Raw genomic sequence first — 72,089 nt, 5'->3', positions numbered from 1 at the left:
ATAATTACTTTAAGGTTCTTTATACACCACAGGGATCTGACCGTGTACTGTTATAGTTCAATAAGACGTTTAGATAATCATCAGATGAACACAACATCAGTGCATTGTATCAAAATATAACTCTGACAACAGTCTGTATTTACACACACACACACACACACACACTAAAGTGACATACACCACTATTGATCTCATAAAGCATTATTATTGAGAAAAAATGCATTTACTCATGTAGTTCATGGAGGAAATAAATAAATCCATTGAAGCTTGTGAAAGACTAGTCTCGGAGTGAGCATCACTTACTCAACAACGTCCAGCTTTTCTTGAAATATCATTCTTGAAATTTTATTTTGCAAGTATATCCGCGAACAGATCAAGCTCTTCAGCCATTGTGTGTTGAAAAACAAACAGTTAAATTAACTCAAATCATCGGTTTAGCTCCATGTGACAAGTCTCAGTGCTATCAAATCAGAGGACATAAACGTGTCACATGTTCCATGCATTCAGCGTCATGAAAGTTGTGAGAAGGATAGCTTCCAAAGCGCTGACGTTGTGTCGCCAACTTGCATCTGATTGGTTAACACAATCCTTAGGCTGCCGTTGATTTCAATGTACAAGAGCCACTTCTGAAACAACTGAAGGCCTCGGGCAGATTTCTTCTGGCAACACATGACAGCTCAAATATGATTTGATGAAATCTCTCACATGAACATACAATCCTGGAAGCAGTGCAAGCAAGAGGAACGGTATGAAATAAAGAGGAAAGACTATGAGGAATAATGTAATGCATATTAATGAAAAACAAACAATAAAAACAACCTAAACATTTTTTTTCTGATTATGTTTAGGCCAGCAGCCTAAGAAGGCCTTGATGGCCCTGACAGCCCGCCACTGTCTAATTCACATCTATAGCAGATCGTGAATTATTAGCAATAGCATGGACAGGTTCCAATCCTCCCAGGATTATCCAAAGTTAGCCGTGAATTATACATTTATATGTAAAATAGCTCTATTGTTTGACAAAAATTAAATCAGAAGTCATTTATTTATTTTGGAATTTTTGTCTCCGGATAATTATGTCCCAGATCATTTTAGAGGATTTATCTTACAAATAATAGCACTATTTTAGTTACACTTTCTGGAATAAAATTCCTGCCATTAGCAATTATTTTATTTGTTTCAGCAATCAGTAAAGTATGTACCTTTGTTGTACCAATAACCTAAATTGGTGTATCTCTTGGAGGAAAACAATCATTTTGAAGCAAAAGGAATGCTGTTAGTCAACTGACTACAAATTTAACAATTATCTATTCATTGTCTACAGCATCCTCCAACCAGCAAGCATCAGAGGACAAATGTGCTGTGGACTCATCTGAGGTTGATTCAACACAGTGAATTCTAGTGCTTTTTTACACTGCAATGATTTACCAAGTGGGCTCACCACCTGTGGGAAACACCTCAGGAGTCTGGTGCGCTGCCAACAGGTGGCAGTGGAAACAGGGAGCCTCGGTGTACGAGACCTGGGCTGCATTGGCTGGCTCTGGGGTAAGGAGCCTGAGTTGGTGCGGGAGATGGAGCGTTACCGGTTGGATCTGGTGGGGCTCACCTCCACGCATAGCTTGGGCTCATCTGACTTAAGGCGGTATGTCCTGGACCCCGGGTGAAGAGACGAGCAGACCATCTGGTTGTGAGCTGGCTCCGATGGCAGGGGAAGCCTCTGGACCGACCAGGTAAACCCAAACATGTAGTGCGGGTGAACTGGGAACGTCTAGAGGATGAAGTTGTCAGAGGAGTTTTCAGCTCACACATCTGAGAAGCTCTTGCCGACATCCCCGTGGAGGTTGGGGACATCAAACATGAGTGGTCTGTGTTCAAAGAACAATTGTTGGAGGTCCCATTGTGATGAAGCCATGAGAACCAAATCATCTGCAAAAAGCAGCGATCGGATCTTCAGGCCACCAAACTGCAAACCATCCCCGTCAGCGAAATCCTGTCCATGAAAACCAGAAAGGGGATTGGAGATAAAGCACATCTCACGGAGACCAACTCTCACCGAGAATACATCAGATTTTGATCCATGGATCCGCACACAACTCCCGCTGCAGGAATACAGGGATTGAAGGGCCCTCAGTAGAGAATTTTTATTATTATTATTTAAATACTGTCATGTGTCAGTTGTGCTGCCAAGTAAAAGTTTAACCAGAAATTAATGTGAGTTGCATTTCTTCATTTAATGAGGTATTAAGTTGTCTCATAAGATTTAATAATCTAGCGTAATTATTTACTCAACACTTATTTAGTTACAAATAGAGGAATCCCCCAAATTATTTTTTTCTAAACCTATTTAAATTAACCTGCTTAAAAAAGCCAGATTGATATGAAAGCCACACCTGTGAAATATCCGGACTGTCACTTCTTTGAGGTGGATGAAATGGGGAAAGATTGTTTAAGCCATTTTATCCACTCACATGTGGTAAAATGTTAACACAAAGATTCAGTCAAATTATAAACCATTCAGAGAGAAATGCTTCCATCGTAATGTGTATTCTTCTCTGACCTATGATCCAGCAGACGGGACTCCCAGTCGAGCTGCCGCACAGATGTTGCTGAATGACTTAAATACACACTGGCAGTTTCACAGATGGCTGACATTTATCTGTCCAATGCTAATCAGGGACTTCATTATGCTAAACCATCAACAGTAAAAAAAAAAAAAAACATAAAAACAGGAGATAAAGAGCAATCACTCTGCCGTCATCTTATTCGTCTCTATTTGCTTGAAAGTGTCATGAACCGATCAGGGCAGGAGACCCAGATGCGGAAGCGTCAATAATCCACGGAGGAAAAGCTCAGAAGAAAAGTCTTTTAATATCCAAAACAGTCCGTAATGGGAACGAACCGGAACAAAAAACAAAACAGGCGCTCGGGGCGGAGGCAGGGCACGGCTGGAAATCGGGGTCTCACAGCAACTAAAAACAAAAAGACAAAAGGACTCACGTGAGTAAAATAAAGCGCTGACAACGTCAGGAGTCTCTACAGGATTCACAAAGTTCAGATTCTAAAAGCAAGGAGCGAGATCAGAGGGATTGCCAACCTGGTCTGGAAACTCAATACTCTGGCGAGTTCTTCCGGGTAGAGATGCTCCTTATCAATAGGAAGAACCCGCCACTCAATCATCACCAGCCGCGCACCTGCCAGCGTCTGTTAATAGAAAACACAGGACACAAACAAACGGAAACACACCTTTAAAATAAAACAGGAAGGACATAAACATGACAGTACCCCCCCCTCTAGGTAGCGCCTCCAGGCGTTCTACCAGGTCTCTCCGGGTGCTCCCGGTAGAAGTCTCGGAGGAGGGAGAGGTCAAGGATGAGAGAGCGGGATATCCAAGAGCATTCCTCTGGACCGTAACCCTCCCAGTCCATTAGATACTGATAACCCCGACCTCTGCGGCGAACCTCCATGATTTTGTGAACTCTATACGCGGGATGATCGTCGATGATGAGTGGAGTAGGTTGAGGCTCGGCTGGAGAACTAAGAGGACTAGAGGTGACAGGCTTCAGGAGTGAGACGTGGAATGTAGGGTGGACCTTGAGCGACGGGGGAAGCTTGAGGCGCATAGCCGTGGGACTGATGATCCTCTCAATCTCGAAAGGCCCTATGAACCTGGGAAAAACCGCGGGAGCATTGGTCAGGCCGAATGGCATGACCAGATACTCAAAGTGTCCTAAGGGAGTCTTAAATGCCGTCTTCCACTCATCACCCTCTCTAATATGCACCAAGTGATAAGCACTTCGAAGGTCAAGCTTGGTGAAGACCATGGCCTTGGATCAAATGAAGGGTCTATGAGTGGGAGAGGATAACGATTCTGTATAGTGATATTGTTTAACCCCCTGTTGTCTATGCAGGGTCTTAGAGATTTGTCCTTTTTATTAATGAAGAAGAACCCTGCACCAAGAGGTGAAGAAGGGGGGCGAATCAAACCGGCCGCCAGCGACTCCCCAATATAGCTGTCGAGGGCCTGCCTCTCCGGACGAGAAACCTTACATAGTCGACTACAGGGAAGTGGGGAACCAGGAAGCAAGTCAATGGCGCAGTCATAAGGACGGTGTGGTGGTAGAGATAGAGCCCTTTCCTTGCTAAAACCATCACCCAAATTGTGATACTCCGGAGGAATGGAGGAAAGATCAGGAGGGGGAGAAACGGGAAGCGGAGGACGAGAGGTAGTAGGCGCAGAACGAAGACACTGTGAAAGACAATGAGGACTCCAACCAAGTACAGTAGAATTCACCCAGTCAAAGTGAGGATTATGGAGACGAAGCCACGGGAGACCAAGAACTATAGGAGAAGAGGGAGATGAAATGATAAGAAAACAAATGACCTCAGAGTGGTTACCCGAAATAGTGAGGGAAAGGGGAGTGGTCTGGTGAGTCACGTCTAGGAGAGGTCTGCCATCTATGGCGCAGACCGGGCGGGGAACGTCAAGTCTAACCAGGGGGATGTTAAGGGAAAGGGAGAAGTCCCGGTCAATGAAGTTGTCGTCGGCGCCAGAGTCAATCAGAACAACCTCAGCAGTGGAAGTCATGTCTACTGTCAAAAGTCCAGGTAGAGTGATCCGGTGAGTAGGGTCAGGAGAAGAGAGGGTGTGTCCCACCTGAGTACTAACCTTAGGACGACTTGGACAGATAGACACAATCCCCTCGTGAGCCTGTGTGAGCGCTGTTCAGGAGACAAGCGATCTGGGCGCGACTAGTGGAAAACGATGATGGCTGCTGGCTAAACACTAGTTGGACCTGGAGCAAAAAACGTGCACATGCACCCACATCTCCATTATAATGCTCCGGAGTAGGTATAACTGGTTCACGTAGAGCAGGCAGTCTTTCAGTGTAAGAATGAGCGGAGGCAGTCGGTGCGCGCACAGAGGCTGCGGCGGCTGCAACAGGTGTGGGAGGGGCCAAACGAAGAGTGAGTTCACTCATAGCCGCTGACAGTTTAACGAGCGCTGAGTGGATGTCCCGTGTCACCTCCTCAATGGTACAGAGTCTGGTTCCTTGAGAGCTGAGAGCTCGGCGGAGCTCCTTTACTTCTGGGTCCATCTTGAGGCCAGAGTATTCTGTCATGAACCGATCAGGGCAGGAGAGCCAGATGCGGAAGCGTCAATAATCCACGGAGGAAAAGCTCAGAAGAAAAGTCTTTTAATATCCAAAACGGTACGTAATGGGAACGAACCGGAACAAAAAACAAAACAGGCGCTCGGGACGGAGGCAGGGTACGGCTGGAAATCGGGGTCTCACAGCAACTAAAAACAAAAAGACAAAAGACTCACGTGAGTAAAATAAAGCGCTGACAACGTCAGGAGTCTCTACAGGAGAAAGTTCAGATTCAAAAAGCGGGGAGCGAGATCAGAGGGATTGCCAACCTGGTCTGGAAACTCAATACTCTGGCGAGTTCTTCCGGGTAGAGATGCTCCTTATCTCAATCATCACCAGCCGCGCACCTGCCAGCGTTTGTCAAATAGAAAACACAGGACACAAACAAACGGAAACACACCTTCAAAATAAAACAGGAAGGACATAAACATGACAGAAAGCCCAACATGATAACACCATCCAACTTAAGCCTTTTGAAGAAATGTCCAAATGGTTCTTGATTTTTTTTTATGTACTCGTGTTTTTTCTTTCCCTTGTGCTGCAGCTGGTTATAGCCTTTAAGAACATTTCCAACAAAAGCAGAACTCGAAAATTACAATGATATGTATGGCTCCCTTTTTTGCCAATATGGTTTTACACAAGGAAGGATAAATAGATTGCAACAAAACTATCAGTGAACATACGCATAATTAGGTACTGAGAAAAAACAACAAAAATGTGAAACAACTGAAAAGTTATATTCTTGTTTCTTAAAAATTAGCCCTTTTTTCTGGGATGACTTCCGCTTCCGGTTAGCCTTTGATCGGCTGCTAGAACGTGAGCTCTTGCTATAATTGCCAAAGACTTTCTGAGACTTAGGAGAGAGAGGAAGATTTTATTCATCTGAACAAATTTGTCCAGTAGGGAGCGCTGTCCTGGGGAAGCCTCGCCTCTCTGGTCGTGGGGGAGGTCTTGCTACAGTTTTTAGGGAGAGTTGTTCTTGCAAAGTGATTCAGACACAGGAATTCATTTCTTTTGAGTCTCAGATGATCTTGGTTGGTTCTACAAGACCTTTCTATTGTGTGTTAATCTACCGCCACCCTGGTCCTGCGGTGGTGTTCAGTGACTTCCTATCTTCCTTACTTACTTATATTATTCAAATGGAATCTGTTCTTATTCTTGGAGACTTTAATCTTCATGTTGATGACGTCACATCTTGCTCTACTAAAGAACTTTTAACTTTAACAGATGCCTTTAATTTTGAGCAACATGTTTCTGAACCCACTCATCAAAAAGACCACATTTTAGACTTAGTTTTTACTCTTCGCCTTAACATCTCTAATGTATCTGTACATGATGTCCATCTGAGTGATCATTCTCTTGTCTTGTTTAACCTGGACTTCATCCCTGAACCTAAGCCTTTGAAAGTTAGGTCTCAGAGGCGTGTCATCTCAGCCGATACTGCAGACAGTTTTTCTGCTACGTTTGACCCTCTTTCCTTTGATGACTGCCCAAACGTTGACAGTTTGATTCACTGTTTCACTACTCATTGTGTTGAAATACTGGATCAAGTGGCACCTGTTAAATCAAACTTGAAAATTCAGAAAAAACGGAGCCCTTGGACAAATGAAGATCTCCTGAGTCTGAAGAGACTTTGTCGAAAGACTGAGCGTCTCTGGAAGTCCACTAAACTTGAGGTGCACAGACTTCACCTCAGGGATCTGATGTCTTCTTACAATGAGATGGTGCAAACTGCTAGATCTGATTACATCAGAAAACTGGTAGCAGCAAATAAGAAAAACCCCAAAGTGTTGTTTGACACGATTAATTCTCTTGTGTCTCCTGATCCTCAAATCACGCCTGTCTTCTGTGAAGCTGACAGAAATTCATTGTTGAGATTTTTCATTCAATGAAATTGATCGAAGAGAAAATCTCTCCCCCTTTGTTTGGAACCCCTACTGTCTCTGATCCCTTCTCCTCCTCTTGGTCTTCCTTCACTGCTGTATCTTTGGGTGATATTTCAGCACTAGTGAACAAGATGAAACCCTCCTCTTGCTCAGATGACGTCCTTCTTGTAGGCTTTTTATCAAAGTAGTTTATGTAATTGGCCCCTTGGTTACCAATATGGTGAACCTCTCCCTTTCCACAGGGGTTTTTCCCAATGCATTTAAACATGCCATTGTGGAGCCTCTGCTCAAAAAGCCAGGCTTAGACCCAACTGACCTCAGTAATTTCAGGCCTATTTCTAAGCTCCCTTTCTTGTCCAAGATCTTGGAGAAGCTGGTGTCTGAGCAGCTACCTTTGTTCCTGGATCAGAGCGACATCCATAAGAAGTTTCAGTCTGGCTTCCATAAACATCACTCTACGGAGACAGCTTTACTGAAAGTGTCCAGTGACATCATGATGTTGGCTGGTCAATCCACTGTTCTGGTTCTCTTGGATCTGTCCTCAGCCTTTGACACAGTTGATCACCAGATCCTGTTGAGAAGACTGAGGGATGAAGTGGGACTGTCTGGGTCTGTGTTAGAATGGTTCTCATCATACCTTTCTGCGCGCAGTTTTAGTGTATCAGCCAATCAAATGAGGTTTGAATCGGAAGATCTGTTGTGTGGAGTCCGTCAAGGTTCTGTTCTGGGTCCTTTATTGTTTTTGCTGTACTTGATTTCCCTGGGTAAGGTAAGGTAAAACTGTTTTGATCCCCAAATCATTCAGAGATTTCCTGATGTTTCTTACCACATTTTTGCTGATGACATCCAGCTCTACTGCTCTTTTGATCCAACTGAGCCCCAGAGGCTGAACAGCTTAGTCAATTATTTGCTATAAATCAAACAATGACTGAGTGAAAACATTTTACAGCTAAATGTGGACAAAACTGAAACTCTGTTGATTGCTCCTGATGATAAGATTCCAGGGTAGAGTCAGTACTTGGTTGACTTAGGTCAGTCTGTCAAACTGAGCCTGAGAAACCTAGGTGTTGTATTTGTTAAAGACATGTCTCTTGTTCAAAACTGCAGAAAACTGACCAGAAACTGTTTCCTTCAACTGAGAAAATCTCTAAACTTAGGAAAATGTTCTCACAACATGATCTGGAGCTTGTAATCCATGCGTTTGTGTCTTCTCGCCTGGACTACTGCAACAGTTTGTTTTCATGTCTTAACAAGAAGGAGCTGTCTCACCAGCGAGAATTCTGAATTGCTCAAGTAGAAGAACTCACATTTGTCCGATCTTTAAAACTCTTCACTGGCTTCCAGTTTCTTTCAGGATCAACTTTAAAATTCTGGTTCTTACTTTCAGACCTCTTCATGGCCAGGCTCCTCCTTACACAGTTCTGATCCAGCCTTAAACCCCAGCTCGGGCTCTGAGGTCTGTGGATCAGAATCTACTGATGTTCCACGCACACGGTTCAGGACCAGAGGAGAGAAATCCTTCCAGGCTGTTGCTCCTAAGCAAGACGTTTTTATTTGTTCAGGCTTTTCCTTGATTTTCTGGAACTCCTGTTGTGTAATCAGTTTTATTTTGACCTTTAAAGTATATACTTTATTGAATATTGTTTTGATTGTTTAAGCGCTTTGTGAACCTGGTCTGGAAAAGTGCTATATCAATTAAAATTACTTACTTACTTACTATGCAGACTTTTGATGGCCTTCAAAATATAGTCACCTGAAATGTTGTTTTTTTATTATTTTAAGAAATGTCCAAACATTGCCCAGGTGTATCCAAACTTCTGGGCTGTACTTCCTATATATTCTATATATTTTAAATATTAATGTTTAATGTGATATATATTGTATAACATAGAAAATCTAGGTAAAGAGTGTAACATTGTTACACTACACATTGTTACTGTTACAGAATTCATAAGAGGAAAAAGTAGTCCTTCTCCAGAAAAAGACATCCATACAAAAAAATGATTATTATTATTGGCCAGGTTACACAAATAAAGCAAGATGTCAAAAACAGCATAATCTTCCAGGAGAAGGTGCCAATGTGTTATAAACTACACCTACAATTGTGAATGTAATTATATTTTAATGAAGGACATTATACAGATAGTTCTAACGGATAATAATCACAGTAGCAGAATAATTAACAAGGAGTTAATAGAAACTGTTTGGTATTTAGACAGCTTTGAGAAATAAGCTGTTATTTTTGTGAGGTTTTCCGGCTCTGGATATGCCACAGGCTTTTCCCAGAAGTAATAGGGATAAAAGGTATATTGCTGGGTGGGCAAAGAGGAGAAAAGCTCCGTCCCTACTCTGGAGAAGTTGCCATGCCGTAGTGTGATTAGTTGGAGAAAATCTTTCGTCATATTTTAACACTTTTCCTCTGTGAGTAACTTCCAAAAGTGTCCATGAGCCCTAGTCTTGAGGTCAATTATAGCCTGTAGTGTCATTCGTCACTGCGGACAAGTAAAGAGGCCTCATGTAGTAAGAACTGCATTGATTTCCTCCTAAAAAACGTCATACACTTGAACCTAGAAAATGATGCACAAAAATATTTAGAAGTTTGAATCTGTGCATGACACGAATGCAAGCACCTTTCCTAGTAGGCGGTGCAGCAGGTGTTAGCGCAGCTCCAGGATCACATGGGCGAGATACAGCGCTCGACGGCGGAGGTCCCGTTCGTTGGCTTCATCCTCGGGTGCTGGAGCACCAACAACGAAGCCAGCCACCTCAGCAGCAACAACGACAACGGCAGACAGAAGGTCTGTGTAAGCAACATCTTCCCGTGGGCTCCCTCCTACTCATTCAAGGGCATTTATACCCCTGCTGGTTGGTCAGCTGGAGAGATGCATGGCGGTTGGAACTCACAAGAGACAAGCAGGTCGGGATAACCAGCGGATGGGGTGATTGATGTGCTGCTGTGTCCGCATCAGCTCCATGGAAATTCTCCGGCACATTCCTCCACATATCTCGGTCTTCGTCGGCTCCTGAAACATTAAGATTGCTCGCTGAGCTCGGGAGGCTTTCGAGTGCTCAGTCCAGCAGTTAGTTTACCAGTTAGTACTGCTGAACACAAAGGAAGGATACACGTGCCTCCCGGACATGCTTATCCAGCCCTTTCTTGCGACTGACAACACAGTTGCCGGAAGCTCGGAGTTATGTGACAACAGCAGGCGCTGTTATGTCCCTCCTGGGGCTAATGGCAGCAACTCACACCAGGGTGCGGCTGGGCTTGCTGCATATGAGGTAACTTCAGAGATGGTTTGGTCGTCTCAAGCTAGACACCAAGCGGGACCAAGGTTGAAAAGTCCTGCTTGGGTTTTGCAGGACAGTTTTGGAAATCTCTAGCCAACTTCAGACGGAGAGTTTCATTAGGTTGCGTCCTTCATTACACTCAGGTGTACAAAGACGCATCTCTGACAGGTTGGGGATGCACCTCTGGTCAGACGGGGTTTGGAACAGACTGGCTAGAGTTGAAAGCAATTCACAACGTCCTGCCTGACCTCTCTCCCCAACTGTCACAGTCCAACGTCCTAGTGCTATCAGACAGCTCCACCACCAAGGCATACGTGAATCGCCAGGGTGGAGTCAGATCCCCAGCCCTTCTGAGTATGGCAAAGAAGATTTTGCTGTGGGCAGACCGTAACCTCTCTCAGAGCTCAGCATGTGCATAGCAAACGGAATTTAATATCAGACAGACTGTCGAGGGGGGGGTGTCAGGCAGGGGGGGCTCTGACGGCACCTCCGGTGCTGAGTCTCTCATAGTGTGGCTCTTGCACGGGACGCGCTGAGCAGGACTCCACACACTGGAGAATGGCTGTGCACATACGCTTTATGCCTCCAAATGCGGGATTTTCTCTCGCTGGTGTGTAGACAGGTCCCTGGACCCCAGCTCCTGTTTTGTCTCTGCTGTCCTGTCTTTCCTGCAACATCAATCAATATACTTTATTGATCTCCATAGAGATATCTCACGGTGAAATTCAACATGTGGTGCAGGGACCTCGAGGATAGCAATAGCGAAACGGTTAAAGGGCTTTGCACCAATCGTAGAACCTGTATTAATTAAATCTATATCTCAGGGGATATATCGCTGATCCTGATATGAGGGAAACCGGCTTTAGCTTTCATTTAAACCTGCAGCTTCAGTTTGATAAAACTGACATGATGTTGTTTTTGTGACTCACGTAGAGGAGACTTGAGGCGATCAGACGCAGATGATGTTTTTTGTTATGGTCTATATTATCAATATGACTTACATTATATGCATATAATTCATCTTTTTAGACCATTTAGATGAAATTTGACTTTTTCCCACAGCATACGTGGCGATCTCTAGCACACGGTGGTGGAAAACGCTGTATTAGAGGATCCAAACACTGTGTCTAGAAACTTGTAAATGTGTTAATTTTTTTATGTATTATTATTTTATCATAGATGTTGTGATATACAAAGCCTTCTATGTCACACTATATTCAAGTATCCATAATGACAAGCATTTTGTCTGACTTTTGGGCCTGTCTTTTTTTTAGGGAATAGTTTTTGCTTTGCAGTTTATTTTAACCTCTATTATAGTACATTTGGAATGACTGCTTTGTGAGAGTTCCCTTTTATGAGATATAGAGATTAATAGGCATCTGTGTGGATTATTTCTGCTTTAATCTATCTATCCTTCGCGTGAACCACATTTTTTGAGATGTCAGCAAAAAGAGGTCTAAATAGGCCATCCCATAAAACCCCAAAATACTCTTGAATCTCCAGAGCTTTATCTGTTTGGCCTCGTCTTTCCTTCCACGTCTCCCTCTATCTCAAATAGGGCCATTGTACGTGCTCCATCTTCAGCCAAACAACCTCCTCCGGGCATTATGGACACACACACACACAGTCATCAGTCAGTGCTCCAGGCAGATCAGCAGGAACTTGCAAACTAGCTTAGCATGGCTTACTACGGCTTAAAAAGGAAGATTGGTCTCACAGAGCATCCCAGGACCAGAATGTGACTCATCCACTGCCCTATATGGTCAACATATTTGGCAGTGGACGTACAGTATGGCCACTAACGTACAGTATATGTTGTACTTTGCTTGACCATTTTGGGAATAGGGACATGTCAAACACACCCTGACTCTCTTCTCGGTTGTCTCACCATGGCTCAGGCCAGTGACCTATTTAGCCTTCTCATTGCAGCTTTTACCTTTCGTGTTTGTCCTCAACTGACACAGCCGCTAAAGGCCCACACTCTGCTCCCTCACCCAGTTTTCGCTAAGCAGGATTTACAGTAAAGAGCAGATTTTGTAACCAATGAACTGTGAAATAAAATTGAATTGAATTGAATTGAATTGAAACAGTTAGTTTGCTAGAGTTAGGTTGAACACAATAGTATAGAGCTTTAATTTATTATTTAACGTATTTATTTAGTTTTCACATTATGCTGTTGCAAAAATGTATATGCTGTTCTGAACGTGGTACAATTGCCCTTACCAAATACCTAAATGCTCCATGGATTTACTCATTGTCAGTTTGCATTGAAGCTTTTAGTGAGCTGGATTTACTGATATTTTAATGATGCATACCAGGCCAGCAGTGAGCAGTCCCATTTTGGCTCAAGTAATCAAGTAGCTAGAAATTCAAATTTTAAACACTCAAATTTTATATTTCTTTTTTCTGGCAATATAATTTCCAAAATACATAATTTGATCCAAATAAGCGGTCATTAGATTTGTTTGATGGTATAAAACAAACTGCCAGACTGTTTAATTGTTTAATTTTGTGCTTTCACAGAATAGCTCAAAAGATGAAAAGTAAGAGGTAACTGTACACATAATTAACATTATGCCTTATGTACATTGTTGAGGACAGGAACAAACATTATTTACTAATATGTGTTTAAAATTAAAACAGATGCAAAGGGTTTCGGGCACACCTATTTAAGTGAGAGATTGTGTGCTTAGTGTAATGTGGGTTAGTTTACCAAAATTTCACTCATTATCGTGTGTTTATTTTCATAGAATTTGTTCCTTTTTATAGTTATAGAAAAACATGTAATTCTAGTAAAATGAAGCGACTGGTGCTCAGGTGTAATCACCTTCATCCAAAATGACACACCTGAAAGCATCTAAATATCTCCATGGTGCTTGTCTGTAACGTCTATATTTTATAAAAGCCTCGACAAGAGTAATTGTTCTATTAATACTTAAAAAAAATTGGTATGTTAAGCTTGTTTGTAGCAGAAGCTTAAAGGCTAACATGCTACACAGACAGGAAGTACTCTGGGTAAATACTCTTGCAGTGAAGATGTGCTTTTTTTTTTGAAATCTCTAAAATTATTTGATTACAGCTGTAAACTGTTTTGACTACAGTTGAACATGGATAAACACAGATGAAAACGAATTTCTTTGATTTTTGTATATTGATTATATATATATTGATTTGGTGAAAGTGTTTGATGAAAACTGTATGATGGTGATTTATGATGTGCATACATACAACAAGCATTGTGTATGAATTACTGCAGACAGACTACAGCTAGTAGTGCCTGATTGAAGTTAAAACATATCTAGGATTTTACATGATGTACACATGCAAAATGTGTTTTACTTTAAGTCTCAGTTTGTTTAAACTCTTAAAAATATACTAAAATTGATTTAAAGGAAAAGATGAAACAAAGAAACTTAAAGTTGGGTCTTTCTTAAACCTGCCTTAAAACTACACTTTCCCCTCCCACTGATCCATTCCTTATCTATTCCTAGTCAGTTACAAGTGTAAAGGAGCGTTAATGAGCACCAAAAGGCACGAGTATTCAAATAAACAAAAAACACAGAAATACTTTTACTTCATGTAGTACTCAGAAAGAATACTTAATTGTTGTCCGCCATTAGGTCACAAGGCCAAAATTCTTCGCACACATTTTTAAAAATGGAGAGCACCTTCATCTTGCCAACTAAAATCCACTATATCACCAGGTAGATCTGAGGTATGGAAGTGAGTGAACATCACTTAAAACTATACCTTCCCTTAATGAGGTAGAATGCAACAGAGAAATCATCATCATCTCATCATTATCATAAACAAAATCATTAACATAATTATGAGAGGAAAATAATTGAAAACAGAAAACAGAGGGGAATTCTTCCAAAGTGCTAGCTTCGAGTGAATCAGTATGTCAGCTAACCCACACGTATCTATAAAATTGTGGTTCTACGAATGTGTGTGACACTCTATACAGGCCGTTGCCATGGCCATCTGCTCTGCATTGCCAGTGTACCTAGGATCTGCATTGCCACTGACAAAGATCAATGCACTTGGCACCAAGGAAAGGCAGAGTAGATTTCCCCTACACAAGGCCTTACTTCCTGAAAACTATTTCAGAATCAAGGAGGCAGTCTGCTTTGTCACACGTGTAGAGTGCACAGCCCACATTTGTAGAACCACCTGGGGATTCTACTTCATGTGTTCTCTGCCATTCTGCCATCTATGGGCTGTAGTTGCTATGAGTTATGCAATGCAACAGCAGTGGGACGAATGTTCTCTGAATGGACTATGTTTGATGAAATGTGCTTTCCCTGGATCAGAGTTAAGGTGCAGGTAGAAAACCTGCCAGGAGGCCACTCTGGACCTAATGGCTTCGGATTGAAAGTGGGGCTTTCAGCGTAGTGTGAGAGACAAGTCCTCAACACAAAACAAATTGCAATCAGGATTGATCGAGCAGAGAAGTTGCCAAAAGAACACTGAAATAACTAAGGCTTACACTTACAACATGGATGCTAACTTCTGCTATGTAGCATGACTGAGAGTAGGCCAGCCTGGACTCACATAAGCAAAAAAATGTGTTAAACCTGCAACATTGGGGACACCCAACAATATCCTGGCTTGCAAATTGGTCTTTCGTACCTTCCCCACAGCAAGGCACATCACTGTTGCAGACCACGGCAACTTGGCGTGATGCACCCCCTGAAGAGTCTGTCTGCTCTCACATTGCTTGACTTGGGGATTTGATGTGCCAAGAGCGACAGTAGGTGAATATCCAGATCCACATCTACCTGGGAATGCTGTGGAGGGCAAGGTACCTGACACCACCCTGTTGGTTTATGAACATTTTCTGAATAAACCAGAAAATGTGTGTGTAACAGTCTTGCCGCAAACTGTTTGAACATCTCTGCCATCATTTCCAGCCTGTTAATATGCAGAGCCTTGTCTCTGCTCTGAAACCCACAGGTGCCGCCCTATCCTGACAGAGAGCTCACAGACCAGGGACATCTAAGGTGGCTCTGAGTGTTTTAAAAAGACATTAAGTAAGAGATTCCTTGCCCGAAAAGCTCATGTGACATTGCCATGACAATAGGCTGGAAAGGTCCAAACCCAACGCCCTCTCTCCTAATTGTAGGTGCTGCTCTAACATTAAGGACGTGTCTGTGAACAATTAGATATAGAGGAGCACACAGCCCAGGTGTGCTGCCAGCCTGAGGCTCTATGTTTATCAAAAAAGGACATTGTGCAGAAAGAGGTTTGGTCTGAGATGACTGAACAAACTATAGATCCTCCTCATATGCAACAGGTCTGAGTTTGACCACTGGGTGGACTGCTGACAAGTGACAAAGAAGTCTCATCACAGCTACCACGGTCACAGCCAACCCGTAGAGTAGCATAAGTTACATTGCCATGACAATGGACTGGACCCAGAAGAAGAGCCATACTGGGACACAAGAAAATCAGAATTCTGAGGCACACCAGGCTGTAAAAAAAAAAAAAAGGAAGACAATAGGAACACTTTGTAACAGTATCTTCTTGTGATTTAACTAAATATCAGTCATCCAGTTAAGTGAGAATCCATCCTGCCCCCATGTAGGCTCTTCATTGCTCATCCTTCTTCAAGCCCTAGGAAACTCCTGTGTTGAGCATTGAACAGGGTGTAAAGACCTGTGTCTGTCAAAACACCTACACAAACTGAAAGAGATACTTGACTGTTGATATCCAAAGGCATTGGTGTTTCTATAACACCACAGTCAAGACCTTACTCCTAAGAGAACAAATGATATTCAAATATATAGGTGAATCTGTACGGAGATCCACAGATGCATACCTCGATTTGTGTATAAGATTTTAAAAACAGTCACTTAAAAAGGGTCTCGAACATGGGATGTTGAGGTAATGTGCCAAGAGCTATAGCAGTGAGCTAACCAGACTGATGTAGTTAAAGATATTAATTAATTTGAAGTACCACAAGATCATTATTTTGTGCCCACAACTCAATATTTCTTTTTTACCATGTCATGTCCAGGGCTCAATCGTGATTGTGTCCATGTCAACTCGAATCAAGCTGCATAGAGGCGTATCCTCCTTCTTCTGGCGGGATGGTGTGCAAAAAAACAGTTTTTTTAACTTGAAGTTAGTTGTGATGCTTAACTTGACAGTTTCGTAATTGAGGTACACATTTGTATATCTCTGTACAGATACAAGTATATATTTGGAAATAATTTCACACATTAACAACGGTTAAGCAACAATAATACCAAAAAAAAAGATGTTCAGAAGATTGGACAAGAGTCAGAGGGGTAATGATCCACGTGATTGGAGGACACCTGAAAAAAAAAGATATTTAAAAGATTCTCTGTCCCAAAAAACAAATCACTGGGTTCTTCGCAGTACCACAACCACAAACCAATCACAGTCACCAGTTTAAACATTCCCTTTGTCACGGACACTGTCTCTCAGCAGAGCTCACTCTAACACATGTTGAAAAACAGCTGTGACAAGAGAGTGGTGCTCCAGCAGACACAAGCTCACAGTGTTTACTGTCTTGACCAAACGTTCAACAAATGACAGCTCTCCTGTTGTAATCAGCTTTACGTTTTAAAACAGTAGCCACAAGTTTAACGAGACGAAAGTCCGAAGATAGCTGACACAGAAAACCCCTGGTTCTGCAGCTCTGTTGTCCTTCACTGATTACACTACAACGCTGCCTCCACATGCCAAATTCACTGAAGGGGGTCAGCGGAGGACTAGAAGAGAGTGGGTGCGAGTGCATATATGTGTGAGAGGAGCTGAATAATCACTCCTCTCAGATTGACTTGTCAAAAACAGACTAGGAAATCCCGCCTCTAAAATGCTGGATGAACAAATGTACACACACTCTGCAATTTAATGTGTTACAATTATTTTTATTAAGAGAACGGGGAGGCAGAGCAGAAACATTACAGAATGTATGAAACCATATAAAAGGAAAATATAAAGAGGCTGTTATTCAAGGACCACAGCAACAGATATGCCGGAGAGAAGTGCTGTGTTGATCACCTACTGTGTTCCGCCCACTTACTTGTGGTCGTTTAACATTGCAGATGATCAGACTTTCCCCCTGGGGAGAGCCAGCTTGGAGTCACCAGAAGAGGGGAAGGACCCGAATGTCAGGCACAACCAGTTTGCTGCGAACAGACCACCTCCTTCCATCACCGCCATCCAAGAGATTGTTAGTGAACTGCCTCACAACAGGAGTTGCTGCAGATTAGGATCTGGTCCTTTTTTCACTCCGAAGGGTTCTGAACCACCAAAAACTTCTCATGGCGTTTCCGGCCCTCTCAGACTGGCTACGTTGGGAACTTATGCGGGTAGTCAGACCCCCATGCAGGTCGTAGACGGAGATGATTCAAATCATACATATACACCAGTTGGGTAAAAAATGTATACAAGATTACATTTAAAGTTTTATCTACCACTTCACCCGCACTTTATCACTCAGAACTTCGTGAAACTTTTTCTTGGTTGGAACCATGCTCTTCTTGACAAATAATAAAAATAATCATATAATTTATATGACATCATAATGCTGAATCCTATTAGATAGTATACACAACTAATGAAGACCAATTGTCTTCTAATCCACCGTGGCCACCATAACATCATTTTTCAGCTGTTTATCTTTTTTTGAATATATTTCAAGTGGGCCTTGAGACAAAGATGGAAGACAGAATATTTTTTCCAGCCTAGGACAGACATGAAAGAGTTTGACACGTGTACTATAAGGCTTCCCATTTTTTTTCCCATTGCAGCTAATGTGCCAACACAACCTTTCTGACTTACTCACATGAATTAAATGATACAGTTGAAGTCTTGCAGAACGGGATTATGTTGTAATAATGGTATTTTTTACTCCTGAAGATATGAAGAATGCCCCAAATTTATCTTTATACATGTCCCTTGGAGGTGCAGACTTCCTGGATTGATAATGCTGCGTGATAAACCTTGATGCTTGCCAATCACAGAAGAGTGGGTGTGGTTATGGTAAACAAGATTTTAGCTCGCGAAAAACCAAGCGTTTTCAGTTGGTTGGGCTTAAGCAGATTTTTTAATCTAAATATTTTTTATTAAAAAACAGATACATACTGATACAGTGATACAGTACAATAGATGTCCAAGATCAAGATTTAAGAGATACTTAAATTTAAGTTGCCCTTGAATATTTATTATATCCCATGGGAAGAAATATAGTAAAGTCTTATTTAAAATGATTTTTAAAATGTGCAAAATATAATTATTCCACACTGATAAAAGGGTAAAAGGTTGTTTTTTTTTAACAAGATTACTAATTCTAAACTGAAACTTTTTTTTTTCTGATAATTAAAAAAAAATATGAAAACATTTTCATAAAACTACTTTATTTCTTTGCCTTCACATTTTCCTGTCCTGATAACAGAAGACTATTATTTCCCACAGTCTTTTCCCATCATTGATTCCCTTCACCATCAAAGTCTGGTGTTTTTCAGCATAAAAACAAGAAAGTTGAGATGATCAAGAGGCTATGGTTTTATCTAACTGCTTTATCAACCAATCTCGTGGCTTGACTCTTGTATTTGTTCTTTGGTTGGACTGTAGTGCCGCCCACCATTTTCTGACAGTGTCTGGGTGATTTTGTATGCAGACGATCATCCCTGCAACCCCATTTCCATTTCAATCACAAAAGCTTGGCTACTGCGGATGTGCACGCAAACACACTCTCTCACACACACGCTTTTTTATTGCTTTAGAGGACATTTCAGCGGCACACAATTTCTTAATGGAAAGTGATGACACCCTTCGCCACTGATCCAAGACCTTTATTTGCTGTTATCTAATGCCTAAATCAGCATGGAAAGCCACACACTTAAGAAGATCTGAAGCATACAGACACAACATCAAATGTCAATCTAGAAAAATACAGACCCACAAGAAAAAAAAGAAGTTTTCCAAAAAGGAATGCAAGGTCTCACACATAATAATAATAATAACTACATTAATTCACATAAATGCAAACATTCCATTAAAGTAAAATAAATATGTTTATTTTAATAATATATATGGACTAATAAGGGTAGGTAAAATAAATGAACTTTTTTTTGTATTTTTGTGTGTTATCTTAATCATTTTATTCTGTACTGCAACCACAAAAAAATCCTATGTTGTGTTCACAACACAGGCAGTACAATTTTCTGATTATGATTAGCGTCCACACAGTGTAAATGTTCATTGTTCACTATTTTAAAAAATCAATAAGCCAGGGTAGGTATATAGTTTGTTTTTGCAGTGTAAAGCAAATATATTAATGAAGGAATTCATAAATTATAATGAATTGATTATGAATTTCAATGTCATCTTGTATTATCAGTTCACAGTTAATGTGTGATTTATATATACTTTTTCTAGTTAACTTCATACATGGTTAAATGTACATATCCTGTAAAATCATATCTCCTGTTGCCAGCAGGAGGAAGGTCTACACTTTACGCTTTAGGATTTTTTGACCAAAAATATTTAATGGCAGTGTGTTCGATTATCCTTGAATTTTTTTTAATGTCTTCTCGGGATCTCTTAACTGGATGTTGCAAAACTATTTATCTGAACCAGTCCCTTGCCATCTGAGGGGGTAGCAGACAAATTCTTGTATTGGGATGAACCAACAGAGACACATGTTTTTATTTGATTGCAGGGACTACAGTGTCTATAAAAAATAATCAGGGAAATGATGTAAAAAATAAAAAATAATAATCAATTAACTGATGTGTTTATTTGAGTGTCTTTTGGATCTCTATTTAACTCATCGGTATGTGTCTGTTTGTGGAAAACTCTATTTTGATTTAAATATTTACATTAGAAAATATTTGTAAGCCCCCCCCATTTAATACACTTGTTCACTATGACCACGCCCAGGTTTGTCTGCAAGCGTCATCAATAGCATAGGTTTTCACCTGCAAGTAGCTTCTTGTAAAAAAAAAAGCAGGGCTTGAGGAGGAGGTGTGAAGTACATTATTACGTTATAATGGGATTCGCTTTCATAACCTGTAATCTGTTGAGATTTCAGACCTATAAAAGTAACCTTAACATTTTGAAATGAATTGGGGGCTTTACATGTCACTTATGTGATGGCAAGATGAAATAAAAGAAAGTTTTAGCACAAAGTGATATATCAAAACAGAAAAATGTAACGAATGTAACAAATGATTGCTGTAGTTGCCAGCTTTGTATATGTAATTATTTATGTATGTGTATGTGTCATGTAAAAAAAACATGTGGGTGCCAAAATACTCAATGCTATTGCTTAAAGGGTCTTTCCAGAACACAAAGCAGATATTGCAAATTGAATATGTCAGTCCCATAATTTTCAATGCTGCCTTGGCTCAGGTTTTATTCAGTTGTACCAAAACCTAAAATTAAATCAAATCAATTACAATTTTCACCATCCTGCATACTACTTTATACTTTTAAATGCTACGCTACAAGTAAACTTGTAAGTCCATGCAAAAAATTACAAGAAAGTTGACCGAAATAAGATCATTAAACATGGGACCTCAGTACATCTCTAGTGACTGGCTGAGTAAACATCATTAAGTACTATTTTCATTTTCAGATCTCTCTTTATGGCACTTTTTGCTGTATCATATTTGGCTGTTATGTTATGTTGTTATGTTTCATAAAGTTGTACTATATATCATCAAAGACATAATAAATTCACAGGAAACTATGACCATTACTGTTACTTAACACTGAGATGTTTAAATCAATAGTTGTTTGTGGTTGAATTTACGAAGGTCGTTTGGGGCTCAGAATGACAGGAAATGCAATATCACTGTATCCTTTCTCTCCCTAGCTCAGAGTGCGTGGGTAGTATGTCTGTGTACAGTGTGTATTGGCTTGGGGGTGTTTCAATAGACTGAGAGCAATGAAAACATCTCTATAGAGAAAGGCTGGCCAAAGCAGGCCAATGAAAAGGAGGCAAGATGAGACTGTCGGAGAAAAGATTATGGAAAAGAAAGTGAGGAGAAAAGATAGCAAGATAAAAGAGGATGTGGGTGGGCAGGGTAAGGTGATGGATCATAAAGGTGCATCATTGTGTGGAGGTCAACAGGAAAGATATGAGATAGCAGTTGGAGGAGGTATTCAAGGATCTGAGACGTGAAAATGATTTTCTTTCAAGTGTTTTGATGACATCTTAACGCTACTGTAACAACAGATATTTGACACAGATCAAGAAATGCGTGTCTTTTGCATTTTCTTATCACTGAATCCTATATTGCTGTGTGTGAATTAACTATCACCCAGACACTAGCAAAAGAGAAGCTAGTATAGCAAAAAAAAAACTTTGTATTAGAGGTAAAAGTTAATATAAATTTCTACAGCATTGAAGTGAGCTGTTAGGTGGTGTTGCTATGTTTCTGTAGGAAGTTGTGTGGAAGAGATTTCTCTTGTTTTATCCTTTGGCTTTTTGTTTGTTTGCTGTGTTAATATTAAGCATGTCAGAGTAGTTGAGTTCTGAATAAACTTCTGATGCACAAGCACACACATCTGAATCAGATAAGGTAAACAAAGGGACCAGTCGCATCCAAATGGCCAATGTTTAAAGCTGGAGTTGTAGCTAGTGATGTGCTGATGAAGCTTCATAAAATAGTGCTATGTTCTTTAAAGGTCAGTAGGTGTCGCCATCAGTCTCAAAATCATGATTCAACAGAACAGTTGTTCAAAACAAATTGAAATGGTGCAGAGACCGCCATCTAGTGGCTTATGAAAATAATTGCAATGTGTTATGACCCTTCATCAGACAATTACTAGCTGTAACATGCTAATGTTGGCATTTAACCAAGTCGGTCAGTCAGTTCAAAGTACTGATGTTGATTAATTCAGACTTGACATTCAACGTCCATGTCCATGGTAATGTATGCAGTCTTTCATGAATACCATGGTTACAAACTAAGCGTTGATTTGAGTGGAAAGGTGGGTAAGTCTGAAATAGATGATAATAAACAATAGATTTCACACTAACTATAAAGATATACAGGTCATACTTATTAACCAGGACATTTTGTAAGATGAAAACATGAGCAGGACACCTACACAGTGTGTTTCCATCCAAAGTTGTCGGGCCCACTTTGAGTTATAATTTTAGTTGCAGCACTGTAGCGAGGTGCTAAAGCCAAAGGCTTCTTCAAGTGCTTGTGAGAGGCAGATGAAAGAGGAAGGAGCAGGAAAGAAGCGATAAACTGGAGTAGGAGAAAGAGTTGTCTTGTGTAAATAGATCAAGTTTGACTTCACTGTTATTCGGATACATTTTCTATATAGGTGATTTATAGAATACTGAAATCATTATGTATTCATTGTATCTAGATCTATCTGGATCCAACAATTCTGAAATTAAATCTGTTCATGTCTCCATATTTTAGAATTCTTTGGAATTCTCATCATTTCTGCAGAGAAAAATGCAGCAGTGAAAGTGTTGACAAATGAAGACAAACCCTGGGTGCTTTGCATGACTATATATTATATTATTACTATTAATATTAGAGATAAAGATAACGTGGGTTTTATTAGGACTGAATGATTGGTGTCATAGGCTAAAACCATGTTCCACTCTTTGTCAATAATTAAATTATCTTCCACACATTCTGTCTCGTTCTCTATTTGTGCATGTAGTTGTGTGACGTCTATGTATGTTTTTACGTAAACAGTGACATCAACTGTTTACATTCTTCCCCTGCTCGTTTTACCTTCATTAAATGTCTTCAAGATTGAAAAACCCTGTAAGACAGTTGTACATGATAGTTTCTGAGGGCTCTTGAATGTGATGGTTCCCTTTGAAACAACATTTCTTTCTTAAATTTGACATTAACCTTGTGCAACCTGGGGATGAAAACTATCAACCATAATATTTATTTTATTAGTGGTTTAAGAAGCCTCATGGAACAGCTGATGATGTATGATGATACATCTTTATTTTCAAAAGCCACCATATAGCACTCATGCTTCATAATATTTGGCTCTGATCTAGTAAATAAATAGAACCAGTCATCATTTTTAGACGAAAGTGACACCATCATGATGTGTCATCAGCTGTTTCATAAGCCCTCGTCAACCTTTCACTAGATTAAATCTAGTTTGAACTTGTCAGAAGTGATGATGTGCTGATGAAGCTTTAATGAGTGGTGTCCCACATAAAGATACTCACTTTTCCATAGTCTCTGAACGTATTTAATGACCTTAAAATATGGAATCATTTACAAACCAAGAGAGCAACTCACCTGTATCCCTGGGTTTCAATCAGGACCCATAAGATAACTCCAATAGATGGGAACTACTTCTTTAAAGCCTTCTTAAGATAGTTGGCTTAGCAAACAAAGCAAATTGGCTTTTGGTCCCTGATTTGTATTCAAATATTAAATTTGATCAGCTATCAATTGAGAGGAAAGTTGCATCATTGAGTTTTAGTCGGACGGTACTTAGTTATTTTGATAATCGGTAAAGATTGTCAGATGAAGCTTCATGAAGCAGTGTCAGTATTATCTTGATCTTTAAAGTATGTACTTTTTTGAGTATTGTTTTGATTGTTTAAGCGCTTTGTGACCCTGGTCTCGAAAAGCGCTATATAAATAAATATTACTTACTTACTTACTTACTTAATATTTTCCACTAGTCCACTAGATGGCGGTCTCTGCACTATTTTCCTTTGTTTTGAACAATTTTTCTAATGAAACAACAAGTCATTTTTAAACTGATGGCGCCACCTATTGAACTGTAAAAAACATAAAACTTCTTCATGAAGCTTCATCAGCCCATCACTAGTAATCAGTATATGACAGAGAGTGTAGTTTTGATCTATGAATTCCATTTTGGTTAGACTGTGTTCTGTTGTGGTAAACGGCAAATTCAAATTCCCAAAAATTAATGATCATTCTGATATCTCTTTTTTTAAACAGGATACTCGCCTTTTTGCTGTTTGTTCTCAAGAACTTAATTTTAGTATGACATGCGACTTGGTGCATTTGTTGTAAACATTGTTGTGTAATGTAAAACAGTCATTGCTATGTGTTGACACAAGCAGTAATACAAAAAAAGAATACTGATAAGACTTAAGGGGGCCCTAACCTGGATTTGGACTTGTATGTTCTTCTGTTAAATTGTTGTTCCTCACTTTCATTAACATTTAACATTAACATGTAATTACTATTTTGATTATCACCAATACATTTATAGTAACCCTTGACTACCCAGCTTACCAGATGCTTCACAGAAAAATTGATACTTTGACTCAATATCACCTAAGTATCTACCAGTATATATAGAAAAGCGCAATACAGTTAAGTAATGTAGAATGGCTTTGTTTTCTTGGATCAAGATGCATATTTGTTGGAATATTAAACTATTCTAGGTTAGTGTTTTGGTTTTGTAGTTTCCTAGTGTTGGAGAACCTGTTTACTCCTGTTCAGAATTAAAAATCTTTTTAATACAAATGTTGTACAATACCCTTTGATTGACCAATACACTTTTTTTTTAGCCAACCTGAGTATTTTAAACTCAATAGCATTTTTCATCCGTCGTTTATGGAGCAAATTGAGGTATTTAATTCAACAACCATCGATTTTGATTTCAACTTTGTTTGACAATATGATTGGTTCAATGACAACAATCACTTCATACTAGGGTATGATGTGATTAGACTGTAACAATTAGAATTACACATTATAGAACATTTTTAATGGCTTATTAGGTCATGTATTATAATTGTTTATGATTGCTGTTCCCTTACTAACTGCATTTATAAAATGCATTATAAAACACCATTATAAATAATCTTAATGTGGTTAAACACAAATAAACATTGGTAATATTTTCAAGAGCATTATTATTGTTATAGTTATTATTATTATTATTATTATTATCATTATTCCAACAATTCAGAATGCATAATTAAAGGAAATTCAAAACAAAGTGATTTGTTATTAAACTTTACCTGATTTGTAATAATGTAAACTGCTAAAAATAGAACTTTTTTTTTTTCACTAGAAAAAAAAATAGTTTACAAAGTCTTGATCATTTTGTACAGAGTAAATTTGAATTTATATTCATGAAGAAACTAGTTAAATATTTTTACTGTTCCTTTAAGAGGTTCAGGTGAGCGAGTATGTGGTAAGTGTAATGAGAAAAATATATTTAGAGGCCGATGATGTTGAAGGAGAAACTCTTCTTATGCTGTTATTACACCTACAGTACAATTTTTGGTAAATAAAAGGGCAAGAGAGGGCTGCTTGTTTTTCATGAACTCTATACAAAACTTTTTTTTTTAAGGAATTAATATCATTTTTTATTTTTTTTTATTTTAGGTTTCCAATTCGTGGTCTAGGGCATATATATTCCATGGTTACTGACTCTCCGTTAAGTTGAACCTGCTTTGTAAAATTGCTTCCGGGTAAACTACCTCAGGCTTTTCACTAAACCTGCTGTTGAAAAGGGCCCATTGAATCATGGAAATAATTTTTTAACGGATTAATTAATTGTATGCTGTTTTTTTTTTTCTCTCTCATGTTAACTTTGCTTGTCGGCTTACACACTTGTTGTTACCTAAATATTTTTACAGGTGCTAGTGTTGGATTGGCAGGTAGGCAATATACAATATTTAAAATGATTTTATCTGAGTTCCTTCCTGTTTATTATGTTACATACCAACTAAACAAAACCTGTTGTTGCCCTAATTTAATTTATAGGCTTGTTTTTATAAAGCACATTGCTGCTCACAATCCCAATGTATCAAAAACTATAAATGTGCTCTTATAAAAAAAAGTTTGTTCAGTGGATTAATTGAACATATCCATAACAATCTCAACTAGATTTGCTTTACTTAAGTGGAACTTAATGTCTCTATTCTGAGAACTCTTTGCATATCATAACACCCCTTGAAGGATACCATTTTGGCTTTCGGCCACCATGCACTTTATGTCATGGCCAATGAATTATGAACACATTTCAAAGCAGAACAGAAAATTGTTTTGTTTTTTTAGTCAGTAATACTCAGTAGTACCAAGTACTTTTTCTGTTATAGTTTGTTTTTGTTATTAAAACATAGCTATTTTGCATTGTAGTGTTGTGGATGAAGTCAGATGCTAAAATGTATTGTTGACTACAACTAAAATATTGGGAAAATACCTTTAAAGTTATAGGAAAACCTTTAGGTAATTAAGTAACTAGAAAAAAAAGAAAATTATATATTATAACAAGTTTAATTATACCATGTTTTCAATAAGGAAAAAAAAATGCAACTCGATTTTAAATCAATTCTTTTTTAAACAATGTATTTTATGAATTGTATAAACTATGATATATGTAAAGTGCATTAGGTAAAGCTAATAAAATTGTCTCCTAACAGTACAGTACAGCAGCGGATCCAGACTGTCCAGCAAGGGGGTAAAATTTAGAGCAGCAGCATAAAACAGCGGCCACTCTTTTCCCTCAGAGGTTAGTGGAACATGACAGCAGCTTGACTAGCAGCTAAAGTTCCCTCAGGTCATATCACCTACCACCCTCCGGCCAGACATCGTCCTCTGGTCTACCACAATGAAAGGGATTATGATAGAGTTGACAGTCCCATGAGAAAGGGGAATGGATGCTGCCCTCAAGAGGAAGAAGGGGAAAGACAGAAGACCTCGCAGCTGCATGACTTCAAGCAGGGTGGAAGGCATCCTTCCTGAGGCTTGACTAGAAGCTCAACCCAAGGAAGTATTGCAACCCCTGGGAATCTATGGTCCAAAGCTGAAAAAACTCCTCAAGGACCTGGCAGAGCAAGGTAACTCCTGGCATGAGTCCCTTGGGGCTCATTCAAAATCCAAAAGTGTGAGGAGGTATCCTCAAGTGAGCTGCAGGGAGGTTGCAGGAAGACATCCCTGACAGTGAGTTTCCAGGTTTCCTGGGGCGAAACATCGGTTAAAGTTGGGTGAGCCCCACTGGAAGCATTGGAAGTGTGACAGGTTTTAATGACCTGCAGGTTACACTAGTCATTGTTTCCATACTCTTGTCTTTGATAGATGTGCAATGCCTCAGTGAAATGTGTTAAATTGATCCAACTACTAACATGTGTGTCTTAAATACAAAACAAGTATCACTTATATGGAAATGTTTAATTTGTTGCTGATTGTTGACCTGCTAATGAATATAGACGATTGTGACACTCATATTCCTTTTATACTTTCCTTTATCACATACGCTGATCCTGCTGATGTGATTTGAACTGACATCTGAACAGAAAAAATAATGATGTTTCGAAAGCAATTTACATTTCACTGTATGCATATTAAATTCTGTGCAGTCAGAACATAACAAGTTGCAATTGACTAGAATAATGTACATCATACATGCCTAGTCCAAAACCATTTTGTTTCAGCTTCGACTTTATTCACGTATTATTGAATGGTATGACTTAAGTAGGATCGAACAAATAAAACAACACAAGTAAAATACAATGTTCTCACTCATTTAAGTCCATCATGTTTATTTATTTCACTTAAAGACCTGCTGCTTAAAAAAGCAATTAATATATATATATATATATAAATATATATATATATATATATTTTTTTTTTCTAAATCTAAGATTTGTTTAGTGAAAGTAAGGTAACATCTTAAATCTCAATCAGGCGTCACTAACAAACTCAGGATGACTCATGCTGATGTCAAAAAACCTCAGTGCTCTTTAAGGAGTTATTTTACATCTTTAAGTGCTGCTTCCATTCACTGCTTTTTTTCTTAAATGAAAAGCTTTTGAGTTTTCTCGTAAAATATGCATTAGAAAGAAGTGAACCATTTTCATAGGTCTTCCTCAAAAGCCTCTAAATGACTTTCAATAGGACTTCTTCCAAAATAGCAACTTTATATGTTTATATATTCATGATAACTGTCAGACATGCAATGAGAGCTTTATTGCTTGCATGCTTCTTACTTCTTCTTACTCAATTGGTTTGATTGAAATACTGGTTTATAATGCATCTTATTGTGTTTCAGCCCTGCAGTGAGCCGGCTGAATGGTTAAGCTCATGCAAGTAACACACAAACACCTCACCTCAGCTCATCACACAGTAATCCAAGTTACATTTCTATATCTGTTGTCCAAGTATAGTCAGGGGTTCCAGTGTGAGCTGTGGTGTCATTTCTGGATTTCATGTCCAAATGGCATACTTCAGTATACTGCAGGATAAGTGACCAAAAAAGAAAATACAATAAAATAAAGGGCAACAAAAGCTGTCCTAATAAACACAAAACCAAACTCAATGGCTTGTCTGTCTTTTATTTTGTGACATAGAGGTAATGTTGTAATTATATTTATTTGATTAATTAACATCATCAAAACATAATCATGTTAGAAGTTTACATTTTATCATCACATTGTAATTGCTGGTTGAGCTTTTCACAGGATTTCTTTCTCCATTGTTTTTAACACATTTGTTTTATGTGATTTTTTTTTCCTTGGGGGACTTGATTCCCGGTTGCACATAGTCCCTATGTTTTATGCTGAGTGCCTTTGTATGTTTTATGCTTAAGAACCTGTTCTACACTATATTGTTCTTTATATGGTAACCTTTAGAGATCAAAGTTTGTCAAATGTCTTTTAAAAAAGAAAAGTCAAAATTATCTAACTACTACAAAAATGTAACAAGAACCATGTTTATGACTATAATAATAATTCCTAATATGTGCAATATACTGTATGTAAATGTACTTTGCAAAACAACATGAGTTTACTAATTGAGTCATTTGGGTTGATGCAATTAGAAAATTCAATTAGTTGTATCCAGCGATCTTCAAAATGGTATATCAGCTGTTTGAATAGAAAATTGTAGATGGTCAATAATCCAAATTGTTGACCATCCATTTCCCCCCAGTTATACAGCTGTTGTTTTTGAACTCTCATACTTGCCTTGTTAGTTGACAGAAGTGTATGTCATTGTTGTTTACATCCCCTTAGGCACTAACACTAACCACACGACCTCACGTCTTTATGCGTTCAGGATTTGGACATGTTTCAAGTCAAGTGTGTGCAGATTTTTCACACACTTTGCCTTAAGAAGCGATTGAGACCCTGGTCTAAATGATAGAGCCAAAATCTTTTTTAAAGGTTTACTTTTCTTCATTTAATAGCAGTAAGAATCTGAGTCATAAGAAAGGCAGATTTGGGAATCACATGTAAGACGACAAATCCATAGAAAATTAAATTAGCCCATACTTGAACAGATTCATGTTTTTCCTGCTGTAGTTTAACGGATACTCCGTATTAAATTATAAAAACGCGCTCCAGTAGAATGACAGAGTAAAATAATCGTTCCAATATTATTGCAGTGAAAGGAAAAACTCAAGACGACCCCATTGGTTCTGAAAAATAGCTTCCATTACCTATTGATATTTTCCTTTTGGCGACATTAACCCAATCCAAATCTCAATACCAGACAGGATAAAATACGTATTTAATCACATTGAGACTCCTACCTTATGACTATTTCCTGTTGTTTCCTGTTTCCCGGTCCAAACAAACATAATTAGAAGTTGTTTGAGCAGAGCTTTCCTTATATTAAAGCAGCAGCTTGCATGTCCTTGTGGGTCCAATTCATTAGCTCATTGGAAAGCCCAATCAATCACGATGTATAAGGGAGTAGTGAGGATCATAATTCAGTTCAGGTGGAGCCAACAGAAGTGACAGGGAAATGAGTCAAAGGATGGATGAACACAAAAGCAAACAAGACAGTGACAAGCCAGGAGAAAAGATGAAGGATGATTGCAGATTTAACACAGGGCAGTTTAAGGTGGAATCCCATGAGCAGCGTGGTGTTGCAGTAATTATATATTACCTGTCAATTAAAGGGTTGCAGCCTTTTTCTTTTTCAACCATCAGCAAGGAGAGTCTTCAAGCGAGTAAGTGTGGCCATATGGAAACAAGGCAAACATGGTTGAATGCGAACAGTCATATCCATGCTTGCAAATATTACATTTGAGAGTTCAATTCCATGATGAAAACAGATGGTTGATTAGTGAGACGGTGCAAAAAAAGGTAAATCGCTTGTTAAATCTCAAGTGGCTGTCAGTACATGAACAACGTAGCACACACGGTTGCATACACAAACACACAGACCTGCATATCAGCAGGCAAGTAACCTCTGGGGCTGTCTCCTTTGTCTGCGATTGTTCCATCATAGCCATTGATTTCTACCAGATCAATGTAATAAAATAGAAACAGGTGTATGGTTTGCCCCCTTGAGGAGACAACAGCACATAATCACAGCCCAAGCTGAGATACAAACACCAAGCTGCAAACAACTTTGTTTATCAATGTTTTTTAAGCCACATCTGTCAATTTAAACAGAGTTCTTAATGACTTTTGAAGAGAAATTTATTTTGATTCATTGTTGAAAAGATGGGAACAGGTGTGTTGTAAAGTGTTTGTAAATATGTTACTTGTGTATAATAAACACAATGTTCTGTCTCTGTAAGCTAACATTGTGAGTGCAACTCTTGCATGTTTTCCAAATTTCTATCATGAATATAGTGTTGCAATCATAAAAAAATGTTCTATGCTCTTTATGTTGGCAAGTTGTCTCTTCTATTTTAAGGTTAGATAATGGAGAAATCTTTATAGTTACTCGTCATTGCGTTTAATGGTCAAATACAAATACCGTCCAGCTTTTGAAAATGTAATTGTAATACATAAAGTATCATTCCAAACAGTATTATATCACATGTTTACATGCAAATTGTGTCGCACTAAAGAATTAAAGGGTCTTGGACACAATATTTGAAAAGGAAAAAATAAATATATTTCATATGATATGTTGATTTTGAACGGTAAACAAGTTGCAGTTGATGAGTAAGTGACCATTTCACAGCTATTTTGGTTTTAGGCATAATGACATTATAATGTATGTGGACCACTGCTTATAGCTCAAGAATAATACAAGAAGAATAATTTCTACCTTACAGAAAACCAATATAGGTTTGCTCAGATGTTGAGTTCAATATCAAGGACATGCTTGCGGTTATGTACATTGTCCGATTACTTAAAACAACATTTTTTTATGTGTGGTGTGCGTGTCTGTGTTTGTATATTTGCTAAAGATGATATCACCAACTCTATTTGCATTCTTTGTTTAAATGTGTACAAAGTGTTTCTATGTGCCTGTCAACAATTGGTGTATGTCAATACCTCAAGTGCAAAATATTTGGTGTCATTAACATAAGTTAAGATACACAGTGAGCAGTGGAGAGATCTCTTTCAACTTCAATTGGATGTAAAACCTCTAAGTACAGCAATAGCTCATTTTACTTTGGTGAACAATTATCAACAAATAAGAAACTAAGTATTTTTGTCATTGTTGACTTCAAATACCCAGTACTAGCAGTCAGAAACAGGCCAAAAGTTTGAACACAACCTTTCATTCGATGTGTGTTCTTTATTTTCATGACAATTTAAACTTTAAATTATCTCCAGACTCATCCAAACTATGAATTAATACATGTGGAATTATGTATTCAGACACATTTGAAGTAACTGAAAACATGTTTCATAGTCTATTTCTTCAAAGTGGTAACATTTTACTTAGTGCTGCTTTGCAGACATTTAGCTTTCTCTTGATGAATTCAAGATGTACCTGTTTTCACTTCACATGTGTCTTGTCTGGGTTACTTTGTTAAATGTCTTGACTTTTTAATAGAGTTTGGGCCATCGCTTTTTTTGTGCAGAAGTAGGGTTGAAACACAGCCAACAGCCATATAGGGGAACTGTTAGAATTGGTATCATGACAAGAACCAATCATATAAAACAAGAAATACTGTAAACAAAGGAAACCAGACTGAGAATCGCATAAACATTAAATGACCCCGTTAGGTTTTTCCAAACTTTTGGCCCGTCTATGTTGTTTATGAAATTTTAATTTGTCACATTTCAGGGATTGTCATTACCCCAGAACTTTTGCATTTTCTAAATCACATTTATATGACTTTGTCAAATATTATGAAAATAAATAAATGTAAAGTTGTAGAATGGTGCACTAAGGAGTGAAATTTGATACTGAGGCCCATTATTGACAGCAATAAACAGTATCAAACAAATGATATATAGGGTAGTTGCCATACATAGCATAAAAACTGTTCAGAAGTTTACCAACAGCGGGAAAGAGGCTATTCCATTGTTGGGGTCCTTTATTTTTTTTTTTAATGTTAAACTCAGACTATCCAATGTCTGACTGTGCTGACATTATGAAATGTAATTGTTTATATTATCTATATTCTTTACCTGTCAGACAAATGATTAAGCAGATTTGTGTCTTACCAACGCCTACTCTTTTGTTACTGGTCAGGGGTTGAGGGTCAGGTCCATAGTTTGAACACTGAGTCAGCAACTTGTAATTTCTTAATCAATCCAGAGCTACATTCAGCTAACATAATTTGTTGTATAAATTGGGATTGCTTTTTGTTCTAAGCTTCCTTCGGCTTTAACAAATGATCACTATTACACACTTGTCATATAGTTTGACCAAGTAATTGGAATAAAAACACCAAAGAATAATAGTTCAGACTGAGAATGGCCTTTAAGAGGCTCTATTTAACGAGGGTCAAATCTACATGCAGAATATATATTTACAGTATATAACTCTTATCTGAGCAGGAGCATGTTAAATCAGTTACATGACTTTAGGGCACAATGGTACCACAAACAACCAGTCATTATCTGTTTTGTTTTTTTTAAATAAGATGCCTCTTGAGGCAGTACACATGGCTACATGGTGAGACAATGACAGCCAAATGTGGATTTCTTAACACTTAATGAGGCAGCTGGTGGGATGGCATGGTATTGTTTCTATCTCATTGGGGTTGCTTGGCGTAATTTGCAGTAACCCGGGGAGATGCTGTTTCCTTTCATCCTTCCTCAGATGGCTGCCTGACCACACTCAGTGCCAAAAACCCATTGCCATTGCTTAACACATGGATTCTGTTTAAATTAATTGCACGATCCCTAATGCAAATGTACGCTCCAGAATTAATCAGTTTCAGAGAGAAAGGTAATACTTAATTTAACACCATCACTGTTTAGACGCCAAGTCCAGTAAAACAAAATAAAATCTGTTAATGCAAAATTATTATTATTAATCAGACAACGGTGAATTGATACTAATACATAAGTCACTTCAATGATAAACTGAACTTATTTAAGAATTGTGATGTAATCAATAATAAATTACCAAATTCTAAGACCTTTTTAATTTCATATAGTATTATTTTATTGTGAGTAGTATTTTTACCAGAATTTTTCTCTATTTTTTGTGGTCCATTGTGTCCCTTTATAGAAGACCTTCCTTATTGGCTTAACATATCATTTTGTGCTTGTACATTTCATAACTCTGCATGTGAAAAACAAAGAACAAACAAACTGTTATATAAATATTTATTTGTCATACACCAAGGTCCTAATGATATTTGTCAACACCCACAAGACTCCAGGTGCAAAACTTTACATTCTAATTAAAGCAAATGTTTGTATTATGTTTTTTAATGAGTAAACCAGTATAGAGTTTTGTTGTTTTTTTGTTTAAATGTAATGTTTTGTCTGGAATATCTTTAGAACAGTGTTTTCAACTTCAACAGTGCACTAAAGAGCCAAAACACATTTTTACCTATGTTAATTTACTTTAGACAAACAATACAATTTGTTGAGCTTCAAAATGAGCAAACTTGATTAAAGACTTGTCAGACCAGATCCTATTCTGTCGATAAACAATAAGTAAAAGAAACAGTCACTGTCCTCCAAAAACTGCATTGTGAGTGAATGTGCTTTGAACTTGAATATGTGAGAATAGATGTTTTTTTCTTTATACTAAACTTATTAATTAATGTAATTTTTTTTGACTTGAGGTAGCAAATGATTAGGCTCATTAAGATCAGCTAAATCATGTCAATCGTTGATCAATTTTAAACGAAAAATATAAAATACAATTATGTAACATGTTGGAAATCAGGGGAAAATAATTGTATAGCAATATTTGGAAAAAGGTCAAACAGCTGCAAACCCTCTCCAATGTCTTTTAACCGCTTGTTTCTTTTTTCATGACACAAAAGTACTATGTTCCAAATTAGTGTGGATTAAACAAGTTCACTTGCTGCACAATCATTTCCCCCTGAAAACATCACTTAGACGTCCAGGAATAAAACCCTGCAAAAAGAGGGTGGGGTAGAGAAAGCTTAAAATAAATAGACCCTCTTCATTTATTTTTTTCCTGTTCATAACTAAATGTTATTTTTGTTCTTGATCAAATGACATGAATTTAAGGTTTAAATAAGTGAAAAGATAGTCACCAAGCAGATTCATACTTTAGCACCACATTGCTTTTTAGTCCATAAATGCCGAGGTTATTCATTATTAATTATGACAATTCTAAGCCCAAGTGAGTCATGCTTTTTGCTTCTTTGGTTTCGCTGAAGTCCCATTGGTTAGATTTAGCAGAGAGGAGAGGATACAAATCTGAATTTTTAACCCTAAAACACAGCAGGTATTAATATTTGAAAGGTGTGAAAAACAGTCAACTTTCCCAATTGCACGAATATGGAAAATCTAAATAAAGAAACTAAACACAGTAGTTACAGATAATACGTTATCAGCAAATTACAGACAATAATTCACCAGCTTTGAACTAAATAATAGCCACAAAACTAAAAATAATATATAATATAATATTTTAATAGAGTGTGTTTTCATTGCTAATATATAATTATATAAATATTATATAAAGATCATATTTTTTCTTTTCTACTTCCTATATCCTAGTAAACATTTCGTAGTATGCTGTAAAATATGGTACTGTTGTGTTTAATAAATCCTGTTTCAGTCAAAATGTCTTCCATTTATTTCATTAAACTGCTATTAAGGGAAGTGCAGTATGCTATTCTGCACCAGCAAAAACTGCAATGGATAGTGATGCCAAAACACAACACATGATAGCAAACAAATACATTGTTATATGCCCTTTATGAGCCTATATGATGGATCGACCAGCCTTGGCCGTATTCCCTCATTGTAAGTATATCTCCACACAGTATCTCTTCAAGTAATAACATTTAATAAAATAAATGGGTATTTCAATGCCCATTTAATTTCAGTGTTTTAAATATAAATTTGCATTGAATAAAAAAATAAATTAAATTAAAAACATATACATGGCAGAAATAGAGAACAGATGCACATATTGAGATGTTGGGAGATAAGTTGAAGCACGTCTAATTTTTGACAAATTTAACAAACAATATTTGTCAATTGTGGAAAAAAACATAATCACCATAACCCAGTCATTACTATATAGATTTTGGTATTGTCAACCATTTTGTGAGAAAAGAAAATGAATTCAATGCATTCAAAACTTTATCTGGGAACTGTTAGAGTGGCACGTTGCTATAAATCTATACCCATGCTAAAATTAAATTAATTAAAGTGCATGTTATTCTTGTTTTTCTATGTTTTTTTCAACATTGTATTAGTACTCTGTGTAAAGACCGCGCGATAGATGCCATGTCTAATCTTTATTCATTGACTATCATTCCTGTGAACTAAAGAGGATTCACAAAAAATAGCCCGAATATTATATTGTATTGAAGGCAAAAAAAACAATATACTGCATTTAACAGGTAATGAAAAATAGAAAAGTAAACTTTATTTTGTGGTCCGTAAATACAAATGTTGGGAGTCTGTGTATATTATCAGTTTGCATTATATAAACCATGTTTCCATAATTTAATGAATTAAGTTCTAAATTTTAAGTCAAATGAATGATCAATAAAGATGCAGTATCGATTAAAAGACTCTGAAGTTGATATAAGACTCGCCCAAAAACAGGAGTGTTTTTTCATTTTGTTAAGTAAATATTACTTAAGAAAATCAAGCATTAAATGTTTGTTCTTGATATGAATATTCACTACATTATTTAAGAAAAGTTTCCACTCAAATGACCTGAGTTCAATCATGAGGGAGAAGGGATAAAAAAAAGAAACAATGGTGAAATGTTTTTTTAAGGGGGGACTTTTAATGTCAATGTGCTTATAAAAGAGTGAATGAACCAGCATTCAAGAAATAAGGACTGATAGAAAACTGAATTTATTATATTTCCAAGATACATTCTATTCATCTGAGAAACAATGATCAATTAAACTTAACAATACTTTTTTTTAAAGGAGAAAAAGAAGGTGAATTCATAATTTGTTAAACGTGTGAACAATATTACCTGAAACTAATAATAAATAAAACAAAAGAAAACATTTGAAGCGTAATAACTGAGCATTTTTACTAATATTGCACATGTTATTCCATGATTTTATTCCGCCCAGAAATAGAACAAAATATTGTTTCTGTTGTCCATCAACCTGTTCCAGCGATACAAAACCATATCATGTCTAATGCACATTTATTTTGGTTGCATATTGTCAATAAGAAACCTTGTACAAGATACTGCGAGTGTAATAAGGATGAGGATGATGCTTGAAAAGTCACACTGGGCCTCAGGTTGTCGTGCGACACAACAGAATAGAAAACATCACAGATCACGTGCCACAACCCTCCAAGAATTCTTGGTCAAACTGGGAAAAAGTAAATACAAAGTCAGGTCAAGAGTCAGTTGTGGTGACCTGATTTAACTCTGATGCATCACACTTGTGTATCTCTCTCTTTGTATATTATTCATTATTATTATAACACTCTTTAAATAATCCTGCATAGAAAAATAAATTAACTATGTTGTTAAATCTTTCACTACAAAGAGAGAGCTGACAAGGGTGTGTGTGACGATTGAAAGGCCTGAATTATATTAGGAGGTCTCTTTGACATTTCTGGGTTTCAGTCCTTTGATGATTAAGCGGCTTCTTAAGGTGTGTGCGTGTGTCGATGTTTTGTCTCTCCTTGTAATTTACAAACCAGTCCCACTGATACAAATAATGTAAGACTTACAAAATAAATTCCAGTTTACGCTTACATGGCAAGCAGGTTTGTGTTCTTTTGTCTGTTGTTTTTTTTTCTGTTGATAATAAAAACAACATCTTCTGACAGTGTATGTGCTGTTACAATCTCACCCAAAACATAGATTTTGAACTTTGAAGAGAAAACACAACTCCATTTAGAAGACACTATATTTAACATGGCTCTTTACACAAAGAAAAAAATAGTATTACAATTATTCTCAGAAAGAGTTCCAATGTGCCTGGACTTCCGAGGAAAATGATCCATTTAGCCTACCAGTAAAGATCAGGTGTCCTGCTACTGGTGTTCCAACGTGCCGTTTTGAGTCTAACGGTGCCTCTACTGTAAACTTACAAGTGGATAGAAATGTGAAGGAACGCCCACTCATTTACCCCTCTATCTTATACAGAGATGTAGTTTTTTTGAATAATTGTTACAAATAAAAAAACAAAACAATCTTTTACGTACCTTTTAACAGTAATAAAAAGGAAAGAAAATGCTGAATACGAGGTATATTATCAAGCACTGTTTGCAAGAACAACAGATTATGTAGCAGAATAAAAAAGCAGGTTAAAAGGATGAAGCAGATCATAGCAGCAGAAACACTAGAACTGCCTGGTTATTTTTCTATTGTTGTATTTGGTGGGGTTTCCTTTTGAAGATCACCCAAAACTCTCTGACTAATTCTGGTGGACGTGCTGTAGTTTGGAGCCATTTTACCTCTGAGCATTGGTCGTTTAGGATTCCGGAAGGCACTTTTTTGTGTAAAGCAAAAGCAAAAGGGTCTATCTGTGTGTGCGTGCATTTGCGTGTGGGTGTGGGTGTTGTTTGATAGGGAGAAGAAAGCAGAGAGATTCATCTGGCTGTCTATCTATCTGTGTGCATGTGTGTTGGACCTAAAAATGTATAATTAACAGACCCAATTAAACACTACAATTTACTCAGTGCTGTCTGCTCCTCCAGCACCTGCAGGTAATCAGGTGTTCCCTGGAGCTTAGCTTTCAGCTCGTAATACTCACTTTTCCTTTGCTCCACCACAATCTTACTGTGGTTCCCGCCTATCAGAGATGACTTTTTCATCTTTCTGTCCAGTGGCTTCTCTGGGTAACGGATTTCATACCCACCCATCCCTATACTGTTAAAATCCCTCTTTCCGTCCAGAAAGTTCTGGATGAACATGTTTGATTCTCGATTAGGGAGGAACTCCTCCAACTCGTCAATGGTACTCAGGCGCTTGTTACGTTCCAAAGTTGAAAGTGTCTCTTTGTCCTTCTCTGTAGTGTTCCTGAGGATTATTTTTTGCCTCTGTGAGTCAGCAAACTTGAATCCAGCATCCATGTCAGACGAGCGTCCAATCCCACAGGTGTGACTCTTGCCAATGTGTTCAATTGTCTGAGGAATAAAAGCCTCTCCTCCCAGGTCATCCCCTGGGATGGATCCTTTCTTACCAGATTTGTGGCTATGCCTGCGAAGATGCAATGACATGGAGCTACACTCTTGGTTCCCAAGTCCCTCCTGCCTGCCGGCAGGTTTTTTATTCCTTCTCAGGACAAAGACTAGGAGGCAAAAGGCCACAAACACAGTAAGGATTAGCACAACAAGAATACTAAGGATCATAATTGAGAGTGGCACAGGACCTCCTGGGGGAGCTTTACCAACACCAGCAGGTGACGCTGAGGTCAGAATAGGTGTGGGGTTTGTAAAAATGAATGGGGGTCTTGCAATGAGCTTAGGGCATAAGATCTCGTTTTTCAAAACTCGTAACTCAATGTTCAAGAACTGCACTGGGGATGCACATTTAACCTCTTTGGCAGCAACACCATCTCCTAGCTTTTCCAGCCACAGTTTAAAGGCAACTAAATCACAGGAACACTCCCAAGGGTTCCCCTCTAGATCTATCTGGGTCAGTGACCGCAGTTGATCAAGGACACCGCTCACTGGTAAGGTCATAAAATGATTGTTTTTTAGGTTAAGTCTGGCTAAAGAGACACCAGCAAAAACATAGGCAGGCAGACTGCGCAAGACATTGTTGTTAAGATACAAGAGCTGAAGGTTTGGCATGGAGTCAAATGTGCCAGCCAATATTTCTTTAATGGAATTATATTCCAAATATAGATACTGTAGATTTGTAAGGCCCAGGAACATCTCTGGGTGCAGCTGTTCTAGTTGGTTACCATTCAGATACAGCCTCCTCAGATTAGTTAGGTTAGAGAATACACCTCTTTGAACCGTCACAAGCTGGTTGCTGCCAAGGTGAAGCAAATCTAAACCCTCAAAGCCTTGAAAGTCAGAGGGGCTTAAGTCTCGTATGTAATTACCACTTAGGTGGAGCTTTTTTATATTTGGGGGTTTGGGAATGAGATCAGCAAGATTCCTAATATTTCTCTCCTGACAGCTGACACTTATTCCAAAGTCAGACGGGTGGGCTTTACAGCTGCACGGTTGTGGGCACAATAATGGAGGGGTTCTTGTCTGAGAGGAAACAATCTGACTATTTCTTCCAAAAGGTGGTAAACCTACAATCCCGTTACCATAAATTCTAGATGAGTCGGTAGTTTTTGGAGCTTTTGTAGCCATAGGTGCAACAGTGGTTGGAGGAATATAAGAGGGGGACTGCCCGTTTTCAGGATGAACAGGTGGCATTCTTACGTCAAAGTCACTTCCAGTGCCCATGGGACACAGTTCTTGTTTATTAGTCTCTTTCAAAAGTCTCCCGTACAAATCACTAGGTGTTTCACAGATTGCTTCTCCAATAAAAATATTATAGGGCATGTTTTCAAGCCAAGCCTTGAGAGGTGCTAGGTCACAGGTACAATTCCAAGGGTTGTCGTCCAGCTGTAGCTCAACAATACGTCCAATGTGCTCCAGAACTCCTATATAAGGAAGCTTCTGGATCCTATTTCCTCTTATATCCAAGTGTGTGAGTGAAGCAAAACGGAATATGTTGTCAGGAAGTGCCTGAATCAGATTATCATTCAGGATCAGCACTTTTAATTTGTGCAGTTTATTAAACGCTCCCTTTTCAATGTACTTGATCAAATTGTAGTCAGCCTGAAGGTATTCCAAATTTTCTATTCCAAAGACGGTGTCCGCTCGCAGGACCTTAAGCTCATTATTGTTCAGGTGCAGTTGCTTCAATGCGCTCATTCCCATGAACGCGCCACCTTCGATGTTCTGCAGCTTATTGTTCCCCAGCTGCAGTGACACAGCGTGGGTGAAGTTGAGGAAAGAGTTTGGGTATAGGATTATTAAGAAGTTGTTCTGGAAGTTCAGGTGGTATAATGACGAGGCTGGAGGGATGAGCTGCGTGGGTCGATAGACTGTGATCTTTTCACAGTTGACGTATAGCACATTTTCCACAGACATGCAGGTGCAGGCGCTGCAGGTTTCGGCCATCAAGCCTGGGGCGGAAGGCAGCGCCATCGGGAGTCCGTCTGACATGGAGGGGGAGGAGAGGGAGGAGGAGTGGGAGCCAAAGATGGAAGAAGAAAAAGCTGCCAGCAGGAATACAAGCAGCATCTCGATGGTTAGAAATCCTCCTCCAGAAAACCATTTAGTAGCCTTTGGAGAAAGAAAAGAGACAGGTGCACATTCGCACACATACACATGGATAGACACACAAATGGACAGACAGACCGTCACACACACATACACAGAGAGAGAAAACAGACCATCAATTTTTTATTTTAAATCTGTATCATGGAGTAGTTAATATCAGAAATTTTACAAATGTACATGGATGGTATAGATATTTAAAGTGCGCTTGGATTTTATTTATTTTTTTATTTCCAAGAAACATTAGTAGCCCTTAAATCTTAAAGGAAAAAATATATTTAACCTTGCTGCAGAGCATACATGAGATTAAGACTGGGAGGGAAAGCAGCAACAGTAGTACTTTTTTTTTCCATTTTTCTCAGCCCATTAAAAAACACCTAAATCAGTGAAAACAAAAGCAGTCATGTTTTAAGGGGCTTACAATGTGAGCACAAGGCGTACATTCACGAAGCAGTGTTGTTTAATATTGCTGACATTGAATACAATTTTGTTGTGAATGTATGGAATTTAGAGATGATGAGTGATCAAACATAGACTTACCATAAGCTAAGGCGGCAAGCTGCTCTCAGAGACGCAGGGCACCAATGATGAGACATGGACGTATGTACAGCCATCCCAGTTAAAGAACGACGGTGACAGTTTTGCGGGGTGCAACAAGGTTCTATATCCCAAATAGTTACTGTGGCACAGGATCACGTCACACTGAGGCAAGGGAGGGGGGCGCTGGGGGGCCGGTTGTGTCGTTGAGGGAGGCCTGTGGAATTCACCCGATGTGTCTTTTGCTCACCAGGTTTTCCTTTGTGGCAAATTCACCCATTGGGTTGTCCGATCGCCACGGTCACTGTGCTCCATCCATAGGAGCTCATACGTTTAGTTGAGGAAAAAAAAAATTGCTTCTTAGATGTCTCCAAGGCGCATCCGAAGATCGATGGTGATAGGAGATATCATGTTCAAAAAGAAAATCAAAAAGATCCTCATCCTTTCATTTTAGCAAGCTCGTCAGTTTGGAGCGTGAGTGCTGAAGTTGCGCATCTACAGTAAAAAAAAGCCATTGCGCTTCAGTGTATATTATCACTTGTCTCTTTTTGCTCTGTTAATCCTTTAAGTGTGCAATAAATAAATACGCGTGTTATCATCCAGCATTAAAAGGGTGCTCCGCTGTTCACCGATGATAAAAATAAGCCAAAAGGCAGTGCGTAAAAATATGAGCGAGAGTTATTCAGTCCCGCTCCTGAGGAAGCGGAGGAGCAAAAAAAAAACTCACGTCTGTCATTCCAGATCAAAATATGATGAGGCAAAATTGATCCCAAAACTGTTGTCACTCAAAGAGAAATTGAATTCATCTAGAGATAAACCAAATGAAAGCGTTTGGTTTGTCTCTCCTACAATACATAAAAGTATCCCTGGTGAAGCGCGTGTGTCTGCTCGCTCCTGCTGCAGCCGCATTCACTGGGCTACCCACACGAACATAGAGGAGGATGCAAGGAGAGGGAGGAGGGGTGAGCGAGAGGTTGGGTGAGAGAGAGTGAGGGAGAGGGAGAGGTGGAAGGGAGGTCTCACATATAGAAAAAGCCTCGGACCTTGCAACAGATTCGTTCGCTTGCACACTTTACGGACCGGCTTAGTTTGTTTTAACATGTTCATGCATTCTGAAGCGGTTCCGGTTCCACCCGGTGCCTGCGCCGCGTACCTGCCAAATCTCCTTTTTATACTTGCACCAGAGCGCGATCCCGACGTCTTCTTCACGACACGCGCACAGATTGTGTGAGCGAATGAGAGCGCGCGCGCAAAGCAGAGAGAGAGCGGTGCTTGCAACTGAGAGCGCGACTGTGAGCGGCATTTTAAATAGAAGTGAGGGAGTTAGAGGAGAGACGGAGGAGGAGATGTGATCATGGACTGCAGTCACGGAGAAAAACAGGGGGAGAGGAGGTGTTAAATCAATCAAAGACTTGTGCAGTTCACATCTTTGCTCTGCCTATCGTTTTGCTGCTTTGCAGGAGATGTGATGGATTGAGTTTAGAGGTGGAAAAAGGAGATCGCCTAATGCTCTGCTATTAGTTGTAGTTTTAATTTTCCCTCGATGATTCTGATTCACCGTTTCCAACCATTTGCTTATCATTTAAGTGTAAATACCAGAATACATTACATAAAAACATTATGTGGAATTGTAATGGATCGATGGATTTACTACCTTTACTTTTTCCTTTACTACAGGTGCAAATTATTGCCCAAACCAAATCCACTTAAAAAGAAAGATTGTCATAAATCACCACATCCAAGCCTGACGTTTTTGCTTTAACTATATTCCCTGATCCCACTGCAGTAGTGGGAAACAAACAAGAAAAATCAGAATGAAATAATAAAAAATAATAAAATTATGAAATGGTCATAAACGCATGGTAAACATATGATCTTGTTTAACCTCGTTCACACAATATTATTGCTTATTATTGAGTTATCAGATAAAATGCTGGGCTTTGATTTAATGTCAACTCCTCAAGGAACTACAAACCATGCTATAACAATACATTCCATTTTAAAACCCTTATATAATCATTATTAAATGTCATAAAAAATATTGATAAACAAAAGGTAATCGAAAATGTCTAAAATGTTGACTCTTCTAATCCCATATGGTTTCCTTTTAAAACGGGTAACATAGTGTGTCTGGCTTTAGATGATAAGGATATAGTTTGCTCGTAAAAAGGTTGTATAATAATAATGACTATAAAAACAACAACAACAACAATAATAATAATAAGGAAAATATTTAAAAAAAAGTATATTTTATTATTATTATTATTATTATTATTATTATTATTGTTATTACTCCTTTTAACATTGGAAATGTCATGTTATCTACAGATCAATTGTACACTAGGTGGCAGTAGCGTTTCGAAACTGATTTGCAAACCAGTTTTATTATCCAAAATATCGCCCTTTTTATCATGTTCAACATTCAGCATATCTGAAAATACAATGGTGGCTGTCATAAGGCTGAAGGACAAGTGCCCATCAGTCACATAAACTCCTTGGAGGAGTCAATAATTAAGCATTGAGAGACTCTTAAGCGAACTATTGCTTGGTATGTTTTTTAAATTTCATTTAATTCAAAGCTTAGAAATATGGAGCAAGGAGTGCCATCATGTGAGTTCTAAAAAATGTTGACACTGCTTGTTAAAGCTTCTTAAATTAGCAGATTGTACAAACATACATTTAATTAACAAATTAAAATAATAAGGCATCTATTGCTTTTCCGCTGTAAAATTTCATACCTTTTTTTCCCCTTTTTTCAACACATTGCAGCACACACCCATGGGAGAAAAGGGAGTCACTGTTGAAACCTGACAGCTTTCGGAATCACCGGAAACCTCACCTATGGTTTCCTCTTGCAACAGGTGCTGCAGCCAAGTGTCAGACAAATGAAACCAGGCTGGAGAAAGGAAAGATGGGAAGTATGGATTTCAATGCCTCCATTCAATCATGTAGCCATTTCGGTGATGATGCCCCCTGAGTTAATGCATGTTTTGTGGTGTGATACTTAAACTGATTCATCTTAATGTCCTTACCATGTTATATTGTGTATTCCTGCTTTACCATCAGACATACTAAACCAGATAATTAATTGTATAGCAACTATGTATGGACAAGATTCAATGAAACATATTCATAAACTTGTCAACTGTTTAAATTATTTGTAATAAATAGGGCAACTAATGTGTTAATTTAAGTGTGTCTTCAATTGTTCTTGGATATTTACATCAGAAATTGTGCTAAATCTCCGCCAACCAAAAACTTTCCATCGAACTAAAATATTGTTTCACCCCACGCCCACTCTGCTGTGATTGGTCAAACATCAAAGTTTGTCATGTAGCGTCATCAATCCTGGGGGTCTCCACCTCTAAAGGCCTGGTCCCACCGCGCCGACTGTCGGGCGTCTGACGTCGTCGGGCAGTCCTGTGTGGTCTGATGTAGTCTGGCCCAGTCCCTCTAAAAAATGCCTCATTTAAACACCGAAGAGACTGTCGGCAAAAGTGTACATTCTACGCATGTGCGACAGCGGGTGACGTCAGAGATAAGTGAAAACCGGAAATGGTCTAAGACTAGTCGAGAACATTCGGTGTTTTCACCCATTGAACGATAGATAAATTAATAAAAAAAAGAATAACGACACAAAAATGAAGCAACTGGCATTGTCAGCCCTTGATCTTCTTGTTGTGGAAGAAAGACGTTGCAGACAAAATGCCTGGAACTCACAGCGGCAGCTCAGAGGCTTTTCCATATGTGTCGAGCAAGATATAGGGAAATAATTGTGATTATCTAGAATGATCATTAACTGAACGACTACAGACTGAAGTCGTGCACATGCCTCTTTTGTCGTCTGACTAGGACGCCGACCACACAGTACTGCCTGACGGCGCTGGACACCCGGTAATCAGCGGTGTGTGTCGAGGCCTTAAGGGACAACTAAGAAGCAGGGCGTTCTTTGCTGCTGCAGCAGGAGTGACGCCCTTTATTATGTTATAATGGGCACCGTTCTCGTAACCTCTCGTTCTGCTTGACTTCAGACAGGGAAGAACTTATATGATGACTTTAAAATGGAGCATCAAAATAATAAGGGACTTACTCACTTACTGCTTCTTGGAGAGGAAGACTTTGTCATTTAAAACATGAACGTATGTTGGGGAAGTTGGGTTTTCACATTAGTTGCCCTTTAAACAAGCTTAAATATTTTCTTTTTGGATGAAGTTTGCAGATTCTGAAGCAATTTAACAGTGTGAGCCTCATTTTCACCAAAAATCTCACGTATTTAAAAGCTTGAATCAAAAGTCTGACGGTTGTCTGTTATACAGAGAAATGTAGTATCCCCATCCATTCATTTTCTATCTAATAAGTATATTGATACAAAGGGTTTGATATTGAGACTCTTGCAGATGGCTGGGTTTCATCACACTTCTCTGGGCAAATATGCATGTGCTAAATAGCATGAGCATTTTGCACAGAGAGCTGAATCATAGATTTCTGATGCTGAATGCTTACATAGTCGGAACACTATAGCAGACACAACATCTAGATTTACCCTCCCAACTATTAAGAATGTGAATGGAACATCTGGCTCTGATGTCCATAAGTAAATTTTCTTATCGGTGGGATTAACTACAGAAAGTCTTCTACATCATATCCATCTCTTCCTCATGCATGGAATGTCCATCATCATCATCATCATCATCATCATGACCATTGTAGACATCCCCACTGTCATCATCAACATCACTCTCATCTAAATCTTAATAATAATCATCATTATTACCAAAATCATCATCACCATCATCATCATCAACTTCAAGGACCACCATTATCTTGAGGTGACAACCCCCTGTCTGATCCATTGATTGATTTGTTTTATTTTGTTAAGTACTTCCTGCTTCGCCATTTTCCTTTTCTTTACTGTCAACAGTTGACAGGGCGGTTCCTGACAGAGGTTGTCAGAGTCGCACAGATGCAGTTCTTCAGTCAATCAGCCATGCCATATCGAAGAGCTGTGCTGTGTCACAAATCGCATACTTCTCTTAGTGCACTGGTGGTTAGTATGCATCAGGATAGTGTACGTACTAACTAGTACGCAAATTCTCGACAGATAGTATGTCTCAAACCAAACACTGCCTCTACCCACCACAGGCTGATTAAACATGGTCTTGTGTCACACTGGGGGCACCCTGCGGCCATCTTGCAGCCCAAACGGTCTCCTTACGCTTCATCCACAACCAATGACAGCTTATTATGGAAACACTGGCTAGCTCCTTGTTGGCCTTCCGTTAAACATGCCCTCTGATGCCGACCTTCTTCAGGAGCCTTGTGCTGGACCTAGCTACAAAGCCCCTACAGCTAATCTCCACTGGTCACACCTTGACGCTGCAGCCGCGGTCCTCTGCATCAGCTGCTAAGTTGGCATACCGCACGTTATTCCTTCCGTATGCTTAACGATGTCCTCCTCCCTATGCACTAAAAATACTAAGTTTAAGTAAGCAATATGCGATTCGCGACACAGCTCTGATCTCCTGCTAGTACTCGTCAGCTCGTTTCCAGTCCCACCTGGTAATTTTTTACTCCACTCCATTCTCCCTGTTTGCCACAGTTTTCTAGTCAGCGTTTTTGGTTACTTTGTTTTTTGGTGAGTGTTTTATTTGACTTTTATTTTTTTCCTCCACATTGGATTGTGCACCTTGCTGCCCTGTCGGAACTTACCACTTTGTTTTCTTTGGACTGTGGACTTGTTTATTATTTTGATGAGAGTCTTGTGCACGTTGTTATTTTCTTCTGTGTTTTTATTAAATTGTTATTTTGAAAACTTTTCTCTTTTCTGCATTTATATTGTCTTCCGCATTTGGGTCAGCTTGTTAAGTGATTCCTGACATTGTCATTATTATTATTTAAATATTAGGTCAAATTGTATTGAAGAAAAATGTTGGGGGTTTTTGGTCTAAGGTATCATAAATGTGACTGCCATGTAGCCATTATCCTATTGCGTGAGCAAAGCAATATAAGATAAAATCCAGGTCTTTAGGACAAAAGAGAAAGTTTTATGGTAAAAAAAAAAAAAAAAAATTAAAGCATGTATTAGATTGGAAATGATGACTAAGTCATGAATAAAAAAAAACGTTTTTGAACATGGATATGATTTTATACAGGGTCCCACGTATGTCCTACAAAGTGGCAGAAGTGCACCTGGAAAAGCATGCACTGGATGTTATTCTGCAATAGTCATGTCAAAGAAGACCCTTGACAGTTATCTCCAGTCGTTACACCCTGCCGTGCTTTCTTCTTCAACTACCATGGATGATTATCCCACATACTTGAACTCGTCTATTTTCACTACCTATATTCCCTGGATATCCCATGGTCCTCCTGCCTCACTCTATCAAAATGTCACACATGTTTTATGTATTCTACTGATCTGCCTCCTCTTCTCCCCAGCTTCTCCTAAACTTCCTCTTTAGTAGAACTACAAATCACAATGTTGTCAGCAATCATGATGGTAAACGAAGACACCTCCCTAGGCTCCCTTTCTGTCTGTCCATCAACATAGCTGCACGAATATCTGATTTAATCCTATTGAATCCCTGTCACTCCAACCGAACACTTCATGACGCTCTCACTCCCATGATAAATGTCATGCACAACGCGCACATACCTCAGTTAGATTAACCCAGTGAGGGATTTATTGTTTTGTTTACTGATACGACATAAACAATATTTTTTTCGTCCTATTTAGACTCCTGCTAGTTTAAAGGCCACCTATGTGAAAACCCAACTCTCCTGACTTACTCACATGCTTAAAATGTTGAAGATGCAGTAAGTCCCTCATCATAATGATGCTCCTTTCTGAAGTTATTACTTCATAAAGTTCTCCTCCTTCTGATTTTTGCAGAACAAGAAGTTACGAGAGTGAATGACAGGCATCACTCCTCATATAGCAGCGAAGAACACCCTGCTTCTTCCCTCATTCACGTTCCTTGGAGGTGGAGACTTCCTGGATTGATGACTCTGGGTGACAAACCTTGAAGCTTGAACAATTGCAGCAGAGTGAGCATGTTTATGGTAAACACAATTTTAGCTAGAGAAAAACTACGTACTTTCAGTGGGCGGGGCTTAAGCACATTTTCTAATGTAAATAATTCAATGAAAAGAGAGTTTTGTACAAACAGACATACACTCATGAGTACATTAGAGGTTCAAGATTAATTTAATCAACACATTAGTTTCCCTTTACAATTTATATATTACACTACAAACTGTTACTGATCATTGAAAGATTAATTTTGCAACATCATTTCTAGATTTAACTTGATATAAACCATTGTGTAATCTCAGGGTCAATGTGACCCAGAGGCCGGAAGAAAACTGTTTTTGTGGAATCCCTTGTATTATCTTTGGGTCAAACTCCACCACTGCGCATGTATTCATTTAAGTCCGGGAAGTCTTATTCCTTTTGTTTTTCAACCATTTTTTTTTTTTCAACGCCAATTGAATCTTGCACTATTCTAAGTCCATTTAACTAAAAGTCATAGGGTAATTTTACAGATCATTTTCTTAAAAATGAACGAAGGGTAAAATAAGAACGAACATAAATAAACGGGATCCATTTGATGATGTAGGCTGAAAATTAGCTCCCCCAGACTTGATATCTTTGAAAATATGCCTCATTAACCTCATTTATATATAAATATAGAATGTTGTTCCTACAGTTCCAATAAAACAAAAAAACAAACCAACTTAAACAAAGAAAATTCACTTCATTCACGAGCTGTCCTTATAACCTTCATCATAATAATTTCACCCAACCTTATTAGCTCTTCCACCTTATTGTCATGGTTAGCTTCTCTCATCATGTAATGCACCCATTCCTGAATTGCATATTAACCTAACATTTAACACATTTTATTTTGTTTTAGCACTTAGTGTTTTCATAGCATAGAAAACATTCATAAAATCTCTTACTGTGAATTTATTATTATTATTATTATTGATTATTGATTATTTACTGTACTTCTTTCACCGTCCTTCTTTCAGTTTTTCATCTTTTTTCACAGTCCTTAGATAGTATTTGTAGTCAGTGAATTATGTGATTTGTGTAGTTAATTTCAATCTGTTAATGTTACGTTTTTAACGGTCTAGTATAGGGAGCTCTTGCGGTTGTGAAACCTCCGAGCCTCATTCAGCTTCCTTGAGCGACAGGCGAGGGACAACCTGAGCAGTTCGCCAGTCTGTCACAGGGCATGTAGCGACATGCAACCATTCACACCTATGGACAGTTTCCTATTTCCATTATCTGTATGTTATTGGACTGTTGGAGGAAACCAGAGTAAACCCGCACAAACACAGGGAAAGCATACAAACCCCACATAGATGTTCCCTCCAAAGCTGTGAGCGAACCTGCTGTGAGGCAGTAGAAGTATCCATTCCGCCACCATGGGCCCAAAATCTAGATACCATTTTTTTGTTATCCAATTATACATTACATCTCAGCGTAAATCCCAGCATGGACTAGTATTTTGTGAAGTCTTTTTGTCTTTTAGATAATTCTGCACTTCTTTTTAATGTCATCATACCCTTTTCTTCTTAATTGATTAGAAAACAAATATTTATTTGTTTGATAAATGGTTAACATTCTGAAAACTTGTCAGTGTTTAACTGTAAATAAAATACAACCTACTTTATGGAAGCATTAAGTACCACTCACTCAGGTTATTATCATTTAAAAGAACCCTGCGCAGCTTTTATTTGTCATTTAAACAAGCAGATGGCAGCTTTAATCCTACCAGTGTTTATGCTTTTTAGTCAAATAGTTTGCTGATTTGAGAGTAACTACAAATTGAATTTTTTTTATGTGCAGTGTAGAATAATATTATAAACCAGTGTTGATCCTTGAATGTGGGAGGGTGCTTGCTTGCTGAAGTGTAAGACAATGTCGATGTGTGACAGTCCTGGAAAAGTTCCCTCGCTGGCTGAGAAAGGCCTGAGGGAAGCAGGCACACCAAAGTACAAGACGTTTGGCAGAAACCGTCTGGGTTGTCATTGGTAGTCTGGACTTGTTGCTAAAATGATTCCTCATGTGTCAAAACACTGGGGTGGATACTACATCTGATGTTGACTTTATCCCAACTTGAGTAAAGCATACACATGTTGTGAGCTACTTGTGCTTCAGTAAAAGCTTCAAACGGTTAGTTCCCCAAAAATTACAACTCATTTCTACTCACCCTCATGTCAACTAAGGGTTGGAATTATTTTTAGAGTAATCTGTTCCTTTTTAGAGTTATAGGCAAAAATGTTTTCTTGTAATGTTCATCTTGTACTGAAGCCTTGACAAGAGAAATTGTTCCGGGAAAAAAAAAGATTCTATTTTTTAAGCTCCTTTATAGGAAAAGTTTAAAGAATAACAAGCAATACAGATAGGAAGTGCCGCAGGTAAATATCGCACGCTTCCAGTGTAGACAGCAGACTGAGTGCGCTCAGGAAGTGCAGTCAGTCTGCTGAGAGAGTCCTTGGGAATTTAGGGAAATTGTTCATAGTTATGGGTGTATGTGTGAATGTTTGTGTCTTTGTGTGCCCTGCGACTGGCGTCCTATCAAGGGTGTTTCCCGCCCCACGCCGGAAGAAACATGGGATAGGCATAGAGCTTAAGCAAAAAAAACAACAACAACAAAAAAGCATGGTTTCTCCCATAGTTTAACAGCTAAACACAAGCTAAGTTTTTGGGGAAAAGTACAGTAGGGTGTATAGTGAGGAATGAGCTAAATAGCGGGAAGAAAAAATATAGTACTACATTTAGAATTATAGAATTTACACTGCACAGTGTAGAGTAGCTCCAATTCCTTCTTTGCTACTTGCAATATTTACACCCGCTATCAACCAAGTGCATTGCTTTTGCAAATTCAAGAATGTTCATTAATACTGTTTGACACTTTTGGAAATGTACCCTATAAATCATAGTATTGCTCTGTTAATATGTTTTACATTTAGTTAAATTAGTTGACAATTAATCTGTTTAAAATTTTGCTAAGAGGTAGACACATGACTGATACAGCTAGTGCACCACCTGTCACCAAGTTAGGTAGACTTTCTTATAAAGACAACAATATGATATGTTTCACCCAGGAAACAATTGTTGCCTTTTTGCTAACCCAACATAAAAAACATTGGAAATTGGATTTGTTAAAAGTAGGAGTATATCTGCCAAGTGGGAGAAGTTTAATCTCACGTTGGATTTTAATTTGTTTCCTGTTCTTCTCAACGTCTTGAGACGTGTGTGATGTTAATAAATATTCTGATAGTATATTCTACAGGATAATTGCATTTGCTTGACGGAGATTCCATACTTAAATGCCACATCAATGCTTACATTGCCAAGCATGAAGTACAGGGACACACATTTTGTTTAAAATACAAGCATTAGAATCAGAAAATAAACTGTATTGCCAGTGATGTCGGAACCAAACAGGAATTTTTTAAAAACCAAACAGAAAGTTATCGTGGTGAAGTGGAAAAATTGAGACAATTTCCAAGGCTGGAATAAAATTGCAGAAGGTGTCGGCACTGAGTAACGAGTATTGTACAGCTAGAGTTTGACTTTATCAGAATTTTCTTTTTTCTTATTATTTATCGTGTATGTTTTTGTTTGATGTTATTGTGGTCTTTGAAGACAACCTATGCCTAAAATAGTTTAACATGTTTTTAAATAGTATTAATTCTAGTGTAATACCAGTGATTTTTAGTAGTGATAAAGTTTCATGAAGCAGTGTCATTATTTTCAGAGCCGACTAGATGTTTTGTTAGACAAAATATATTCCAAACATAATACTGGTAAACTAAACCTCAAGTCTCCATGTCTTTTTTTCAAAATAGAGACAAATTAAGAGTTTACTTTCCTCTTCCTGGACTGGTAAGCTTTAAAAAGCGCTGGTTTAATATTGTTCCCTAATGAACATAAACTGACCATATTTAAATTCTCGGATAGACATGAAACTTATTTTTGCAGTGATTGGTGTCTGAAGATGCGGCTGCAGGGATCGCTTTCCATATTTCTTTTTCGCTTTTTCTTGATTTATTTAGTATTTTACTTTTTATTTATTTCTAAATTAAATAAAATAATGAAATAAATAAAACATGCACATTTTTATTTTAATTGTTTTAACATGGCACAAAATCTGCCAAAATAATCTTAGGCTGTTGTCTTTTAGTTCCTGAATGCATCAGGCATGTCCCTAAATCATGGAATCTAAGAGTGATTAGTTTGAAAAGCCTTGGACTGTCAGTAATCACATGACTTGACCTCTGACAGCAAGTACAGATTATCCATTGAGATCTAGTTGGATCCTACAGCTGTCACTTACCCTCCCAGTGTTCTTCATATTCTTCCATGTGACCTGAGTAAATGCCTGAACCACAAACTGACACTGTTCATTATTTACTAATCCGCTTGCGTAATCCATAGCTCAGCATTTTATATTTGCATTAGATCTTTGCACCATATTAACTATGTTATGTGTCTGGAGCTGATGAGCACATAACAGAAATATATTATTTGGTGTAAAAACAGAAAAATACTAAAACCAAAACCAAACTGAATAACCCAACCCTGAGATAAGCAAAGGAAGAGGTACGAAGAGGCACGGGAGTGGATGAACACCTATAGTGAATAGAAAAATAATGAATATAATATTGATTAAAAAACAACTAACATTTCAAGATTATTTTTTACAGATTTCCATCTGTGAGGATAGACAGGGATCTGGGATCTTAAGACAGTGTAATGAGTCGGTAGAAAAAGAATGCATTTGGCTTGAAAACATGAAACTTACTGCACATACCGTAGTGTCAGAGATGTATTGTTCTGAACCAGAAGTGCTCAGCCACTAACATAAGGTAAAATCTAGCCAAAAACCTCTAAATCACACGATAACCATACCTCCATCTAAAAAATGCTTCTGCTCAGTCACGATGTCTGATAACTTTATTATGTAACAACTGCACCACACATGGACTTATCTACGGAATCCACTTCTCAAGTGGTCATTCCAAGGTTTTATTCTTCCAGGGCTATATGTTGTTGCTTTCATAAAGTTTTTCATTATGTCTCTCTCTTTATTGCACTAGCAAAGAAGATTCAACCTTCAGTCAGTTGCTGCGTGGGATGTATTATAGAATAAGATATTAATTTAGGCCGTAACCTTGAAGACATGGTGCCAAGGTACAGACTCATAGTTAAAAACTCATAGCGAAACACTTCCAAATCAAAACACATTCTATGGGCTATCTACTTTTAGGGCAAAGCTACGAGAAAAATATCAACTTTAAACAATTATATGAGATTCATATACTGATTTGAGCAAGTATGTACTATAGTTTAAATACAACTCCATTGTCTTTGTGACGAAATGTTAACTATAATATTTGTTTACAGCTACCATAGTCAGAGAATAGAGGCACAGTCATTTTAACTGAGATACCACCACCAGAAAAACTACCAAGGGTTTCCAGGAGACATAGTTTCTGTCTCCTCCCAGCTGGATATATTCTGATCTGAGCACCTCCCTAGGCTTGCATCCCTAAGATCAGCAGTGGTTTAACTTTAATTTTCACCTAAATTCCCTCTCCATCTGTTTGTTCTTGTTTGTCTTATTAAACTTTTAGTCATGTAACTGAACATTGGAAACTGTCACTGCTGATTTGAGTCCGAAACACACCAGCCTTTCATTTCTTCTTTAAAAATCCTAACATGTATGTATTTGTTATAAAGTTGTAACATTGTTGTTGTTTTTTTTACTTGTTTTTAACACAGTTTTTAACATGTAACATAGACAGTGTAACTTTTCATGTCATGCCACTTACCAGCCCATATGCTGGCAGCTTGTAACAAATAATATATAAAGATCATTTAAAAATTACTTTCAGTTTAAAATGGCGTTCAAGCAAATATTTAAAACATGTAAATATACAAACCATAGAACAAAATAAGGTGAAAATGAAAAAAATTATAATATTAAATACAATGTACAGTATATACTGATGACATCTGGATTCCCAGCTATGTCCACCTGCTTCCATAACCTTTTAAAGAGCCATGTCTATAGTTGTCATGTACAGGCAAGTCACATGATATGTCATATCCCTTAAAGATGAAACTATTTATGTGCTCTCCAATCCCCTCTTTGTTCCATTACATTTTTTTTGTAGTCACTTGAGTCCCACAATTAAGTAGGAGTATTCACATCAATGAAACATTTCCATTCCCTCTTGTCAGATTACTCCTTTGTATTGTCTCTTATCCCAGGTTTCAGTCATGAGTGGCCACCTCCACATCCAGCCATTTAACTAGGGCATCACTAGTTTCTTTCAGTATCAGCTTCACTTTCCTGCTTCTGCCCCAGTTTAATAATCTTCCCACCTGTTAGCATTTGCACTTTAGGTGCCTGAGGTCACTGTACTGTGTGGCCAGGATTACGTTGCATTACAATGAATGAGGGGCAGTCTAGGATTAACTCTTCCATGGACTTTGATCCAGCAAACTGACTAACATGTAATGGCAATGCAATGCCATTAAATCTTCATATTAACACTAAAGTCATTGGGTTAAGCCATTGACACTCTGTAGACATATGTGGAGATGATGAGTGGTGGTGTAATAAAGACAGCATTATAATGTGGTAGCTCTAAGAGTTCCAATAGTTGATATCCAATAAATTAATCATTTTTTGAGGGTCTTAGGAAGTTGATCTTGTATCTTCTCACAGGTACTATGTACTAAACTAATGATTAAAAAAATCAGTTTTTATTGGCCAGGCATAAACAAACTGCATTGAAGCAGATTTAAGACACATTATACAGTTAAGAATATATGTATTAGAACATCAGACAACATCCAGAGATTTGTTTCATTTATTTAAAATATTTGGTCTAATGAAGCCAAGTATTATGTCTTTTGATCCTGATATATTAACTGGAACACAGACTCACAGAAGTAACTGTTAAATAATTGTTTCACATATTGAAATCGCAGACACGTCTTTGTGATCTATTTAAGCGAGTCTGTAATTATTACTTCTTTTTTTTTGCAATTTTGATGTGTGTCACCTTTTTGTAAGGGAGAACCCAATGCAGACACTCAAGGGAAATAAGTAACAGAACAAAAGAACTTCGCGAGGGAGACTTGGCTCACAGCTGGATGTTCCCTGAAGATGTCTCTTGAGAGTGCAGACAGACTCAGGATCCTAGGAGCAATCAAAAGCTGATTGGCCAACGGGCACAGTGCAGATGTAATACTTTCTTTGATGTCTTACAAACCGTAGGCAGGTTATGAACCGGAGTCATAACTGGCTGGTGTGGCATGGGCATGACTGTGCTTGGATATTGACATAGCTCCACCTGGACACAAATAAAGAGGCAATCATTACTAAGAAGGATAAGACTTGTAAAGTCTATCTCAAAATAGCCAATAGGGTTACTTAAACTGTCGAGATTCCTAATTCAAATTGCAACATTAAATTATATATTGAAACCATTATTATTTTTATTATTATTATTTTATTATTATTTTATTATTATCGTCATTGCATAATGTGCAAGGTCACCTCCAGACTGATACAGATAAATTAAGCCTAAGAGCAAGTTAGCAATATACTGTGCAGGACACCGCTATTCTCCTAAGAAAACAGACAGTGAAGAATTTATGCCTGGCCATTATTGTGATTTGAGGCTTGTACACGTTACAAACACTGTTGAGTGTGCAAGGCAACAGAGTATCTTTTTTCTGTCAAGTGTGGTGTATTTTTTGTGACGACAACTCTGCCCGATCAATATAACCAGAAATTAGTCATAAATTAATTTAAATGAAAGAGACAATTAATCCAAGATTCAACCCATTTTGACTCACCCATATGTCGACTAAGGGTTGGGATTATTTAGTCTTAAATAATGTTGGGTAAACAATCCCTTTAATAAACACTTTCTCTAAGACTTTTTAAATGAATTACTTCTTAAGCTTGCCTCTCTTAACCATGACCTCAACCTTCATACAAAAATCATGGTGTTTCGAGCCACCGTTCTATCTACCCTCCTCTATGGCTAATTTACAGAAGGGACATCAAAAAGCTGGAGCGTTTTCAAAAGCAGAAAATTCCTGCAATCCTGAAGGTCAATTGACAAGATCTTATCACAAAGCTGTCCTTCTCCGAGCTATCCTCCCCAGAATCGAGACTACGATGGCACGACATTGCCTCCGCTTGACAGGATATGTCAGGAGAATGCCCACAACCCGACACCCCCACCAGATCCTGTTCTCACAACTATAGCATAGCACAAGATCTCGAGGAGCTCCTAAGCGAACCAACTGAAGGCCTATCTCCTTCTCTGCGACATTGACCATGCCAACTGGGAGACTCTTGCGGAGTACCACACTGGCTGGAGGCGGAGCATCACACGGGGGACAGAGTACATGGAGAATCAAGGAGGAAGAGGTCAAGGAGGAGGTCAAGAGACAAAGACGCAAAGGCCGGCTTCTCCAGCCTCGCTCTTTACCCTTCCTGCCCTGTACAATATGTCCCCGACTTTTCTTTACAGCTCTGTGCTTGGGCAGTCACACCAGACATTGCCACACAAGCACAGAAGATTCTACAACCTATCTAAGGGGCGATGCTGAATTTCAACTAGTATACAGTGCTTGGACACAAGCTACTGCCTGTGTGTGTATACATTTAGACCAGCATAACCAAAACTATTCTACCATTTCCATGTTGTTTAATAAATGATTTTGATGCAACCATGGAGAACACATCTTCGGAATCCAAGATTTTTTTCCTATCAGCTGTTTCTTGTGTGGTCTTGCCTGGTTTTCCAGGATTTGTGAAAGTGGTTTTTCACTTCCAGAGAATATGTTTCCAACACCTTTTTGTAAGGGTTTATCCGATAATTTTAGCTGAGCTGTACTCTGTGGTTTCATTGTCAGAACATAGTCTTACAAATTCCATAATTATCTCTCAAACCAGGAGTTCAAGAACCTTTTCCATAACTTAAAAAAAAACTCATTAATTATTCTGTTGTGTTTACTCTGTCATTAAGGAGTAGTGACTGACATGAATTACTTAAGTGGAAATACAAATACGCACAGGGAATGCATCACAAAATATATATGTCATGTAAACAAGGAATGGAACTAGAAACCATGTGTGGATGTGTTTGTCAGTGTGCATGTTCGTGCGTGTGATTATGTGTGAGAGTGTGAAATTAAGAAAAAAAAAAGTTTTAAATATAGACCTTAATCCAGCCTAGAGCCATACAAATGCAACCTGATACTCGGAAAAGCAACTGGACTTAAGTCATAGGCTCACCTGCTAAATTGCTGGAACTTTGATACACAACTGATAATAGGTATATGGAAGAAAAACATGATATTAGTATGCACAAAATAATAGAGACATACTTATGCAATTCCCTTCTCTGTTTGTTTATAAATCACAATGAATCCTAGTAACATTAGAGAAACATTTTTTTCTGAACAGCTATGGAAGTTGTATCTGTATAAATATTGCTGCTTACCGTATTTTGTATAGAAATGGTCTGTTATCATCAATTTACCATGATATATTTGATTTTAACTTTCTTCTGAAGGAATACAAATTTTCCTTTTTTTCTTTGTTTGTGTGTGTTGTGTAGTCAAGGGCTGATGAAGCTTCATGAAGAGGTGTCCTGTCATTTAGAAGTCAGTACGTGGCGCAATCAATTCATTAGGATAGTTCTTCAAAACCAAGGAAAAAAGTGAAGAGACTGGGCTGTGGTGTTCTTTTATTGTGTGTAACAATAATTTACATTAATAAGTTGTGCCAAAAAATATTTCTGTCCTCTACAAAGTAGCACGTTACCATCATGACACTTCTGACGCTCATTACTTTGTCTACCTAGTTCTCACTGCAGCTGTCTTCAAAGAGGCTTGACTGAATAGTTGGTTATGGCCTGTTGATCCCTTCTCCCGTTCCAAAATCTAGACTAGAAAGTGTCTCAGGTCATTACTTTGGCAAAAAAAGGCAAAGTTAACAAGAATGACAACAGAATAAAGGACGGATTAAACTGATCTACTGTTCTTTGTGGCTGTAAAACAGCTGAGATCAAAAGATGACTAACTAAATATAGTGTCCCAACCATATTCCTAGTCTCAGAGCCATGGCTCTACTGCCTGAGTCAGCAGAGATCTGGTACGGGTGTGACTGCCCCAATGTCAGGGTCTGTGCCTGTCAGATGCTAGTCATCATCTTATCTTACCTCCATCCAAAACAAAAGACGGATCTTGCTCTTTATCATCAAAGTATTCACTTTCTCCTTCAGACTCTGACTCAGCAAGTTATTCTGCATCTTATATATTTCTCCTCTGACTCTTAAAGCAACTCCCCCTTTCTTAAAACCAGAGTCATGACCACATCATTTCTTGATAAACTGATGTTGTGCAATTTCACCAATAGGAAAGTCATGTTTTTTTTCTTTGTTTTGCTTTCATTTCTTTTCCTTGCCACCACTTTTTATTGCCATTTCATCTTTCACTAAATACAGCGACATTCAAGCAACAGCATGGTCTTCATCATTCATCGACAATCTTTATTAATTTTTTAATTGTCAACATGGTTCTTGTGTACACAACTTATATATATTTATAGAGCTTGAAGAGGTCCAGAAAACTATCAATCTAAGCCCCATATCTGTATATGTACTGAGATGTCCTACTTGCATTAACTGGAGGAAACACAGGAAATGTATGCATATTGTCAGATATTACCAGATTAGTCATGCATTCCCTATTAGTCCGTTTATAAATCTCAATCAATCCTAGTTGAATTTTATTACCAAAACAGCAGCCGGTGCAGTATTAATAAACAATGATATAATCATCAACCACCATTATTATTTTATTATTTGTCAGTGTTATTTTATCAACATTACCCCTCGGACTATCAAGTCAAGACAATTGACTTCAATATTTATAAATTGATCTACAGTATATTGTAAAATATGTATTTATCCTTGCTTTTTACAGGACAAACACATTGTTTCAGTATGTAAACTATTAGGTCCGGCCATTGACCTATAAATAGGAGTGGGATTTCTAAGTTGTCTTTGTTCCCTTGCTGATGTGTACCATGCAATCTGCCTACATGTTTATAAGGACATTTAGTTTTTAATGTCTATTTTTATTGGATTAGCATTCCGACACACTTTCTTTTCCACTTTCTTAGTTTGAAATATGTGTGAAAGCTGTCTATTGAGTTGCTGAATTACAGAGGGAAAAAAATATATAATTTCAAGTTTTAATAAAAATCTTAAAGGATGAGTCATAATCATTTTCTGGTGCTTAGAAACTGTGCTTTCATGATTCACCAACCCCAGTGGATGGTAATGCTCAAGGCTGAGTCTCGGGAATAAAATGTTCACTATTCCTACATTTCTCCCACTCACTTTTTTGTCCACCTATTTCTTGGGTATAAAAGATCCTTAGAGTGGTCCGTCTCAAATGACTGAGATCCCTCTCATCTCCACAACTTTTTATTAATTGTGATGGGGAATATTTTCAGCCTGTGAGAATTCATGCACACACACACACACACACAAATACACAGAATTGTGCGTGCATTTCTGATCGTTTGAAGAAAGATTTGAAGCGGATTTATATTTGTGCTTTAATAAATTAATAAAATAATTACATCCCTATTAGCATGATTGCAAAGTGTTGTGTTTAAGTGACACACATTCTAGACACCTAAGACACACTGGCTTCCTCTCTCCATCTCCATAGTCACAGTGAAACCAAGCGCTACATATGAATGATAATATTGAATCGTCTTAGCATTTAGGTCATTTTCATTTGTGTAATTTTCATTTCTCCTTTTGTTAACTGCAATTCATATCTCCTGCTTTGTGCTGTGTGTGTGAATGCTTGGTGCAAAAACACACAAAAAAAACGAAAATATCGTGGTTATACTCCCTGCGCAAACTCTGATAATGAACCTACTCCAGTGAATGTGCATTTACCTTTACCCTCACACGTCCCCCAGGCATTGACCGTTCTATATGTATTGTACGTTGTGTGAATATTTAACATTCAATCCAAACCTATAAAATAAATTGTGCTCAGGATATTTTAGATCTTCTTTTTGAGATTTTCTTGTCGATCAAGTGCAGATTTGAGTCATTTAAGTGAGCATTCATCCTTGTGATTGAACATATGTTTCTTTATCAATACATTGTTTACAGAAAAATGTCATCTTTCAGTGTGGAATCAAATAAAATAGTTTTTAAATTGATTAATATTGTTTATCACTGTATGGTCTGTCTCTATTTCATATTAAGTAAGTAAGTGAGTAATTTTTATTTGTATAGCGCTTTTCCAGACCAGGGTCACAAAGCGCTTAAACAATCAAAACGACATTCAATAAAGTATATACTTTAAAGGGCAAGATAAAACTGATAACACAACAGGAGTTCCATAAAATCAAGGAAAAGCCTGAACAAATAAAAATGTCTTAAGATATTTCTTAAAGGAGTCAGTAGACGCATCACGTGCAAAGAGAGAGGAAGATCATTCCAAAGTTTAGGAGCAACAACCTGGAAGGATTTCTATCCTCTGGTCCTGAACCATGTGCATGGAACCATCAGTAGATTTTGATCCACAGACCTCAGAGCCCGAGCAGGGGTGTAAGGCTGGATCAGATCAGTGATGTAATGAGGAGCCTGACCATGAATAGCTCTGAAAGTAAGAACCAGAATTTTAAAGTTGATCCTGAAAGAAACTGGAAGCCAGTGAAGAGTTTTAAAGATTGGAGAAATGTGAGTTCTTCTACTTGAGCAGGTTAGAATTATTGCTGCAGAGTTCTGAATCAACTGCAGGCGAGACAGCTCCTTCTTGTTAAGACATGAAAATAAACTGTTGCAATAGTCCAGGCGAGAAGACACAAACACATGGATTACAAGCTCCAGATCTTGTTGTGACAACATTTTCCTAAATTTAGAGATTTTTCTCAGTTGAAAGAAACAGTTTCTGGTCAGTTTCCTGCAGTGTTGAACAAGAGACATGTCTTTATCAAATACAACACCCAGGTTTCTCAGGCTCAGTTTGACAGACTGACTTAAGTCACCCGAGTGTACTTGGTCAGTACTTTACATGCTAAAGGAATTTATTAAGCCACATTCCAGGTGATTCCAACACCACTTTGAATAAACTTTTTTCTTTAATCAGCATAGTTGATTCCCTCCGGACTATGGGTCTCTCACCAGAAAGAGAGGAAAAGTGAACTTCAACTGGGCATACTTTAAATGATTCACTGTACCTCAAATCTTACTTTGCCAGTCATTTGGCAGCTTCAATTGAACACTATGGAAGTATATCAGTGCCATCAGAATATTGAATGGTTGAATTTAAGATTGAAAATGTTTTAATATTTGATTGTTTTTTTGTATAATATATATATATATATTTTTTATAATTTAATTTAACAATTTTAAATTCTAAGGGTTGCATTTTCTTTAATTGAAAAATTAAATTTCAAACCTGCGACTCCAAAACACAAACGTGTTAAGTCCTTGACCAAGTGAGCTAACCAAACGTTGTAGGCGGAGCCTCAGCAAACATTGTTACTGCTAAATTCCTTTAATATCAGAAACCAATGATTGATGCGCCAGTGCTTCGATCTTGTCACCTGATCGTTTATTGGTACTCTATTGGTTTAATCAATTTTTCCAAAAACATTCAACGTTACAACATTTGAAATGTATAATTCAACCATTCAATATTCTGATGGCACTGATATACTTCCATACAACACCATCTTCCAAAGACTAGTTATCTCTCTTAAACTGTGTTCTAGTGAAGTTATCGCTTTGGATTCACCCAACTTAGTTAAGAAGATTTTCCCCTCAAACTCTCTTCATCACCTTCTGTGACGTCAACTGGCAGTCTCCCCTGAACCCTATGACTCCTGTGGAGCCTGATCTTTGTTCCAGTCTGCTCACTCTGCTCTTATCCAATCCTCTCCCTGCCCTCCTCATCCTGGTACTGCTCATCCTCTACCAATACATATGTATTATCACCTGGGAGCATGCCTCCTGTAATTATAATTCCCTCTTTTTAACACACTACTGGCTGTTCAACCCAAAAACTCAAAAGGTCACAGCGCCACAATGTCGTGGGGGTGTCATTACTTAAATGTTTGATGATAAATGATGGAAATCTACATTCAGAAGTGTTCATCAGACGAGCCACTCTATTTCAGCCCACATTTATCTATCTAAACATGTTGCAAGGTCATGGCATAATTTTCAAAAACCCATTCAATCACTTGAATCAATCACAGGGGTTCACAGTAAGGGAGAGGCTTTCAATTCTTACACAGGACCTCTGCTTTAGTTAACTAGAACAAAATATAATGAAAAATAAAATGAGTTCTTAATAAACCCCAAAACAAACCATTATATATTTTTATTTGATTCATTAAGAAAATAAAAAAAGCTTATTGTTGTCCACTGGGATGTATTTGATTCCATTGATATCAAGAAGACATTGTGTTTTCTGACAATTCAACAATGAACATCATGGGACTGTCTGTCATTACCTTTATGCAGACTGATTTTTATCAAGTTCTTGTTTCCATGGGGGTGGGGGGTGGCATAATTTCACTCTTGCCTGAGTCTCATTTGTTGTGGTGTAAAATTGAGACGACAGAAATAGAAGATGACATCATTACCATAATGGATCTATAGACGATCTACAATGCTGCAGTCTCCTTTACTCTGATCGTGTACTCCCTGCGAAAGCGGAGTCGAATGTGGTAGGTAAAGTACTTTGAAGGAAGTGGAGCCATGGCTTTTGTCTCAAAGCATGAATTATTCAAAATTGTCAACGCTTGTCTCTTTTACTTACCGCATGTCGTCCTGTAACTTACTCACATGTGCCGCTGTGTGAATGGCGATGTGCAGTTTGTGACCTGGAAGATATCAGGAAAAGATTTTGGATAAGAAGGAAATGTCTATCAGATATATCTTAATAAATACTGGCAACTGCCAAGGACAAAGTGGAAATAAATTTGGTCACAATGTTAATATTACGTGAAAAACTCAGACGCATTTGAAGGAATTCAGATTCTCTGAGAATTAAATGAATGCCCTGATTTGTAAACTTTCTACTCAATTTAATGTTTTTGGGGCACATGTCATGATACATTTTTCTTTAACTGTCTATTAACATACTTTAACCAAACACATATGCTATACAGAATTTATTTAATGAAATCTGAGACTGACTTTGAGTCCTTTTTTTTTTTTACATAGGAATCTAAATAATGTAATTTTCTCACTGTGAGATTAATACAGCATTCATGCATCATTTTATATTGGATACACAAAGCTATTCAGCTGTAGGGAAATTTAATTTTTTGTTATTTTGGTGCTTAAAATGAAATAAAAATATATTGGCTCCCTCATACTGATGATCATGTGGCTCACTAACATTTTTATAATACTATGGCTTCTGTTCTCCAGGAAGAGAAAGCATCACATGTGTCTGCCTCTTGTGGTCTTAAATTCACCACAGTCTTGCTGTGTACCCGATACAGTGACAACCTGTGACACTTTCACTGCAGCCACTCCAGCAAATCTGTTTCCTAAATTTGCTGGTACTACATTTTGTTCCTTTTGTCTATCCAGATTTTGTCTTCTGACCCGTTGCTTTTTTTCTGTTGATGAACATTCTGGTGTCCTTACTTTCCCTCTACCTCATTTTACTGAAGTACATGGATAGGGGTGCACATTCAAAATAATCCAACACCCATTCAGATAATATGCTCCGCTCTGCCAAACTTATATATGATACTTCCAGGACCTCTTATTGATTACTTCTGTCGCAAGATTCTGCTTCAATACTGCTGACACACAACTGTGAAGGTCTGAGAAAAGGGCAAAAAGGATTCACACATAATAATAATTATTAATTTTATTTATAAAGTCACCTTTCAGAACGCACAAGGACACCATACAGCCAAATTAAAAAGGCTTGTTTTTAGTAGATGTTTAAAAAGAGCAGTGTTTCAGTGGGAGGGAGTTCCAGAGATGGGGGCGTGTCTTTTTCTGGGGTTGAGGTTGCCCCGTCCTCCGGGAGTATGCGGTATCAGATAGCCTGTTACAGCTTGTCTGTTCTCTGTATGAACAGAGTCAGAGCCGTATAGCCGTTATAAAGTAAGATTCAGGACTCTGCCAGGTCTGCCATTTGTAACAGATTCTGTTCATAACTTTTATGCAAATTATTTAGAGATGTAGCCAGGGCGATGAGGGGGTTCGGTTTGGCGGGCTTGGTATTGGGTCAGTGCTCTTTGTAGACGACATGGTCCTGTTGTCCTCATCAGATAATGACTTTCTTCTCCCGCTGGAAAGATTTCCAGCTGAGTGTGAAGCAGCAGGGTTGAAAAACAGCTCAAAATCCAAGTCCAAGCCAGCCTTCATAGAACCAATGTTGTATGAGGTAGAAAAATGTAGATGGGTTTTTGTTTTCTTTTACATTGTGATACACATTCTCCTGTGAGCATTGTACAAGTAGGAAATCTTCTTTATGTATGTTTTTAATGGGTTAGTAAAGTTCACACATTGTGTTTGTCCACCACTGTGCCATGATAAAAACCCAAAAGCTCATTTGCAGGTCATTAACATGATGAATATGCAAATGTATGGTCAATTAAACAAAGTGATAGTGACAGGAAATTGCTGTCAGAAAAGGACCATGCAGTTTCTGCAGTACTAAAAGATTGTGTAATAAATTATACAGTAATTACTATATAAGTTAACAAGATAGTGATTATCTGGAAAAAATAATTGTTCAATATGGATTGATGTTTATTGCAATGGGTGTATTTGTATTGTGTTTATTGGTGGTAGGAGGAGTTTGACTTAGTTACACATTAATTTCATTCATCTCTCACCATTAGCTGTTTTTGGTCGTGTTCTAACTATTTGGCCAAATAAACAATACTCTCTTGACACCAGATAAAAACAAAGACAGCAATGATTCATGCTGCAATCTAACAGACTTTCCTGTTTGCCCAATTAATCAAAATATAAACACATGAATGAAATGCAGTCAAGGTGAACAACCTTTCTTTGTTGCACATTACCTTTGAGGGATGCAGGACAATAGACATTTCCCTGCATGTTATATAAGCTGTCAAATATCCCTTTGATAGTCTATCATGGGTGAAACATCTATTTTGAAGCATGGATACATCAGTCAGTACCTTATTAGTGTATGTGGGGCCTGGTACATGTGCACACATATGTGGGCTGATACCTTTCATGATAACACACGTCTCAGAATGTGTTAGAGGGAGACAATATAAAGGTAACGAGGTAGAGATAACTGCTTTTCAAGATGTTTCCCTCGATGTGAACTCCTATACATCTTGTTAGATGTCGGAGCTTTGAAGTGTAGGCTTCTCAAGTTGAAGATCATAACACACGCACACACATATAGATACACACATTCATAAATTTGCAGTTACACTATACAACACAAGGTGTGGGAACAGCAAGTTTTTTTTTAAAGTCAAATGAATCATTCCTTTGCATCACAGAAAAGTGATTCAAGCACAATGGGGGACTGTTAGCAGTGACAAAAATAGCAAATATAAAAAAACTTTTAGAAGATGTTTCTTTTATATAGCTAATGACCATCCAGATATTGTGTTTTTTGCACTTTTGTGTTTAGTAGTAGTGGTCTGATGAAGTTTCATGAAGCATTTGCATTATTTTCAGAGCCCACTGGTCAACTGTTCTAAAGAACCATCGCATCATTTTAAAACTGATGTTGCAACCCACTGACCTCTCAACAACATAACACTGGTTCATGAAGCTTCATAAGCTAGTGTTTGGGCTCCAATCATGTGTTTTCAGGTGGTGCTGCCTACCGAGCACTTTAACCTGGCACCTATTGATGCAAACTATTTTCAAACTAAGAAAGGCATCTAAAATTATATGGAACATATAGCTAGGCAAGATCGTGAGGAGAATAACTTTAAGAAGATTAATATAGGAAAGTATAGCTGTTACTCAGAAATGTAACATTAAAACTGAAGAAAGGGTGTGCACAATTTGAACGTTGCATAATTCAACTCTGCTGGGGCTTGCATGGCTGTGGCTTTGCTGCCCTTGCTGCAGAGACAGTAGGAGACATACAAGGGGTCCGAACTCCAGGTTAAATAATTATCCATAGCCTAAAATATAGGCAGGGCTTTGACAGAGGTAAGCTTTGCACCATTAAGGGAAATACAACTGTTCAAAATAACTCCATTTGCCAGATATCTGGCCACTAAAGCATCTGTTGGAGTGAATTACATTACCCAATTGGTCCATGGGGGCATATTATTACCATTGCAACTGCCAACTTCACAGATCCCATGCAGTGTGCCCTCAGAAAATTGTAGAACTGAGTGTGGGAATAAAATATTGCGCGCAGTACCAACAGACTTAAATGCAGGTGTTTTCATTGACATAAAATAAGCAAACATACGTTGTTCACAAGGTCTTATCTTCTCTGTGCTGCCACATAGACTCTGTCCTCAACAGTTGAGGACAATCTGCTACTGTCTGGTCATCAGTAGGACACAATAAGCCATTTCCGTTAAACCACAACAGTCTCCAGCAGCCAAAAATGGCAAGTTCTCTAAACCAGCATACACAGACGAGGGAAGCTTGTGTACACATACAGTGTGTTTTCTTTATTTCTATGACTATTTAAATTGTAGATTATTACTGAAGGCGTCAAAGCTATGAATTAATACATGTGGAATTATGTACTCAACAAACACATTTAAAATAACGAAAACATGTCTTATAGCTTTAGCTTTTTCTTGATGAATCCAAGAGGTAGTTAGTGGACATGGTATGGAGTTACTTTTAGAAATTCCTTGACTTTTTAATGGAGTTTGGGCCATCAGTGCAGCATATCTACTGCCACTCAGCAGTAGTGCATGCTTAGTCTAGTTGTCTGATCGGCAGTGGTCAACAACAACTGTTTGCAGGCATTTTTTAAGTCAGACACAAAATTGCTCTGCTAGAAGTTTCACAGCTGAGGTAAAAATAGTTTGAGTAAGGTAACTGATATGGTAATGATAAAACCGCAGGAAAAGTTAACTTGGCACTTAAAAGTTATAAACATTAAAATGCAAAACCAACCAAACCGTACGGATTGTAGAAATATGTGCTAAAGGTGTTTGTTTGCAATTCTCAGGTCTTTAAAAAAAAGCCTTTAGCAGTTAAAGAACTAATATACTTAATTAAATATTGGCTATGGGTTTCATTTTATATTCAGCAACAGAGTGCAATTCATGTGCATCAGGTAATCTGTTTAAGCTACCATCACTTAAACATTTTGTGTATATACTGTCTTTTTCCGGTCACCTCCATCTGCACTGCTGCCGCAAACCCGAGGATCAAGGCTCATAAATCATTCAGAGAGTGTCGGAGTGGCAGAGTGTGAACATGCAGTGGCCACACTTGCCCAGCACTGCAACAATGTCAAGCGAGCTGAAATGTGTTGCTATTGTTGTCTTCAGTGTTGATATGAAACACCACCAGCACAGTGGGGAAAACGAGATCAGGGTCGCGTTTGATTTCACCGGTATGCTCATCTCAGGCGCCAAAACCGCAGCTGTGTCTTAATTAGAGTGCATTTAAATATTGATGGCTCTGCTTCTTTCTACTGTTAGATGGTGCTAGGCAAAGTGTGGGTGAGGAAATAAGATGAGGGAAAACACACTACCGACTTTTTCGTTTCAAACTAAAAATTGGTAATGAATGAGCAAACATGTGACTCTTGATATATCATCATTATACGGGACCATGGTATAAAAAGTGGCGATTAAACCTATTCTTTAACTTCAAAATAGTAATGGATGAAATTAACTTAGGTTTAAATCTTCAGTTCAATTATTATTCCTTAGAAAAAGATCACCATGTCTTGGAGTTTTAGGCTTGTCATTGCTGTGTTTTAGTTATAATATGCAGTTCTCTCACAGAATAGTGGTCTTATTGTAGAAGGAATTAAATAGAAAAGTACATAGGTCATCGTCAAATTGTTCTGCTCCTCTATCCCACAGGTCCCGACCGTCATACACAGGTGAAAATGTGTATTTATCAAATAAATCATGTGTCAACTTGAGTACAATGGATTTTGTAAAATATTACACGTAAACAAAATATTCACCACTCAAAACTAGATTCCTAAATTGCAGACTGTGCTTAAGAACAGGGGTGACAGGTAAATAATGTTCCTTTTCTAGAAGCAATCGATCACATTGATGGATCGCGTGATCCATATCAGGGAGATGTATGATCCCCTTTGACTCAGGTAATTTATGGCATTTTAGACAGCAGTGAATTGAACAGAATGTAGAAGAGGAGGGGTTAAACTATTCTTAGCGAAATATGCAATACTTTTAATAATATAAAACTGTAAAAATAAGCTTTATCAAAATATAAAGAAATAAAAGTAATTTTATAACTGCCCTTGCGCTCACATTCTGTTGCTATGTGCTTCCGTAAACACCCACACAGTTGCTTGTTTTACGAATCAATTTTGGCTGTTTCAAGTGCATGGCTATAGAGGCTTGTTTGTGTAACAACAGTGTATTAAGAACAATCCTGGAGTACTTCAGGTTTGTTCAGAGAGAAGAGAGGTAGGAGAAGAAAAAAGAAGTTTAAAAAAAAAAGGGGAGGACAAGCTCCTTAAAGGTGAAGGCTCAGGCCTAAACTAATTGTCCATATGACAATGCCAGGAGGTAGCTGTCCACTTTGTGTGTCTTTAGATGTGAGAATGTGTGTGTGTGTGTGTGTGTGTTTGAGTGTGTGTGCGTGCGTGTGTGTTTGCATGTTTGTGAGGAAGTGTGTGCTGGTCGTGCGTGGAATATGCAGTTTCCTTCAAACGTCAGGTTGCCAGCAGGTTGCCAGCTTGCCCCATTTCAGCCAGGTCAGACAATTTAAATGGATCACACACACACACACACGCACGCACGCACACACACACACACACACACACAGTTACACTGTTACATATTCATATTGTTAAAGTTTTGTTTGCCTTTTACTTTTGCTCAGTCATTTCCTTGCAAATGTTAACAGACTGAAGCCTAAATAACATCTCAAATAAATATATGAAAAACTCACATTAAGATGAATGAAATGGCCTTGAAATATCAGTAAAGAATTATTTTAAAATTAAGTTCATATAAACTCTTGGTCAGCATGTAGCATTAACATGGTGGTAGCAGGTGAGTTCACCGGCCTAACCAGGATGCACAGCCTTAGGGCAGTGGGTGTGTGAGAGAGTTGGTCATGGCAACATCAGAAATCGGAAGGTTTTCCCCACCAATAAGATTACGAATAGATGTCAGTCTTTTGCTTTTTCTCAAACTGAACTTTTACTTGATGTTTTTGCAAGTGCAGAGGCAGTTTACCTGTAATTTATGGGGTCCAAGTTCCAGATGATAAATAAGAAGATTTTTTAAATCTCTTTGACACACATGAAGCTAGTGGAAATGATCAAAGTACTGACGTTATATGCTTCATTTTCTCTGACCCTTGGTTTTGGATGAGTTTTCCACCAGACACTTTCCTACTTTAATCCACTAAATTGCGTCTTCTACAGAGGCGTTAAGAAAACTTATTTGCCCAACTACTTCATAATTTACCTTCTTAACTTTAAACTTTAAACTTCAAAGGTTGATCCATTTCAGCTTACAATGTATTTTGTATTTTTCTTAATTTAAGGAGATTTTAAACAGGATACAGATCAAGGGAAATCCTAAATTTAAAAAATCCTAAAATTAACAAAATGCTTCTTATCTTTTAAAATCTAACTAAAATAACATACAATGAATTTGTATTACTCCTAGTACTCTAAATCTCTAAAAGCTTAACAATAAGTATAGCTATTTTTTTTGCTTTGAATATGAGTATTGAGCAGGATTATTTTAATGATCAGGGAGAGAGATCAGCTTCCAAAGAAACAGAGCAAGAGTATGGTTTCTCTTCAGTGTTCATCTAATTACTATAATTATTATTGGAAGGAGTGATGGGAATATTAAAGATGAAAAGGGAAAATGTGACTTTTCATCTAAAAGTAACCCCCCACCTCCTCCACAAGCATTATAATGGATTTGAGTTTGGCATTTTCGTGGAATAAAAACATGGTATGACAGTTTGAGATAGTATCAGGCCCCATCAGAGATTTGATTTGATATTATAAATACCAGGTAGAACACAATCGTGTTCTAATCTGAATGTGTCATGCACATTTTCTTTCATGAGGTAATCTCATAAAGATTGCAACCCTTGAATGTACAAACACTTGGAGAGCACTGATCTCTTTGTTGTTTTATTATTGATATCATCTTTTAATAAATTAATATATATTATATTATTTTTCATAACCCTGAAGATGGAAATCCCTTTATACATTAAAATCACCTTTTTAAGGTAAGCTATATATCACAATCTATATGCTTCCACTAGTCAATGTAATCAGAAAGAACTCAACAAATGTTCACTGTTACAGCTATTCCTTTTGGATGCACCTTCTCATTCAATGAGTTTTCTTTATTTTTATAACTATTTACATTGTAGACTCTCACAGCAGAATATGGGGTGAGAAAACTTTCTAAAAGGTGTGCGTGCTTAAAACAAGTTTCTGTGCGTACTTTTTAAACGTGTACATGTTTTCTGCAAAAAATAATAAGTACAAATCCTTATTTTTTACAAACTTTTAAAAATTCCGAGTACGAATCAGAATACTACCAGTACAAATCAAAGAACACGAATCACTTTCCTGTTAAATATGACGTCACAGGGTCATTCAACGGTCAGGGGTGTTACTCATCGAACCAAGATTCAATGATCCAGTCAGCACATTGCACATGCGCAACCAATTCATCGCATACTTCCGAAATGGCAGAACAGCATTCGAACCAAACTAAGGTAAAAGGGTCAAATCAAACAAACAAACAAAAAAGTATGCACAGAAACTTGGAATTAAGCACACAAACTTGTTTTACACACAAACACAAAGTTTTCTTACCCAATAATAATACCCTTTTCCGTACTCACCGAAAAATTGTTTTCCAACAGTCTTAAAGGAATTCCATGCACTTGTTGGCAGTGTCATGCAAAGAAAAGACGCTTGGAACCAAATATCTCAAATTTGGACTCATTAGACAAAACACAGATTTTTAAGTCTAATTTTTTAATTTGTGGACCAAACATAGTTTCCTAATAGCTATATTATCATGAAGGCCCCAGTTTTGGGGTCTCTCTTAACCGTTGATTTAAAGAAGTTTCTGCTGCTGGGGCTTTGTGTGGAATTTGTTTGGTATAATCTGAGATGCTGTGAATTTCTGAGACATTTATCAGGCTGTTGACTTGGATTAATTTATCCTCAGCTCCGATCTTCCTCATTTGAGCCGTTGATTTAAAGTGCTTGATTTTACCGTGTTCTCTCATGGTGATGACATCGACACCTTCAATGACCATTCCACGGATTACATAAAGTTCTGTGAGGGCAACGTCACGCCGACCCGCAAGGTGCGGTGCTTTGCCAACACCAAGCCATGGGTGACCCCTCAACTTCAAGTTCTGCTG

At 38.0% G+C, this 72,089-nt stretch overlaps 1 protein-coding gene across 1 annotated transcript; it reads right to left on the bottom strand.

Annotated features, from left to right (window-relative positions):
* Positions 1-37,396: 37,396 nt before the first annotated feature.
* On the bottom strand, positions 37,397-42,291 carry slitrk4 (SLIT and NTRK-like family, member 4). Its single transcript, XM_087798730.1, has 2 exons — positions 41,424-42,291; positions 37,397-40,889 (listed from the first exon to the last, which is right to left on the bottom strand). Exons 1-2 carry the CDS (start codon positions 41,424-41,426, stop codon positions 38,259-38,261), a joined length of 2,634 nt encoding a protein of 877 aa, XP_087654856.1. The 5' UTR covers positions 41,427-42,291; the 3' UTR covers positions 37,397-38,258.
* Positions 42,292-72,089: the final 29,798 nt, after the last annotated feature.

This window comes from Callionymus lyra, chromosome 9 (assembly GCF_982586985.1).
Source record: "Callionymus lyra chromosome 9, fCalLyr1.hap1.1, whole genome shotgun sequence".
Lineage (NCBI taxonomy): Eukaryota > Metazoa > Chordata > Actinopteri > Syngnathiformes > Callionymidae > Callionymus > Callionymus lyra.
The sequence above is the reverse complement of the archived record's forward strand: the minus strand, read 5'-3'. Positions and strand labels throughout refer to the sequence as shown.